The sequence below is a fragment of the Ostrinia nubilalis genome, chromosome 16 (assembly GCF_963855985.1).
Source record: "Ostrinia nubilalis chromosome 16, ilOstNubi1.1, whole genome shotgun sequence".
NCBI classification, from domain to species: domain Eukaryota; kingdom Metazoa; phylum Arthropoda; class Insecta; order Lepidoptera; family Crambidae; genus Ostrinia; species Ostrinia nubilalis.
This window is the reverse complement of record NC_087103.1, coordinates 12,457,958-12,529,103: the sequence shown is the minus strand read 5'-3', so window position 1 is coordinate 12,529,103 and position 71,146 is coordinate 12,457,958. Positions and strand designations below refer to the sequence as shown.

Genomic DNA, 71,146 nt, shown 5'->3' with positions numbered 1-71,146 from the left:
TCCTTATTTATGCGTGGCGGAGTCGGTGGTATCAAAGACAGCCGTCCCTCACAATAGCCGACCGCACTAGTGTTGTAAGAACCTCGAGTCTTTAAAGTCTTTATTTTGAGACTTGAGTTTATTTTTAAGACTAGGACTCGTTAGTCACATGAATAAGGGAATAATTGAGTCTTCCGAGTCCTTTCGAGTATTTTAAGTTCTTTGAGCTAGACTGAATCATGACATGAACTTGAGTTGGTGTATACTAATAGGCAATAATGAGTGATTTCATATCATCATCCGTATGTTATATCCTAATTGAAAATAGAATAAATCGCACAATACAAATGTAATATCAATAAAATTGCATTAAACGCAAATAATCGAATCAGAAGTATCCATCTAAAGACTGACGATTTTCGTAATCAAAAAGTTAAAACGGCCCAATAAAATAATAAACACACAGTCTTAATTCATAGCTATTTTATTTTCTTCAAACTTTTAATAAGTAAGATTCCAAGACTCGAGTGTCGTATCGTACAACACTAGCCGGCGCGCAGCAAACGAACTTTTAGACACGTGCCGCCGCCTTTAGACAAGTGCCGCCGGCCGCCGGCTAGCGCAATGTACACTCACCAAAATAAAATTAAGAAATGCAACAAACTTTTTTTTACTATTCAAATTAACCCTTTCACGCATATGGGACACATTTGTCCCCGCATAGTTTTTACGATTTACAGTAATACTAGTTAAGTTAAACCCTTTGTAACTTAATATTCTTAAATTTTATTATTATCTTTTATGTTTATGCGCTATAAATAATAAAAAACGCGATTCCTTGTGTAAAAAAATACTGGCACAATATGTGAAAAAAAAATTCGTTACACATCAAAATTAAAAAGTATTTTAATATTACTTAACAGCTTTTTGGCCATTATTTTTCTTCCAATTTACATTCACTAATAATTATAATTATCGTTTTATTACATATTTTCGATTTTCTTCGTATGCATAATGAATATTATGTAAAAATCTGTATTGGGACACGGGTGTCCCTATGTGCGTCAAAGGCAACTTGGTTCTTACTAAGGATATTGTTTGCCTCATTATAATTTGTATGTTTATATTGATGTTTTATTTATAATTCATACATTTTTTTGTAAATCATTTGTCTTCAAATCGACTTGAAGAAATTTCGCTCAGGAAAAACGAAATTTAGAAGTCATGATGACTGACAATAGTTGCAACGAGGATAGTTTCCTCCTTGATGAAAGGGTGTCTACTGCTGGACAGAGGCTTCCCTGAGGATTTCCACAACAATCGTTCCTGTGCTGCTCGTATACATGAATGTATATGAGCAGCACAGGAACATGAGGCCTGCCACACCTTCCTATTCGTGGGCGCTACTCGAGAAATTTTCTGCCCAAACGGCCATCACTTCTGCGAGCTATATGCCCTGCCCATTGCCGCGAAAGTTTAGTAATTATTATGAGGTTATGTATGTCTGTTACTTTGAGTCACCTGCGGACTTCCTCATCACCCTTTGGGTGCCTTTGAGCCTTCTCATAAGGCCCATAGTGAAGGAACACGTCTACGTTCCGTGCGTCATCGCCGCCAAGCCAACACACATTGGTCAAAGACTTTCAGTCAAAGGTCTTGAGACACTGCGGTATTTTGGATAAGAAGATGTCGCGAAGCCTCTCGGATGCTGTCCCCCCAAGTAAGATTCAACGATTGTAGTCACGGCACGGCTGAGACCTTGGAAGACCTAGAATCAATGCTCTATGGCCTCAGTACAGGCTCTCAATAAATGGGATTCCAAATAAACATGGACAAGACGAAAAAAATATGTCAAATATCCGTGTTACACGCACTCCTCTGAACGCTGGAGACTCTACCCTCAAAGTTGTTCTTGAATCAAACAGTCTAGTTAGGTAGGTGTAACTTCAAGAAAGAGGTCTATGATGAGATGAGGATCAAATATAAAAATACGTATGATATGATGCTATCTATTTTAAATTTCTTATTATAAATATTAAAAATAAGCTTATTGATTAAATTTGAGGTGTATTTTTAGTGTGATTTGTATTTATTTTGCAATAAAAGCGTCTAAGTATTTTATTTTCAATATATGAGGCAATGTATACCTTAACGCATATAGGGACATATGTGTCCCCGACTGAAAAACACTGAAATACATAGCACTTATATTTTCTGTACTACTTTTATGTTAAATTAGACTAAAATAAATAGATGTAACTAAAGAAAAAATAATTTTATGCATTGGAATAGTTATAAGCGTGTAAGGGTTAAAATTGTGTTTATTGTTAAATCACAGGTACATAAGATAGGTCATAAATAAATACCAAGTTGGAACGGAAATGATTCGGAAATTTTATTTAACTAATTAGGTACCTACCTACCTCATCTACTTTTCTATTGTAATAGAAATGATGACATTAACGATTAATTTAAGAATGGACTTTGATTTAGGATAAATGGAATATCAATACAAACAAATTGAAGAGTTTTATTTGCTTCAATAGTCTAATTTAATGTTTCTAAATAATTGACTAGGCCATTGAATTACCTTCACAAAACAATAAGTTCGATTAATTTTTAATTATTATCTGTTATAGGATATTTTACCATGAAATACTCAACACCACAATTTAGATTCGAATCAATTGAAATCGAAAGCAAGCAGATAAAATAATAAACAAATAAGTTTCTTTTTTGTCGTCGACTGTACGCTTATGCCAACTTTTCGGCTCTTGCTTTGGCGGCGTCGGCGTCTTTGTGTCAACAAAAGGCGTGCGGCTTGTCGGCATTTGTCGGCGCGTGCGCTTTGATTTAATTCAGTTTTTGATTAGCTTTCTTGTGTGAAGGTGCGTTTTGTAGTGCTCGTGAAGTGAACTATGACGCACAGATGCACAAATGCAAATAAATTTACTAAGACGCGCCTTAAAAATCATGGCCTTTGCTGATTGATTTTTCGATGGTATCGTGAGTCCGTTTTACTGTGATTAACATAAGATAATAAGGATAGACAACGATATGAGAGTAGGCCTGCAACATTAAAGTGATAGCTCGCCCAATCAGTCGATCAGCTAATCGGCTATCAGCTGTGACGACTGCTGTGAGTTGTTATGACGTGAGTGTAAACAACAAAAAAGTGTGCAGTGGTAGTGAGCGTTGTGTGTGTTGTGTCTCGTGTTCCTGTGCAGAATGAATACACTACAGCTTTGTTGTGTGAGTAAAAAATACAGCATGTTCCATTATGTAAGACGAAATGAATTTTTATTTTTGTTAGAAAATGTAACTTTGTAAAATCATTATAAAACACATACTCAAATTTGGTGAACTTGTTCAGTGTACCGTATAGATGCCCCCATTAAAAGGAATGTAGCTAGTTTAGAAGGACCCTGTATTATGTCTAGAATAGACCGTGGATGTCATTTTTGCATAGGAAATATAAAACGCATTGTGGTTTCTCGTGTAAAATCAATGGATAATGTTATAAAACAGGAGGGCCTTGAAAAAAACCTAATAAGATAAATAAAATATTACGAAATTTTATTGTATAAAGAAAACTTTGAGGTTATAAAATAAGATTTTATTTTATGCAAACGTTCCTAGACATTTATGCAACTAGAAAAAGTGTAACAAAGACGTACTTCAATTTAAATGTCCTCTTGTTATGATATTATTGGTTAATTTCTGATTTATTTTTTGTTACACATAGCTCATAATGGCGGTAATTCTAATTTGTCTCAATGTAGCAAGAGTATAGAAGATTTTGAATTTGTAAGTTTAGTGAAGAAAGAGTTGAGTCAAGTTATACTTTACATAGTATTAGTTTAGAAACATTAGATTTAACTTACACTTAAAATTCACTTGATGAAGTATTACTTAAGTGCATATGGTATCAAGTAGATCTTTAGTTTTATTTAGTTAAAACTATATAGTTTTCATTCTGTCTCAGTCTTGCTAAATTATTGGTCCTGCTAAACATTAAAGAACAATTCATTTACTAACTAATTTATTAATTACATGATTTCTTCCTCGGATTGTCCGTGTGGAAGTCGAAAATGGTTCTAATAGGATTTTAATTGGTTTTTACGTTTTTAGTTTTGTTATAACATATAGGGCGGGTAAATTGCACCACCCGCATATTTCGTAAAGTATTCTTTGAACTTTGTAATTGCGACACTCAGAGATAAGCAATTAAATTTATTGAATATCGGCATATGATTTTATGGAATTTTAACAATTTGTGATTTTGATAAATTTAATCACACAGTGTTTCTAATTTATTAAATGAGAAGATTGAGAAGCGTAAATAAGTGTGGATTACAATTAATAGAAATATTTTTCGGTAGTTATTATGTTAAGATTTTTTTAAAGGTAGGCCTACTGTCACCTAGTTAGTTAAATTGTATAATATCATGTTGTACCCAACTTTACCATACAATTTTGAAAATATTTTAGACAATATTTTCGTTCGTTCGTTCGTTTCAGCCAAATGACGTCCACTGCTGGACAAAGGCCTCCCCCAAGGTTTTCCACAATGAACGGTCCTGCGCTGCCCGCATCCAGGCTCTTCCCGCGACCCTTACCAGATCGTCGGTCCACCTAGTAGGAGGCCTGCCCACGCTACGTTTTCCAGCCCGTGGTCGCCACTCGAGAACTTTCCTGCCCCAACGGCCATCGTCTCTACGAGCTATGTGCCCCGCCCACTGCCACTTGATTTTAGCAATTCTGCGAGCTATGTCGGTTACTTTGGTTCTCCTACGGATCTCCTCATTTCTGATTCGATCACGCAGGGAAACTCCGAGCATAGCCCGCTCCATCGCCCTTTGGGTGACCTTGAGCCTTCTTATGAGGCCCATAGTAAGCGACCACGTTTCGGATCCATATGTCAACACTGGCAACACACACTGCTCGAAGACTTTCGTCTTGAGACACTGCGGTATTTCGGACATGAGTATATGGCGAAGCTTCCCGAACGCTGCCCATCCGAGTTGGATTCGACGATTGACCTCTTTCTCGAAGTTGGACCTACCTAACTGGACTGTTTGTCCCAGGTATACATATTTGTCGACAACTTCGAGTGTAGAGTCTCCAACCTTCAGAGGAGTGGGTGCAACACGGACATTAGACATGATTTTTGTCTTGTCCATGTTCATTCTGAGGCCCACTTGTTGAGAGGCTCTACTGAGGCCATCGAGCATTGTGCCTAGATCCTCCAAGGTCTCAGCCATGACTACGATATCGTCCGCGAATCGAAGGTGGGTGATGTACTCGCCGTTGATATTTATGCCAAATCCGTTCCAGTCCAGAAGCTTGAAGACATCTTCCAGGGCGGTGGTAAACAGTTTTGGAGATATGACGTCTCCCTGTCTTACCCCTCGCTGCAACTGGATAGGTTTCGAATCCCGATCCTGAAGGCGGACCGACATTGTGGCGTTTTTGTACAAACCCCTCAACACTTCGATATATCGATAGTCAATTTGGCACCTTTGGAGAGACTGTAGCACTGCCCAGGTCTCGACCGAATCGAAGGCTTTCTCATAATCCACAAACGCCAGGCAAAGTGGTTGATTATACTCCTCGGTCTTCTGTATAATCTGCCTTAGCGTATGTATGTGGTCTATGGTACTAAAGCCTTTTCGGAAACCGGCTTGTTCGGGAGGCTGGAAGTCGTCGAGCCTGCGAGCGAGACGATTCGTAATGACTTTTGAAAACAGCTTGTAGACATGGCTCAGAAGTGAGATGGGTCTATAATTCTTCAATAAGGTTTTGTCACCTTTTTTGAAGAAGAGTACCACCACACTTCTGTGCCATGTCGTAGGCGTTTTTCCTTCGAGGGTGACGGAATTGAACAGCTTCTGAAGAGCCCTTAGTACCGGCGTTCCGCCTGCCTTCAAAAGCTCAGCCGTGATTCCATCATCACCCGGTGCCTTGTTGTTCTTCAGCTGTTTGAGAGCCATTCTAATCTCGTACAGACTGACGTCCGGGATATCTTCGGTATAGTGTCGGGTCAGTCTAGCTCTTGGGTCTTCGGCTAGATTTGTGACAGGTGCACGTACACTCGTGTATAATTGTCCGTAGAACTTCTCGACCTCTTCCAATATCTCCGGCCCCGACGAAATGGCTCTGCCATCCTCTGTCTTCAGCTTGGTCAGTTGACTTTGGCCAACAGACAGATCTCTTGCGAACACTTTAGAGCCCTTGTTTCGCTCAATCGCCTCTTTAATACGGTCTGTATTAAATTGGCGTAGGTCGCGAGTCAAAGACTTGGAGATCTGTCTGTTAAGGCGCCGATACTGAGCAGCATCTTCAGAGGACTGCAGAACCAAGTTCCGTCTCTCTTCCATGAGTTGATTGGTGAGGTCAGAGATCTTTTTGGTTCCTTTTGAACGACGGGTTTTAAAGAACTTAGACCCAGTCGTTTGGACAATTTCCACGAACCTGTCATTGTATTTGTCCACATTTTCGCAGTCTCCTAGGCATTCGAAACGATTTTGCAACTCGAGCTGAAAGCTTTCGGGGTTTTGGAGTTGGATGGGCGCTGGGCGGAGCGTAGACTTCATCAGTCGACATCTCTCGAGCTTGGGTCTGATATTCAATGTGCCTCTTACCATTCGGTGATCGCTTCCTGTTTTGACCGAATTGATCACAGAGACATCATTGAATATATGCTTCTTCGTCGACAAGATGAAGTCTATCTCATTTTTTGTAGCGCCATTGGGATGCAGCCATGTCCACTTTCGCTGTTTTGGCTTTCTGAAGAAGGAGTTCATCATAAAGAGGCCCTCCCTCTCCATAAAGCCAGCCAGCAGTTGGCCACGTGCGTTCCTCTCTCCGTACCCAAATTGCCCCACTTTCGGCTCATTATCGCTTCGTTTACCTAGCTTCGCGTTGAAGTCCCCCATCACAACGGTAAAATGGGACCGGGAGCCATGTATAGCTCTGGAAATATCCTCATACATGGTCTCCACTTCGTCGTCGGGGTGTTCCGTGGTCGGTGCGTATACCTGTATGACCTTCAGCGAATACCGTTTGGTGATTCTGAGTATCAGGTACACTACCCTCGCCGAAACACTCTCGATCTGGACCACGTTGTTGACAAGGGACTTGTGGACGATAAACCCGACACCACCCTGGGACTGCTGGTCGCCCTCCCGGAAATAGAGCAGGTTTCCGGATTTAAGAATTATGGTGTCTTCCCCCTCTCTTCGGACTTCACATAATCCTACGATATCCCACCGTAACCTGCTCAACTCTTCCTCGAGTTCCATTAGCTTCACGTCTGTACGCAGTGTGCGAGCGTTATAGGTTGCCAGGGCCAGAGGTCGTCGGTGTTGGTAGCCTGGCATCCCCCGGGGATTCTTCGCACCCCTTGCCCCACCGTTACCGTGACCGCTACCGTGGTCCGGGATAGTGGGGCCGCCGGGGACTAGGGGCCGTTTTTTTGTTTTTACCACCATTTGGAGGGTTTTGCCCTAATCGCCACGCTTGGCAGGCGGGTTGGCGATCGCAGTTTTTTTGCTTGGTTTCGCACGCAGACGCTGCTGCCCGTCCGGTGCTACAGGAGTTTGTCGCCTCTTACGACACGCCTCCTGTTGGCGGTGGGGAAAAGTATTCTTTTACGGCCGTCCCCACACAGCACGCAGACAATATTTTAGTAAATCATATTTTGAGTTTACTTATCTATACTTATAATAAATCTGTAGAGAGGTGAATTCTGTACATGGAATATATTTTCAAAATAACTATTAGTGATCGATACTGATGCCAAAAATGCAATCAGTAAAATTTTTGTCTGTCTGTCTGTCTGTCCATCTGTATGTTCCTTATAGAAACAAAAACTACTAGACGGATTTTAACGAAACTTGGTACAATTATTCCTCGTACTCCTGGGCAGGTTATAGTACACTTAGGAATTCCCACGGGAACGGGAATTAGCGGGAAAATCCTTTTGTACAAAAAATCTAAACCGCTTAAGTTAGACGCTTGAAATTTGGCATGCAGGTATCTTAGTAAATTTAAAGCTTAGTTACAACAGGATATTGCAAAATTCTCACGGTAACGGGAGTCAGCGGGAAAAAACATTTGTATGAAAAAATCTAAACCGCGTAAGATAGATGAAGGGGGTAAAACGGGATCCACGCGTACGAAGTCGCGGGCGGCCGCTAGTAATAGCATAATTTAGTTTGCGGGCGACCGCACGCTTTTTGTATCAAAAATTAATACAATAATTGTGCATTGCCTTGAATTAATAGGCGTGCGTGATCCTGTTTTATCGAAATCGTCCCGTTAAGAGTATTTTTTCTCAAAATGTACTAATTCTAGTCAAAAAGTAACTAACTTAATCTTCAGAAAACTATTTCTAAGACAATGGTCTTTAAAACGTCCTAAGTAAATCTACGAATACTTTATTTACTTTGCAACACTTAAATAATACTTTATCTATACTATTTAGTATTAAGTGAGCATACAAAAAATCTTAATTTAGTAAAATAAGTTTTTTTTTTAACTTAAGCTAAGAATAACTTAAGACCAAATTATCTAAAGAATACTTAACTTGGTTTTGGGTATTCTTAATTTGCTTAAGTAGCGCTCGATGAAGAATATAAAGTCTTAAAGAAAAAAATCTCTATTCTAAGTTAATTTGGTTTTAGCTTAAGTGTAAATTTAGATAGGGTTAAGACAAGTAAGATTTTGCCATTAATACCAATTGCTACTTGGGCCAGAAGAAAATTCACTTTTGAAAATTCAAGGAAACGAAAACTGTACATTTTTGTAGAACTTAAGCTATTGCAATTTAAAGGAAATTTAGTGCAATTTATTATAAAATTTACTATCTTTTATAAATTTTATCGTACATGTGATTCCCTTGACGTTTACAACATTCGATCAACATACATCAACTTTTTGGAAAACTTTCGTAAGCGCTCCTGCACACGATGCCGCTACTGCGCCGCCGCCGCGCCGTCGCCGCGCCTTTGTACTGTTTATACGCGCCGCGTGAACACCGCTGCCGCGCAGCCGCCGCGCCGCCGCCGCGCCGCCGCCGCGCCGCGCAGGAGCAGGAGCCCTTAGGCCTCAGCCTCGAATTTAGCGGGCAGCGGCGCGGGAGCGGGGCGGGCAACACAGACCCGTTCTCCAAACAAGCGGGCAGCTCGCGCGGCACTTTAGCGGCGAAGTGTTGGTGTTGTGTTCGGGGTTGTGTAGTCGAGATATTTGTTTTTATTCGCGAACGAAATTTCTGAACAACGGCGACAATTTTTTTTCGATTAAAATTTATTCCTAACGCTCGATTTATTGTGGGCAAAAGAAGACGCCGCGCCGCCGCCGCTCCCGCGCCGCTGCCCGCTAAATTCGAGGCTGAGGCCTTAGAGTTACCTCAAAATGGATTCAGGATGGATGAATGCTGCAGTTTTTGGATTATTAGAGAGTATACTCTGCTCATAAGGTAACCCCACAAAAAGAAGTCTGCTGGAATGAGATTAGCGCTTCTTAGAGGCAGTGAGATTTCACCACTGCTTAATTGGTTTGTTGCATTGAAAAGATGATTAATTTTTGAGAGCGCTATACATACTGTAGGCTGAAAAGCTTTTTGATTTCAAAGCTGCAAGATTCGCAAGGTTATGACCGGAGCACTTGGTTTCATCAAGATTGGGCTACGTGTCACACTTCAACTGAGAGCATTTAGATGGTAAGAGACATGTTCCCACAAAAAAATAATTTCAGGCAGGGGTGACATCTCCTGGTCACCAGGAAGCCCTGATCTTTTGTGGTGTTACAATAATACAAAATATACTTTATAGATTATAGAGAATACTTTTATAATCCAACAATCATGCAGCAACTGAAGCTGAGCATTCGGCAAAAAATTTAAAAGAGGTTTCGAGGTAATTCTGACGAACGCATTCCAAGATTTTGTGTATGTTGATCGAATGTTGTAAGCGTCAAGGAAATCTCCTGGGCGATGTAATTTAATAAATGTAAATTTAAAAATAAATTGCATTAAATTTTCTTTAAATTGCAATAGTTAAAGTTCTATAAAAATGTAGGTACAGTTTTCGTTTCCTTGAATTTAAAAAGTTAATTTTCTTCTGGGCCACCCTGTATTACCAAGCCTTGGTCTTTCTGTTTACCTTTAAGTAGTTCTTAGCTAATTATACTGGATATAACACTTCGAATGGCTCTGTGCACACCGGTGACAAATTGTTCAGGTGAGAAGCTTTTCTTGCTTATAACGGGTTAAAAACTATCTACGATCTACTTTAAGTCAAGAAAAGCTTAATGCTTTATCTCTTTTGTGCATAGAGTCAGAACTTATGAAAAAGATTTCATACGTCGATATAATTAATGATTTTGCAAATTTAAAATCTCGCAAGAAAATAATGTAGAACTTATTTGATCTCATTGTCTGTCCCCATTAACTGGATTGTTAACATGTTATATTTTAATAGAAATTGTTTGTATTGTTTTTAAACTGTTAAGTCCAATAAAAAATATTTACCAAAAACAATGTTTACTGACCACACATTATTTTGTCTGTGTTCATATAGTGTAGGTATTTTTAAGTCATGCCTTTGCCCACCTTAGGATTAGTATTTAGTACATACTGCAGTTTTTAGGTCAACATTAAACTCTTCAGTACATAGCGGGTTGCAATAATAATCTAGTAACTGACAGAAATATCATTAAGTTCACAATCATACTAATAACGGGATTAAACTAACGTATTGAATTTCAAAAGTCAGTAGGTAGGGGCGGCAAAAATTGAATGGCCTACCTACTAGCGGCAAATTTGTAAATCCGCCACTGTTAAAGGTTAGCTACTAGTGCCTAACAATTAACCAGTTAGCTAAATAATATAACTGCTTTGGGAGTGCATTCAGCATAAATACTTAGGCTGAGTTGCACCACCTAACTTTGACTGTAACTTTGACGATAACCGGTGTTTTTTGTATAGAGATTGACAGTTTTTTGACGTTTGTTGAAGTTAAAGTAAGATGGTGCAACCTAGCCTTAGTTCATCAAACTAACGGTTAGTTAAGTAGGTATAGCTTAGAAATCAAAATCAATAATATTTTATTCAATTTTGACCACTGATGATGGCACTTATGAACGTCAAATACAGTAAAAAAAGGTAGCCCCTAAGGGGCACTTTACATGTCTCTTTTGGGCCCTACCAGTTAAGTTAGGTAATCGTTTGTTTTATATTTTACTTTAATTATAACAAACGTCAAAAATCTGTCAAACTTCGTACAAAAAACGCTGGTTATCGTTATAGTTACTGTTGGGAACCGATTGGTGGACCAACCTCTTTTTTATATTGTCTATGTTTTTTATACTTTTTTATTACTTTTGATACCTTTTGTTTAGTTTGAAGTTTGTGTTTTTGATAGCCGTTGTGGGCATTTATTGCTGGAATACATCTTCATTTTAAACCGAAGGATTTTCTTATTTCCGCACGCCCGAGCGGCTGTCCTTCACAGTTACGTTAAAGTTAGATGGTGCAACTCAGCCTTACTCTCAAACTCTACAATGGGTGCAAACCTGTTATTATAAATTGCAATATTTATTATTCAATCATAAGCCATTCCATTCCCATAGTACAAGCTTCGCTTAGTTTGGGACTAGAAGCGCAGTGTGATATGTCTAAGGATATTTATTCCATTAACTACTAAAACGAACTACCAACTAATTGAAAAACAAATCACCACAACACCTATTTAATTTACTACCCTACTAAAACAACGGAAGCAGCGATACAGATAATCTAATTTGAAAATAGTTTCCGGTTCCATGTTCTATTATCATAGACAATTAAAGCTTACAGCCTATACAGCCTCGTAAATTTAACGACTATCCGATCATCCAATAGATAGTGGCGTGCCGGATAATTTTATTGTTAATTTGTTATTCGCTGTGTAATCGTTAAATTAGTTTTGTCTAAATAATTATACGCCTATCTATTTGAGCAAATAAGTCACTGACCTGTATTACACACTGGAATGGCTACTGTCATAATATTTTTGTGCCTATTTGAGTTTCGCCATTTTGGCGCTGTAGGTCATATTGTAGGCAGATACCATTGTCCATGGAACTAAAATTGGTGATGTTCTTACTCGCCTGCTATGCTTACTCCTTGCAATATACGTCAAAATTAGTTCTCGGGACAATCGTAGTGGCGCTTCAAATTGCTACACAAAATTAGCTGTCATTTATATGGAGACAGCCTATCCAGTGTGTAATGATACTGCCCCCCTAGACAAAACGCACTTTTTGATCGAATCGAAAATCGAATCCGTCAAAACTCCATACAAAAAAGGGGCTTTTCAACCACTTTTCGACTGGTTTGCGATTATAATTTGCACTTTGTCTAGACCCACAGGTCAGTGAAATATGTTTGTATACATTTATGCCAACTAATAAATGTAAAAATAGGGCAAAAATTGGCGTAATTTTAGTAGTGTCAAGTGGACCTGAAATATTGAAATTAAATTAATTTCGTTAAATTATGGCATACAAATTATTATAATGTAATTGTAACACAACTTTGTGATTAAAGGTGAGTATAGATGAGAGCATTTCTATGTAATGTAACGTTCTCACGGATGCAATGGTACAAATCCGGTAAAATGAACGACGTTTGGTTCGTGAAAATATGATACCTAGAACAAATCATAGAGCAACGGATTGTTCTGTTACAAGTACTTATGCTCTACTAGTCTATACTCACTCACCTTAATGGGCGAGAGTCATAGACATTTATTTTTTCAATTAAAAGTTTTGTAAGACGTAAAAGGCCGGTAAAGTTGTCTCAGTAATTGTAAATACCTACTCATTCTTAAATTCAATTCGGTATTGTTATGAATAATATCAATATTATATTCGTTCGTTTCAGCCACATGACGTCCTGCTGGAGAAAGGCCTCCCAAAGGTTATCTTTAACGACCGGTCCTGTGTTGCCCGCATCTAGGTTCTTCCCGCGACCTTCACCAGATCGTCGGTCCACCTAGTAGGAGGCCTGCTCATGCTACGTCTTCCGGCTTCAATCAATATATTATGTACATTGAAATAGATGTATTATTTGTACAAATTAAAATTATGAATGCTACGTAAAACTATCCGTTCCTAAAACTAATCGTATCAAAACTTTTAAGCGTCCAAACTAACTTTGATTCCGATTTCAAATATAATTTATTTGAAGCCAAAGGGTTGTTTGCTGGACTCAATAAACTAAGGTTAATTGACACTTGCTTACATGTATTTAGTTTGTGGCCGAGTCAAGGGATCAAAAACATGGATCCTCTGGGTATTTCGTTTCGAAAATACAGTCTACATTAGAGTATACACATTTCTCTTGCAAAATAACACCTATCACAACTAGATAGATGTCATAGTGTTTAGTTTGTTGTGCTGTCTGTACATTGATTGATTTACTGAACAGTTAATGACATTAAAATCGAGTAGTGGAATTATTGACCGTTCCCATTAGTGTATCTGTTTATGTGTTATCGAAAATAAAATACAAAATGTTGAATAAGGGTCGCAAATAAGGTCGAAAATATTAGCAGCAGAAAGCCTAAAAATTATAACGGAATGATAATTGTAATTTTTATTTGAAGTTAAGAAGGGTTTGAAAACTTGACTTCTTAATGAAATACCTACTCCACATGGAATGTGAATTAATAAAAATATGGTGATGGAATGGAGGTTAGCCAGAAAATGTCATATTGAAACACCGTCGTTTTCGCTCTGTTTTGCAAGTTTCATACAAAACAATAAGTAGGTATAGAAAATAATTAGGCTTTACTAGAATCAGTGATGGCCTAAAAAAGTTTATTCAGTTTGGTCACATACCTATAATATATAAAACTGAATGTAATTACCATTATATTTCAGTCTTGATAAAGCTCAATCAGCTCAAACTTCACTAATCAATAATGTACCCTATAAACCCATCAATTAAGTAACTAATCCCATAAAGACACAAAAAACTAAAACAGTAAAAGCAAGTGAAAGTGCCAACGATGCATCAGCCAGACACCGAACCCCCTGCGGCGCGGTAGATTTATTGCTACGAACCAGTTCCTAATGCTAAAGTTATGGCACCCCTGGTTGCTTCTTTGGGACAGAAACAGCTGTATTTGCTTGGCAGATTTTATTGATTTTCTATAGTTTGTATAGATGCTTTTAGTGCGTAAATTAACTAGCGGCCGCCCGCGACCTCGTACGCGTGAACCTCGTTTAATTACTAATGATGTTATTGAATAATATTTACGAACGTCAAAATTTTTTGGCTGTAGATTTTATCCAATAACGATAGATGGCGCTTTTTACCCACGTCTTATTTATTTATTGAAATTTAGTTTGTCACATATCGTCATAAATTATAGCCTATGTGTTAATCTGGGTTATAAACAATACTACTGTAAAGTTTCAACAAAATCCGTTCAGTAGTTTTTGTGTGAAAGAGTAACAAACATCCAGACATCCACACAAACTTTCGCATTTATAATATTAAGTAGTAAGATAAATTCATCAAAACATAATTATTATTAACATAACTATTAAATGATCGCAACCAGCGCTACATAATCTGTCAATACTGATGTCTGTATTTACCAACCGCCCGCCCAAGCATAAAATTAAATATTTTGAGGGGACCACTGCCCTGAATGAACCAAAAGTTTTTGTTATCAATGAGATTTTTGTTAATAATAATTGGTTAAACCATTGTGGTTAATTGTAACAGTTAAATTCGTTTCTGAGTGAGTGTCCATTGCAAGAAACAGAATTAATATGTATAAGTGAATAAAAATCTATATTTTTCTATATACACAAATATAGTTACAGGGTTCGTAGTTTTTCCTGTAGAAATTTTGCTTACGTTTCCTTTTAATCAAACCCCATTTGCTATATTACAAAGTTCCTCATCAGATATTTCCTTAAATTACCCATATCTCACATTATCACCGCCCTTTATATCCCAGCAATATGTAACCCATCCGAGCCCTGAAAAAGCAATGATTAATAAGCTTCCCACCTTCCCACCTTCCCCCTTTAATAACCACGGTGCAAATGTGCCCATCGATCAAATTTAAGACAAACAAGGTACTCACGCGAATACGGCTCTTAATATGTCATGGACCAGTGATTTCCCTGGAGGCGCTAGGTAGACCTTGGCTTCACATATGCTTTTAAGCACACACGCACGCCCGTCTAGATTGTGACTGAAAATAACGGATAACATGAGCTGGGGATATTATTTTATCGTGTATAGGGTGCACAGTGGAGGGGTTTGAAATGCTTTTGGAATCTATGATTTGAAGAAAGATGAATTATTGAGATGTGTGGGTTGAAAATTTAAGTCACAACTTGGTGTCAGACTTCTTGATAAAGCATACTCGTACATAACTTAATAGAGCCTCAGATAATACTCGTAGAATTAAACTTTAATCGTAAATTAATGATTATCGAATCAAGTCAGTTCTTGTGTTGGTTGATAATAAAAAAAAATGTTTTTCAAATCTTAGAAAAAAATTACTGCCTCATGTGAGATTTGAACTCGTAGCCTTTTCCTGGTGACTACTTTGACCACTGTGATACGGAGACAATGTTAAACCTTTGATGCAAAGTGTTCGTTAGATATCCCTGTTTACTGAACTTTTAAGAATTACACTGGCATTGGTTCGAATGTAATATTTGTGAGCTTTTCTCGCCTGAAACAGGTTTTAATATAGTCCAGACTAAGCAAGAGTTTTATTTATGTACATAATCGTAAGGCATAAATCGTTCACAACTGCAACGCTCTTATTTTAATTATAACTATTATTTTCTCGAAATATTCTACTTACAAAGACAACGCGTCTTCAAACCGCGTCCACAGCTCCTTCTTCTGCCGGTGGTGGAGTTTCTTCTTGTGCGCGTGCGCCACCGTAAAGTTCAGGTCTGGTAGCGGAAAGAGCACGTCAATCTCTAAAGCCAGGTTCCAGCCAGCTGGTATGTGAGTCAGGAAGGCTGTCAGTAAGGATGCTGTCAACTGTCAAAAGAATTAGAAATTAGTGCTACTCGTATTATAAAATTACACTACTACGTAATATGAAAAATAAATAAAGTAATGTGCGTGTCACCGAAATGGTATGCAGTCTACAGGGATGATAAATCATCTGTTTATATAACACTAGCTTTCCGCCCACGTGAAATTTTTAGGTTTTTTATATAACCTATGACACTCAGCAATAATGTGGCTTTATATTGGTGAAACAATTTTTAAAATCGATTCAGTAGATCCTGAGATTACCCCTTACAATTTAACAAATATACAAACACACAAAGTTTACCTCTTTATAATAATAATATAGAAAAGAAAGATTTAAAATTAGTGATAATAATATAGTGGTTTCTTAAGCCTGACTCTATGGTCAAACAAAGAAGGTAACATAATTTCCAGAAGGTCAACAAGACGAAAAAGAATACAACGAAGAAATCTAACTTTAAACTTTCAAATTTTGATTTGAAATCTCACTGTAATCACACTGTCTAGTTCTAACCGACTTCATAATTACCTATTCATACTTACGTATGCATAAAAATCTTTAGAATATAAAAAGTAGACTAGTTTACTTATCCTGTCTTATCATAATCACATCAAAACACTCACCACAACATCGCTGTTGTCAGGAAACGCCAGATACCTCTTCCTCCTCATCAAATTCAACGGTGTCCTCAAATTAGGACAATCGTTAACCAGTTCGCACACATCAATCGTCACCAGCACTAAAAACAGAACTAGAATCACCTGATGCATGTCTTGAAATGGACAGTGAGCATATGGACAAAGGCATGTTTAATTTAGATATGGATTCCAAAAGAAAATCCATTGACGCTTTTACAAGCGCAGTCACACTCGGATTAGTGTGGACATGATCATTCCGTCACTAAACAGATTAAATAGCAATGATGCTGAGACATTATGAGCCTTGTTGACATTCGTTTAGAATTTAAAATGTATTGCCAATTGATTTGATGAAGTAATGGAGTTAGTGTGAGTAGAGTTAAAAGCATGGCTTTTCACGCTGCGAACCATAATTATGATCTTATCTTGGCAACATTTTACATGAAAATGTTAGTAGGATACTAATATTTTACAACCCATTCGACCAATTAACCCTTCGAGTGACTCGCCTTCAAAAGATGGGCTCTACAAGAACATTTTAGGACCCATTTTAAATTGCTATAAATCTCTGAATGCACATAAATGTTCTAAAGTGTCGACGGGTTAATTTCAAGCAACAATAAGCCTAGGCGCAGACCACCGATTTTTAGTTGGCCGATAGTTGTGTCGGGCTATTGATCGGTGTGGAGATGTATGAAAGTGCGCACATTACACCGATTTGGTGCCTGCCGATTCTTCATACAAATTAGAATCAGTCAACTAAAAGTCAGTAGTCCGCGCCTAGGCTAAAAAATATTCAAAACAACGAAACGACGACTTATCCTTTTAGTCCTATTGGGTATGTCCACGTTAGTACACCCCGGCACAGCACTCGTCACGGAGCGCTTGCGCTGTTCACTGACCCAGGATGTTTACACGAGAAATTAGACTGCCTGCGCCGCCTCCACTCATTAGCTCAGTCACGACGATTCGTAGCTCGATGTAACTTGTACACATCCCTCAATTTTCAACCTTTAGAACACCCATTAAGGTTGAAATTCCATTGGAGTGGGAAGCAAAACATGCCACGCGATATTCAACTTTATTGGACTTAGTTACGGTCTAATTTGAAATTGTGTGCATACGTGATTCGGTATGCTCTGATTTGTAAATAAAATATTTCAAATGTCTTTTCAGTTTTTGTAACAATGTCGTTACGAAATAAAATATTACATTTGTACGAATCTTCAGACGGGATTTTGGTTCATTTCTTGAGAAAACAAGAACGGTATTTGTCATATTCATGAATGATTTAACTGAGCGCGAAGCAATATCCAATCAACGCCATCTGTTGTTAGCATTTGGTACTTTCTTTAGACAAAACTAGGGCAGTATTAAAATGTGTAAGGCAAGAAGTAAAGTATGTTCGAAAATCCTTTATTCAAATAACAGAAATATTACAATTCGGATACTTCTGGGTACAGTCGCCGCCGGTCCCATGGGCTACATCGTACTGCTTATGCGGCTCGGAATCAAACCCGCGACCTCGGGGCAATCTGAAATAAGTTATGAGACTGAATTCGCTGAGAAAAATTTATAGTACACAAGCGTCCACTTTTAGAGATAGATTTACTCGTTTCTACTTTTTAGTTTGTAAAAATTGTGCACGAACTTTCGTGATCCACCTTTTTAAACTCAAATATTTATTTTTTCGCTTAATTTCTCATGACGATAGCGATTGTGATTTCGATGGAATTGGCCTTAAGACAGACAGTACGAAATAAAATAAATGATAAAATATAATGTTTGGACACTTGACATAGCGCCACCTAGTCTCAAACCAAGGCAAAACTTACAGATAAAATTATCATAAATATTGATCTGTGTTGAATGAAAACCACAACTTTTGGCATAAACTAGGCGACTAACGCCCGTTTTCACAAACGATGCATACATAAGTGAAGCAGTAAATCGAACGCACAGCGTTGCATAGAGCTCTGTCACTGGTTCGTGTGTCACCCTGTGCGTCCACGCGCACTGTGAGTCATCATATATTAATATAATTTGGCATAATGAGTTTGGAATGTTTCTTGCACTTTTCCATGATGCCTATAACATAATGTATTGATTTAAAGTGAAAAATAGGTTAAGGTGCGGCGGGTGTGGCCCTTGCGCCACCCCTAAGCCGCCTATTTAGTTTTACACACACATAAATGACCTCATATTAATCACATTTACCAAATCATGCGGTAATTATTCATAATAACCGGCGATTATTCATAATTTTCACAATTTTATCACTTTAACACTTAACATGAATACGGGCGTTACTTCCTGAACGACACTAAACTAGGCGGCTGAAATTTCTATTTTATTCTTGGATTCTTTTGACAAGGGTTGCTACAGCTTATTGATACGTACGTAAACGTCGCCTTTACAATTTCTTCCAAGAAAGATCCCTGGACGTTGCTTGACTGAGCTGTCTGACATAGCATCCGAAGAACGCAGTCTTTACCATGCATGCCAAGCCTGTAATAACAATTAGTAAAACATTTTATTTTATAATGAATAAAGCTCACTTACTTGATGTAACGAATTAAAACTTTCGCCATTTGGTAAGGAATTTCAGATTTGTTAGTGGGAGTTATATGCCCGTTTTCAATCAAACCCGAATTTTTAAATGACCCCTTTGAAAACAAAATTCCTGTTAAGTGTTACCATAGGAGTCACTTAAAAATTAGGGATTGATGGTCGAACGCACAGCGCTGAATAGAGCTCTGTGATTGGTTCGTGTCACACGAATCGTGTGTCACCCCTGTGCGTCCACGCGCACTGTGAGACCTCATAGTAATAATTGTGAATACAGGCGATGGAGCTCTATACAACGCTGTGCGTTCGATTTGCTGCTTCACATTAAGAAAGCATCGTTTGTGAATACGGGTGATAGATATGACACTCAGATAATGCACTCACCCTTCAAAAACAATTTCCATCTTCTCATAGAAGTTCTTCTTTGACTGCCTATGAAACTCGATTCTGTCCTTCTCTAACTCTTGGAAAATATCTCTCCTTTTCTCTCTTTCGTGCATATCCTTGATACATGGTGCAGTCGAGTTGTTGTCACTTGGAGTTACCCCTTCGATGCTCCGTTTAGCAAACGCTGGATTCACAATAGGCCTCCTAAAATAGAAAGAAAGAAAGAAACATTTATTACAATTGACATCACAAAAGACAAAAGAGGTAAATAAAAAAATAAAAAGCAAACAAGGCAGAGGTAACACATAAAACATACAATGGAAGAGAATGTAAACTGAGCAGTGCCACCCTGTCGAACAGCGATGCCCATCGCAATGGGACCCCACTCAGCACATGCCGTGGCCCCCTGTGAGGAAGGCCACGATGCTGGTTTTCAGTGTGCCCTATGCCGAGTGGGAGTCACGGACACTAACCTATACTGCATAAAAAATAATGGTGTAAGTTTTAATTAATCAGTTGTATATTAGCTCCACAGTAATTAGTTACTGTAATTAGATTCACGTGTAATTTCATTAGACAAAGGGTGTTGTATTTGCCTGAACTTAATAATATTGAATGAGATACGCATGTAGATACATAATGAAACATAATACAGTTGGTAAGTATCTACTCTATCCATGATGATTGTGTGATGTTATAAACCAAGGTGCTTACCTATACCTATTATTATTTTTATATTTGTATAACCTTATGATATCCCAATACTAAAGCCTGGTCCGTGAGCACGTAGAATCCCGTCCAATGACCCCAAGCTGCCCATCCTTGTCGCTCCCACGTAATTATGTTGCTGTCGCGACTGTGCGACGCGCGCCCGCAGTGAGTGTGCGAGCGACACGATTTAAATAAAAAAAAACTCGTAGGTTTACAAGCCTTGAGCGTGGCATTAAAAATGATCTCTTCTACAGGGCGGATTTTTGTAATGCCACTTGAAAGGAAAGTCCTCTACTGTAAATAGAAAATTTTACTCAAAGACAATATTGCTTTATTTTTTTAAAGAAAGAGATTCAAACAGTTCCGAAAATTTCCAAAAATTAATTCATCAAGGTAACATTTTCAACAAGACCTACATTCAGTTGCGTATGTTGTGTATTATCCCAAAATGGTTTTCTATAACTGTAAAATACAGTGGTGGTACCACCGTTGCCATTTTAAGTATTTTAATTAGCTTACCTTCTATACGGCACCTTACTCAGGACCTTGCCAGCTTCATCCAAGTAATAAATATGTTTCGTATCCTCTCTCCTAGTACTGTATATCTTGCTTTGTTCTTTCAGCATATAAAAGAGTTGCGGGTCTGAGGGCAGCTCCCAAGCCAAAGCGGCGGTGTTCCCGAACCAGACGATGTCACCTATTTGTAAGTACCCCTGGTTTTGGGCACAGAATACTGGAAGGAAGTATTTCACAGGGTTTAATTAAAAAGTAAACTAGTTTCGAATGTCTATGATGATGTGAAAAATGGCAATCTGTGATAGTTAAAGTCATAGTTTGGATTCTGAAACTTCAGACCTGAAAGGAAATATTTTGATGATTGAAAATTTCAAAATAAGTAAGAAAACAATGATATGTTTTATCAAATTTGAATTTAACTCAAGTAAAAGACATTTTTTTACCTTCATACATTCAGGAGTTTATCATCAAAAAGCTTTTATAATGGATGCGATGGATGTAAATTTATATCATTGCGGGATTCGAACTCGCACCTGACTATCTAATAATGTAACTGATCACCCGACCACAAGGACCATCCAATGTAACGATTTATAAAGTCTAATTACATTAAAATAATTACCCAATTGAAATGAACTGCCATCGGGGAATATTAAAAACCTCTTCCTCCTGGACAGTATTTTGCTATGGTTTTCGATGGAGTCTTCCTTTACTTCATAACTAGTGTCATTAACATCAGTCCCATAAACTACACCGATCAACACAAAAGTGCAAAGCACAAGTATATTTTTCATAGCGGATGAATCTGTAATAAAAAACAAATAATTTACAATTTATTAACCGTAACCGAAACTTTCGCGTATCCGAAATAAAAAAATATCCGAAACTGTAACCCATTCAAAAGTTTCGGATAGTTTCGGATGTAGGCAGTTTAAAAAGGCATAACAGTATCTAAAATTTTTTTTTTTTTTTATTACTTTTTATACGATGTAAAGTGCGGCCATTAATGAACCGTGTTAAACAACTATTGAAAATTGCATTCTAAAGCACAGATATCCGTAACCGTAACCGAAACTTTCGGATATCCGAAATAAAAAAATATCGGTAACCGTAACCGAAACCGGTAGGTAATATTATTCCTATATCCGTAACCGTATCCATAACCGAAACTACATATCCATAACATCCCTAGACCGAGGTGAGTTGTAACAGAGAAGAGTTGTGACATTGTAAATTTTTTGAAACCTATTAATTTATCAGCGAGTTCGCACTGCGCGCATTTGGTAGCGCGAGACTTGAACTAAAAGCGCTCTATACTACAACCCACCTCTGTCTCCCCTACATTGTAATCATATGAATATGAATACTTAATGATAAATAAAGATCAGTTATAAAATAAACAAAAAACCTTGTCCAAAATATGCGAATTCAAACTTTAATCCCTCACAATAATCATGTAGTTAACTAGTTATTTGTAACAGTTAAATACGATCACGTCAATAGTTTTAATCCCTTGTTTGTTATTTACACGGTGAACCGATGAGCTATATAAAATGCCTATTGTATTCAATATTAACACAATTATTTGTTTTACTTTTAACAACGTTGGACGCCAACATACGTGTTGATACTGAACAATAAAATTGTTTAACAGCGATTTTCTGACTAATTTCGTTGGAATTAAAGCTTTAAAGCTTTTATGAAATAATAATCAGCTTACATAACTTTAAATAATATTGGAAAGTTTAATAATTATGATAAGATTAATGTAAAGTAATAGTTTTTTGTTGGCATTACTGATATTTGGTTTCAAAGCTTTGACGATTTTAATAAACACTAGCTTTTGCCCGCGGCTTCACCCGCGTGAAATTTAGTTTGTCACAGATCGTCATAAATTATACATTACACTTGCAATGATGTAACTAGCACCTTATTCACTAGTAAATAAGTCTTTTAATAAATTAACTTTCATGTAACAACTAGTAATTGATTTTCATGAAATTATTTCAACAGCTGCAACTCACCTGGTCTTTACAATCAAATACAGCGAACTTCTTTGGAGACCCGCACTGAACTGGACCATATTGCTTACAAGAAACACAGTGATACTAATTGTTAACTGTTTCGTTTGAAACAGTGAAATCGTGCTAAATGAGGATACGACGATAGAAGTCCGTTCCAAATTGTTTGTGAAGATAAACAACAGAAAAAATGTGACAACTAACAAGTTTATAATTCGGTTCTAGATGAATTTGTCTTCGTCTACGAGAATGTTGATTTTGAATATTCAGTTTGTATCAAGAAATATGCATCGATTTTAAAAGTAAATAAATTATGAATAAATAAACACTAGTTAAATTATAGAATTTCTGAAAAATTAGTATAGAAACAAAAAGTTACCAGTGTTTAATTTTTGTATAGAAATAGCTAAGCGTGACGTCAAATGTCACCCGCCCATGGTAACTTGTATGGGACTCAGCGTGTCGTTCTAACATAACCAATGACGTCATGAGAGCTCTAACGTCTATATCTTAGGTATCTTTTGAAATTTATTTGATTGATTTTATTGATTTGATAATGCCTTAGCATTATACTGAAATGTGAGAAATAAAAAATAATTGTATGCTTGGTTCAAAGAATTTCGAAAGCTTGTATCGCGCATGGAATTTATTCCTCTTTTTTTCTGTTTGCACTACAAGCTTTCGAAATTCTTTGAACCAAGCATACAATTATTTTTTTCGTTTTAGTACAACTGCATTGCAGGATAAAGCTTGTTTTTAAAAAAGTTTTTTTTTATTATAATTTTATTTTACACTTTTTAGTTGTATATCAATCTCTGGGTCATTATTTAGCACCAAAGTGCTCGAGAAGTCGAATCCAACGAACCCAAACTCGATAAGATTCCGCCGTTTCTTTTAGGAGTTCCTTTGGCCTACTCCTGACTCCATCATCGGGACCCTGGACATCATCTAGCACCCATTCTTTTTTCATTGTACATCAATGACATCACCAAATATCCGAATACGGATTTAGCCCTCTTTGCGGACGACACTGCACTCTACAAGTCCCAACGTAATCGGAATTTCCTCATCTTGGCGCTCCAACGCGCAGTCACACAATTAGGCAAATGGTTCAGGAAATGGCGTATCGAGGTAAATCCCGGAAAAAGTGCAGCAGTGTACTTTTCTAGGGCTTTGTCTGCGAAACGTCCTCCAATTCGCACTCGTCCTAATGCCCCCACCCATCTCACCTTATTTGACCAAACTATTCCTTGGAAGAGTGAGGCCAAGTACTTAGGTGTCACCCTCGACCAGAGATTATCGTTCGCTCCGCACCTCAGACGCGTCTTGAGCCGTGCGAACCACTACACCCACCGACTCTACCACCTAGTTGGAAGGAAAAGTAAATTGTCACTTAGAAATAAGTTGACAATTTACAAAACCTGCATCCGTCCAGTGTTGACTTACGCCAGTCCGGTGTTTGGTCACACTTCTTGCACAGTCCTTAAGAAATTCCAGACCCTCCAAAACAAATTCTTACGCCGAGCCGCGAATGCCCCGTGGTTCGTGCGTAACACGAATCTCCATAGAGATTTCGAGATCCCATCCATTGATCACTACAACCCAAACGAACCCAAACTCGATGAGTTTCTGCCTTTTCGTTTAGGATTTCCTATGGCCACCTCCCAAATCCATCATCAGGACCCTGGACATCATCTAGCACTAAACTGCTCGATAAGACAAATCCAACAAACCCTAACTCGATGAGTTTCTGCCGTTCCGTTTAGGAGTTCCTATGGCCACCTCCCTAATCCATCATAAGGACCCTGGAGATCATCTAGCACTAAACTGCTCGAAAAGACAAATCCAACGAACCCAAACTCGATGCGATTCCGCCGTTTCGTTTAGGAGTTCCTATGGCCACCTCCTGACTCCATCATCAGGACCCTGGACATCATCTAGTACTAAACTGCTCGAAAAGACAAATCCAATGAACCCAAACTCGATGAGTTTCTGCCGTTTCGTTTAGGAGTTCCTATGGCCACCTCCCTAATCCATCATAAGGACCCTGGACATCATCTAGCACTAAACTGCTCGAAAACACAAATCCAACGAACCCAAACTCGATGCGATTCCGCCGTTTCGTTTAGGAGTTCCTATGGCCACCTCCTGACTCCATCATCAGGACCCTGGACATCATCTAGCACTAAACTGCTCGAAAAGAAAAATCCAACGAACCCAAACTCGATGAGTTTCTGCCGGTTCGATTAGGAGTTCCTATGGCCACCTCCCTAATCCATCATCAGGGCCCTGGACATCATCTAGCACTAAACTGCTCGAAAAGACAAATCCAACGAACCCAAACTCGATGCGATTCCGCCGTATCGTTTAGGAGTTCCTATGGCCACCTCCTGACTCCATCATCAGACCAGCTCAATGGTACCATAACATTGCATCGTCATCGTACTTACATAAGTATACCAAATTTCAGCTCAATCGGTTGAGGAGAAGTGGTCTTAAATTCAGTTGCAAGATTTGTCCCACACATACTAACAAGTGAAGTCAATATAAAGCTTGTAATAATAAAAAATCTTGCATATTCCCTATTTAGTAGATATTCAGTCAGTTCATGTTGTTGTAATTAAATTATTTCTTATTTATATTTAGACGCAGATAGAATTACTCGTAGTTCAAACTTATTATCGTTACTGCTGAACTGTTATACTGCAAAATATTTTATAATTAATTTAATAATAAAAGTAATAAAGCACTTGAGCACGAAAAAAAATTGCAGGGAAAGAGTTTTTTTTATCTTTATCATTTGAAAACAAACCCTTTTATTTTTTCTATAATCAAGCTAATTAATCGTTATCTACCACTCTAGTTAGAAAAACAAAAGTCTGTCGTTGTAATTTGTTTATTTTCTTGACACTTCCCCTCTCATAATATTTTATAACACTGTTTATTTCTCAATCCCAACTCAATAAACATTATGGCAGAATTTATAAACAAACCCTGAGATGAGTTTTTAATTTCTGTAATAGAGGTATGTGTATTATTATACCTACATTTATTAATGAGCCGATAAAGTAATATGGATATCAAGGCAAGATAAAATTACCGAAATACTGTAAAGTAGGTATAACTGTAAATCAAAAACAAATAAAAGTAGAGTCAACTTAAGTTTAATATACCTACATTTTTTATTTCGAATCAATCGTTTTATTATTCTTTTGATTGAATTCCTATTAACTTACTTTAAGCACTATATCCGATTGAGCTTTGGGGCATTTCACGCGAAGCGGACAGCGAAAATCAAGTCAGGTTTTGGATTTTGTTCATATTTGGATTAAATGTACTGCTATATGACCTGAATGGATGTGCATCATTATAATTTTTTTATGAAGCTTAGTTTATTTTTTATGAGCGTTCAAAAAATTGGTAAAATTTTAGGAACAGATTTTTCTGAAGCTATTGCTGCTATTATTACATCTGATTAAAAACAAACTGACTATTGGACTTTTGAGAATAAATAACTGTGTTTCTTACTATTTACTACAAATTTGAAATGTCTTTTTTGTTCACATAGAAAACCGGAAGTAAAGTTTTAAAATCGAATTTTACAAAACTTCGGTATTTTTAATTTTTTTAATTTTTATTTTAAAACATACCTAGTAGTCTATAAATAACGTGTGTAAAGTTGTAGAATGAAGTCTGTATTGGTTTTTGATTTAGACGCAGTACAGTGCGAGCGCGCCGCAATGAGCGTCATACTGGCTATCGACATTTGGCTACTGTATAAAAATTATTTGTTCGAAAACAACTGAAACGTTAATATTGTTGCATGCATACTCTTAAACAATTATAATTTTGACTCGGCGAACTTCGTACCGTCTAACAGACAATGATTGTTGGCATTGAGATGGTATTACGTCGCAGACCACCCACAACTTATTGGATAATACTATTAAAACATTACCCTTCTTTTTGGGTAGTCGGGATATGTTAGTCCGGGGTGCCAGTTAACTTCATGCCAAATTTAATTAAAATCTGTTCAGCCGTTCTTTGTTTTATACATAAAACAAAGTCGTGTTAGTTACACGTTTATAAGTCAAGAACGGTTCGGCAGATTTTGATGAAATTTGATATGGAGGTAGCGAGCCAACTACCTAAAAAAGAAGAATTATGTTTTTAATGTATTATTCAATAAGATGTGATGTGGGTAGTCCGCGACGTAATACGCACCATCTCAATGCCAACAATCATTGTCTGTTAGACGGTACGAAGTTCGCCGAGTCAAAATTATAATTGTTTAAGAGTATGCATGCAACAATATTAACGTTTCAGTTGTTTTCGAACAAATAATTTTTATACAGTAGCCAAATGTCGATAGCCAGTATGACGCTCATTGCGGCGCGCTCGCACTGTACTGCGTCTAAATCAAAAACCAATACAGACTCCATTCTACAACTTTACACACGTTATTTATAGACTACTAGGTATATTTTAAAATTAAAATAAAAAAAAAAAAAAATACCGAAGTTTTGTAAAATTCGATTTTAAAACTTTACTTCCGGTTTTCTATGTGAACAAAAAAGACATTTCAAATTTGTAGTAAATAGTAAGAAACACAGTTATTTATTCTCAAAAGTCCAATAGTCAGTTTGTTTTTAATCAAATGTAATAATAGCAGTAATAGCTTCAGAAAAATCTGTTCCTAAAATTTTACCAATTTTTTGAACGCTCATAAAAAATAAACTAAGCTTCATAAAAAAATTTAATGATGCACATCCATTCAGGTCATATAGCAGTACATTTAATCCAAATATGAACAAAATCCAAAACCTGACTTGATTTTCGCTGTCCGCTTCGCGTGAAATGCCCCCTTTGTCAGGTGCTTATAGCAGGTTCTGAAGATTGACACTAGAGTAGTGACTTATTCTAACAGAGACACATACATCTTATAAGATGATTATTCTAACAGTCTATCATTTTGCTACCAGCTAGAACTCACAGGAAAAACTATCTAGAACATCGTTTTCAAGATAATGTAATTTTTCGTCTTAGTCGGAAACCCTCTACCAGCTTTGAACGGTTTACGTCTGTCGAAATTCTATCATTCGTTTCAGCTAAATGACGTCCACGGCTGGTCAAAGGCCTCCCCAAGGATTTCCATAACGAACGGTCCTGCGCTGCCCGTATCCAGGCTTTTTCCGCGACCTTCACCAGATCGTCGGTCCACCTAGTGGCGGACCTGCTGAAGTGCTTTAATAGGTTCAAATGATACAAAACACCAGTATAACATTTTTATTTTATTCACGAATCCGTGGGTGGTTGGAAGTTTTCGCATCCAGGGTACTTGATGGCGCAGTCATCAGTCAGCGTATGGGCAGAATCGTATTCCTTGTGATCATCATTGTCGAAGATAGAGCCCTTTGGTAACCTGAAATAGTATACATGTGGTGTTAAAAGGTCTATTGCTTGACTTAGTCAGTACCTGAGGTGTGGGGTCGGCACGGGAGGGGTGACATTGACATGTTATGATGTGACAGAGCCTATACATCTGAAGCATATGACCATGACCAACCATGACCCAAACTGAACTGTCCCACCAAACTCATTGACAGAGGGGCGCCACTATCGTTCAACTATATAGTTTTTAACATGACAAAAATCGGAACCAGCGATTCGGTATTAACGGTGGCGCCCCGCTGTCAATGTCACAGATAAGACAGTTCAGTATTTTGGGTCTATATTTAAAGATCTAAGCGCTAGATCTATAATAATTTAGTTTCATCATCAGGTCATTTAGTCTCCACTGAAGAACCATTAGAGCCTATACTCCCCATCTGGCCAGCTTGGTGGGCACCATTACGGGACTATTCCCACCTCTCGTTCCCACCACTGCAACTCCTGTGTAGGCAGGATCTACAGCTTGACCGCCATAAAAACCCAACCAATGAAGGTCAAGTTTGTCCCGGGGGAAAGTTAAACTGTCATTGGACCCATTAGGGAGCCTACACTACCCACTCTGGCCAACCGGTTGCAGAGTCGCCTTTGACGACATCCAAGGGTAAGGCTAAGTTGCACTACCTTATTTTAACCATAACATTAACGATAACCGGTGCTTTTTGTATGGAGTTTGACAGATTTTTTACGTTTGACAAAGTTAAAGTAAGACGGTGCAACTCGGCCTAAGCGTGGTGATAATTTTGGTTTATTTTAACCGACTTCAACAAAAGGAGGAGGTTGTCAATTCGGTTGTTTCTTATTTTTATAACATGTCCATTACCCAGCATGCATGCATTAGGTCTCTCAGAAAGCCATTATCGCGCATCTTGCCATCAAAACTACGGTCGTGAAATTTAAACTATTCTTATAAACGCTCTTTATGTCCTGCCAAATGCATGAGCATGAAATTTCATACCTAATGAAGTCCCTACACACACTTTAGAGTGTGTTGGGATCTGTGAAAATCTATACTTATAATAAATCTGTAGAGAGGTCAATTCTGTACATGAAATATATTTTCAAAATAACTATCAGGGGGTGATTAGTGATCGATACTGATACCAAAAATGCAATCAGTAAAATTTTTGTCTGTCTGTCTGTATGTTCCTTATAGAAACAAAAACTACTCGACGTATTTTAACGAAACTTGGTACAATTATTCTTCATACTCCTAGTTAGGTTAAAGTATTCTTAGGAATTCCCACGGGAACAGGAATTAGCGGGAAAATCCTTTTGTATGAAAAATCTAAACCGCTTAAGTTAGACGCTTGAAATTTGGCATGCAGGTACCTTAGTAAACTTAAAGCTTAGTTACAATAGGATATTGCAAAATTCTCACGGGAACGGGAGTTAGCGAGAAAAAACATTTGTTTGAAAAAATCTAAACCGCGTAAGATAGATGAAGGGGGTAAAACGGGATCCACGCGTAGGAAGTCGCGGGCGGCCGCTAGTTTTTGAATAATATTATCTTGTAAGCACTTCTGTCTTTATCAAATTCTCGTTGATATTGACATCTCTCTATTCCAAGCTTACAATATTGTTAAGCTTATAATACCCTTTCAATAACCCATTCTATAAGATTAAGACGGGGGCGTAGTGTGAGTTTACGTCAAACGCATTCAATATCAACTGCGTTAAAAAAATATAAAGACTAGCGGCCGCCCGCGACTTCGTACGTGTGGATCCCGTTTAACCCCCTTAGGGGTGGAGTTTCGTAAAATCCTTTCTTAGCAAATGCCTACGTCATAACATCTACCTGCATGCCAAATTTCAGCCCAATCCATCCAGTGATTTGGGCTGTGCGTTGATAGATCACTATGTCAGTCAGTCAGTGAGTCAGTCAATCAGTCAGTCAGTCACCTTTGAATATATATATTTAAGATTTTAGTTCTTGAAAGTTTCCGCTAGGGGCGCTGTACAATCCGTCATACATTTAATGTCACTTTTTTACGCATTTGATATCGAATGCGTTTGAAGTAAGCTCACACTACGCTCCCAGCTCACAACCCCAAATAACAAGATATTTTCCCAATCACACAACCGAATCCTTATTAATAAGCACCTGAGTAACAAAACGGATTAGCCACATTTCCGAATGTCCGATTTGCCGACGTGCCAGCGACATTCGACGCTAACGTGCCAACCGCCGCAGGGTATTCCTGGTGGAATTTTCCCTGTTCCAAAGCGAGGTCTTGAGATATAAGTTAGTTGGCGACTTGAGCCAATGTAAACGTATTTTCCTGGAATATGACTGTAGTGGTTAGTTTGAAAAATAAAGTGCCCGGGTGTAACTTCGGTGCTGTTCGCTTTTCTCGTTTGCTACTTGCCAAAATGGAAATGGGAAATGAAATAGACTTAGTACATTCATTGTAATTATCAGTAATTTACTGCTTTTAAAACGCCTCATTATTTGAACTTGCGTAATGAAGTTATTGCTACACGAAGCAGAAAGGGAGAGGCACTGTTGAATAAAGTTAGTAATTTTGCTCGAATTAACTAAACCTAGTAGTAAATGATAAATCACACCTCCTATTTACTATCCAAGGACATTCTGAGAGAGTACATAGTTTAGTTATAGGCGTGTTGGGTTTTTACAAGTACATAGTATGACGCCAATCACTGGCTACCTGATATGACTATTAAAGTCGTGGCATCCAGCACATCGAACTATACTATGTTGCGAGATAGTATCTATGATAGTATTTCATGCGATTTTCCGTTAGCCATACTAGTCTTCCTAAAGTTTTTGATGTTTTCGAGTTCAATGACGTGTTCTAAAGATCATCATCAAAGATTTCGTCATGTCGTAAATTGATTCAGATACATTATCTGACGAGTTCTGTGACCATCGCCCAACGTCCAGTCATTTTATAAAAAGTCTGATTCAACATAACAACTATAACACTCACGTAAAGACAGTCCGTAGGAATTCTTGCAAGAATGTGCCTTGCTGTGGGGCGGGGCGCGCCGCCTCGCATAGTTTGTGAAGCACGCACTGCCTCCCGTCTTGTCCCAGTCTGCGAAGATTATAAAATTCAATTTGTATGAAGTCCCCTTTGAAGTCTGTTGTGGAGAGGTTTTGCAAACCTTAGCGGTTCGATTTTAAAGTGAATTTTAAATTGAATTTGGGAGGGTCTTGTGTGATTTGTTACAAAATGGACACACTTGGCTATTTTGACAAAAATACGCACTGACTGTGTTAGAATATTATTAAAATGTTTTAATTTTCCTTTGTTGATACCATGTTATAGGAAAAGGTCTAGACTAGAGCAACATACCAGCACCAAAATGATCATTACTATTGTTAACTGACGTAAGAAACAGAAACTTTTATATAAAGTAACTGTTGTGTATGTCGACTCAAATATATCGGTTATTTTGCACTATTAAAAACCAATGAAAGCAAAGAAAAATTTTTAAAAACAATATTCATTAATTAAGAACTGAAAAACCAAAATTGCATATTGCATTTGTATGACGTAATTAGTTACTTATTGCTATTACAAAATTAGAGAAGAACCTTGCAAACAATGTCAATTGAATCATAACACTATTCTACACAGAATGTTAGAGTTAAAAGCCCGTTTTCACCATCAATCCCTAATTTTTAAGCGACCTCTATAAAAACAAAATTCCTGCTAAGTAGTACCATAGTGATCACTTAAAAAATAGGGATTGATGGTGAAAACGGGCATTTTATTCTCAATTACTATTCTGTTTGCTTTATTGTCAGTAGAGTTTTGTACGTACGCTGTAAATAACCTCTCGATTTTCTCGAAAAGCTCCACTCTACTGCTCCTGTGAAACTCTACTGTGTTAAAGTCCATGTGTTCTTTTTTCAGGTAATCCCTTCTTTTCTGTCTCTCGTGCATTTTCAGGCGCTCTATCCGTGCCTTTAATTTGTCCTTGAAGGTGGAGCCTTCGTCGATGCTTCTTTTGGCGAACGCTGGGTTGATGATTCGGCTCCTGTAATTGAGATATTTACATTTGATGAGATGAAGATTAAAATTATCAGTTTTATTAGGACTAGAGTTGCCAGAAGCTGTGAGAAAATACAAACAACATTTGAGTGCATGGTAATAATTTTAATTGGTATAGCCTGACCAGGAACATAAAAACCCTCGCCATGTTGCGGAAAACTAATGGTACTAATTTCTTTTAATGGCAACAGTAACTAAAAACTTCATTGACATGTCACCTTGCATGTCAGTCTATTGCTGTCAAAGTGTAAACAAACTTTATTTTAAATGTGCGCAATTGATTTTGTGAATTAAATTGCTAAAATCTTTTTATAGTCGTGAAAGAAAAGTGGTTCACAATGTGTTAAAGTATTTGTCGAAGAGAAATACTAAGGGTTCGGACAATATTTTCATTGAATAATGTTTCCGACAAAGGTTGTCAAATTGACTGACATGTTTATCGCATAGTACAGTCCACTATGAAAATTAGCTGTGGTTTGTTTCAACTACCTATTTTTAAAAAAAAATTCAGTTTCTAAGTGTTGAATTTTATGGAATTGGGAAAGAAGTACCGAGTTTGAAGCGTTCATGAGCAAACATTGCAGTTGAATATTCAAGTTCTGAATTTGATTATTGATGAATAATATAATAAATCCTACTAGCTCGATTGATGGTTTCATTTAATTTATTTAAACCAGGTTACCTATATAATAATATTTTTTCGTTAATTTATGAAAATATCAAATTAGCCCGTAATCCTGAATCCTGATACATAAAGTTAGCCTATTAATTTAACACAGGTACGACTGTACTCAGTGTTGCACTATCAAATGCAATTGACGCGCCTCTATGACAGGGTTTTTATGTTCCTGGTCAGGCTATATTATAAGTAATATGTTGTGTTCAAAGTAAAAGTTTTGCTTAATTTGGAACCAGATGGCGCTCTGTAAAATGTCTAAGGCTCAGCCTTAGGCTGAATTGCACTACCGTAACTATAACCGTAACCGGTATTTTTTGTGTGCAGTTTGACATACTTTTGACGTTTGTTATGTAAGAGACAAATAGGGAATAATTTACCAATCCTTCCCCAATGCGACTGGTTTGGAATAAGTAGATATTTTCCTTCTATCTTTGTTGAATTAGAGAGAGTCGTCACCCTGCAGTATAGACTAAATTAGCGATCTAATTTCGATGATGATGACTATAAAGCTCACCTTTTATAAGGCACCTTTGCTATCATTTTCCCATTCTCATCCACATAGTATATGTGGTTCTTGAAGTCTCCTCGTCTCATGGCTTCTTTATCGCCTTTCAGCATGTGGAAGAACTGAGGATCACTTGGCAGGGACCATGCCAAGGCTGCCGTGTTCCCGAATAAGAAGATATCTCCGATGGGAATCACAGCTGATGTTTGGACGCAAAATACTGGAAAATATAACGGATAATAAGTTAATCAGCTGTAGTTGATAAGAGGTTGGTGATCGTCACTTCATATTTTATTATTCACAATGAAATGCTGGTAAGGTAGACCTCTTACTTCTTCTTCTTATCGTGTCGACTACACAGTGTCAGCTCTCTGCTACAAGATTTCTTACTAAATGTCTATCTTACCTACAAAATAACTACAAATAACTCACAAACCACCATCAAAGAAAGGTATTTGGTGTAACCGTGACACAGGTTTAGGCAAGAGGGTAATTTCTAACCTATTTCTACAACTTGCTTTGAACTTAAAGTACTCTTTATTGTACACCAAACAAAACAATCAATACAAAGTTTAATAGTCAGTTATTGTATTTTAGCTAAACATGTATTGTTTTGTGAGCATTGAAGATTATCTTACACTGATTAATACTGCGACGTGTGGGCTCACCACGTGTCACAATTTGAACTAAAACTTTGTTGTGGTGGGATATAAGAGTATATGCTTAGTCTGTGCACCTAAATGCATGGATATTAATAACCTTTCCTCTATTGTTTCAAAATAACCCACAACAATTACAGCAGTCAACAAACACTACAACTTTCGCCACAATTTGAGGGTCAGTTAACTAAATAATAATTTCTTACCCAACTGAAAGTCGAGCTTCGCCTCTGGCATTCCGTAAACTGGGACTAAAATTGCGATTATTCTAAAAGAGGCCTTTGTCTAACGCAGTATCAAAGTGAAATGGAATTATTTACCAACCTAATTGAAGTGAGCTTCCATCTGGAAATATCAAGAACCTTTTTCTTCTCGACAAGACTTTTGAACTGCTTTGGTCCAAACAATCCGATGTGCTATTTCCTTTAGAAATCGTATCGCTTACAAACGTTTGGAGAATTATCGTGACGACCAAAGTAAATCGGTTAATTTTCATTTTATCAACTGTAGACACATTTCACTGATGGTTGAAACTTGTGTGGGAATTCGATTTAGAGTAGAGACCGCACTTATTGGAGGCTGGTTTGAAAATGAAACGTCAATTAACATAGTTCGGTGTCAACAGGTTTACAGCTATTTTCGTGTTTGAAATATTAAATTGTATGCGCTCAGCACTAAAAAGGAAATGAGAGAATTTCGGCGTCACAGACTGGCGCGCCGTATGAGACATGTTAGGTAGTCTGTTGAGCGTGGAAGAAATAAAAGAGGCAGTATTTAAATGCTTTTATTTGACTTAATTCATGAAGAAAATTGTTTAAGTTGCATATTATTTGAACACTTTATTTATTTCAATTATTTGTTGTTTTACATCAAGCACTCAATTTGTTGATTTGGGGTAATATAACATAAAACAATTAACTATTTAGAGGTTTTTAATACATAACATTGGTTGCTTAGAAATAGGATTTAATATTACTTAATTAGTAGACAAAATGTATTACTTATTAATAGACAAAACTTACGATATTATTTTTGAAATTCCAGCAATTAATCTTAATTAATCTTCTTACATATTTTGCTACTCTTAGTTACTATAACAACTGATCATTTAATACCCGTTTTTGTTTTGAATGACTTCACATTCTTAAGTTATACCTATTTACACCCATTAGGTAAAAAATAATGGTAAAAGTTTAATTACTTTTCATTGTGCTACTACGCAGCCTGAAAAAGTTTTAATCCAGTTTCTAATTAGAAAAATAAACTGATTATCTATTATACAACATCATCTTGGTATTTCAATTATGTACAGTTTTCAGCAAACCAAATTGTACAATGTTATGACAAAATCGTATGTATTACATAAGAAGCCATAAGATGTACTATTAAGAAGGTACTACGCTTGAAGCTCAAAAAAACTTACTCAAAATTGTTACATCATAACAATACAAAAGAAAATGGTGTGACTGAGTTTTTTTATGTAGAGACAACTTATTATTATTAATGCAAAATCGCCATTATTATAACTACATAAGAATGCCACAGTGTGTAGGTTGATGTGCCGTTGCCTGTAACTACTGTTTAACAAATAACATTGTGGAAAACCGTTCATTGTGGAAAACCTTGGGGGAGGCCTTTGTCCAGCAGTGGACGTCATTTGGCTGAAAAGAAGAAGAAGAAGAACAAATATTACGAGCTATGCCACACTTAAAAGCTTAGTGATGGAATATTCTCTTCAACAGTTTCCTCGCAGTCAGGATAAACTTCTGCACACGGCTTTGTTTGGCTGAAGGCTTCATCATACTCCTTGTAGTCATCACCAGACGCAGATTTGCTGCTTGGTATTCTGTGGAATATAATTGTAATGGTAAGAAAAATCTAGAAGAGGTTATTGGACAAAACTCCTTCTATTTTGTTCTCATCATTAATTCCTAAGCTGAAAAAGCTTGATACATATAGGTACTTGTGAATGGATATACAACTGGACTGACAGTTTAACTTTCTCCCGGGACTACGGTCTTCACTGGTTTTCTTTCAGCTTTTTAGTTAGCCTAAGATCCTGTTAACACGGTCATTTCTGTGACAGAAACATTGGATAGTCCTTGTTAAGTGACAATATCTGCTTTCAATGTGGAATCGTCTATTTAAAAACAAATAATTAGCTATCTTCTAATTAACCTTTGCGATTGTCAAAATGTGATGGGACCTTTTTGAGTACTGCCTTATAAGAGGTTAAAAAGCTCAAAGTTCATCTTGTACTTCCTCCTATTACCAGAGTACCAAAGAGAGTACATTTGCCGACATTTTTCTGTCAGAGCAAAGAAGTCAAATCATGTTACTGCCTGGCACATCCCGAGGGACTTCTCAAAGCTCGCAACCGATACCCTTTTAGGCTGACGTTTTTAGTTCCAAGCTATTCGGTTCCTTGAGAGTTTTTACATAAATATACAGGCAAGTATATGTGCATTGGATACTCCGCTGCATTCATTATAGTTCCAAAGCTATTTGCTACCTTGAGATGTAAATTGTGACTGCTCAGGCAAATTTTTGCGAACTGTGACTTTTGCACTTGTTGTAACTTTTTTCTAATAAAAAGGGCTCTTTCGATTAAGACGTTTTAATGCGGATGTCAGTCTACCGTTTACAGGACCGTAAATTGTAATAATAATATTACTATCCATTGTGCGGTCTTGCAAACATTAACTGATGATTAGAGTAAAAGGGGCAAATAACTTCTGGATCATTACAAGACAAAGGCTACCTCGAACTATCACTTGTGTAACGATAGGAATACAGAAGAAATCAACCTCCTCATCCCAAATTTGACGGAGAAACAGAACGGGTATAAAAAGTTCACACTTTGTGCGGCTTTTTCCTGTGCAATATTTTTTGACAAATACTTACGTTAACGGAAGCCGGAAGACGTAGCGTGGGAAGACCTCCCACTAGGTGGACCGACGATCTGGTGAAGGTCGCGGAAGGTGCCTGGATGCGAGCGGCGCAGGACCTTGTGGAAATCCTTGGGGGAGGCCTTTGTCCAGCTGTGGACGTCTTTCGGCTGAAACGTGAACGAGAGAACGAGAACTCACGTGAACACTGCTCTCATAATCTCTTGTAAGAACTCTCCTTGCGGATGGTGCTGTGCTTGTCCTACCAAGCATATGGTCCTCAGCAGACACTCCTTGCCGTTTGCGCCAAGACTGAATGGAAAATAAACGTTGTAGTTTAATAACAATTTACAAATTAACTATCTTAGGTTATAAATACATTATAGATTTGTTACTTAACTAATTTGTACTAAAAAGTGCTTAAAGCAACATTACTACTTAGTTTTAAAACAAAACAGTTTTTGCGACCTCAGTAATTTCATAGATCACAGAAATAAAAACTGAAGCATGAGACTTTAGCCATCATAAAAATCATTTTGCTTTTTAAGTTAATTAAAAAATAAGCCAGGCAGTGCGCCTTAATAAAATCTTATCGAGCATTTTAGATGACAAATGTATGGACTTATCGCGTAAAATCGATAAAATGCCTCGATAAAAGTTAATCATGGCGCGAATCCCAGCTCTACTGCAGCAGAGTAAAGAACTATTCTATCTTCTACCTTTAAATTGCAACTTACAAACAAAAGACAAACAATAAATTGAAGCAACAAGTCCCTGTTAAGGTGGCGACACACCATGAATCAGTCGCTAAGGATTAACAATCCATTTAGTACCAATTTAAAAACTAATCTTCTCGCTTGGAACAGCAAAGCTAAAGCGTAAAGAAAGACATTAAGATTTTGTTAGTTTAAAATTCGATTAAAGGTTTAGATTTGTAACTTTATAAGTGTTCAGTTACATTACATTCCAGTTTATTGGTATTCGTCTAAAAACTGAAAAACTGAAATCGATTCCAATTCGGACTAAAAGTAAACACTTTTCATAGTTGGCTTCAGTTTGAGTTAAACCTAACTTTTTAAATCGAAATCACATTTTTAGGCTGAGTTGCACCACCAATTTGAATAAACTTACCGTTAAAGTTAGGATAGGTCATCGTTAGATAACCAGTGTTTTTTGTATGGAGTTTGACAGATTTTTGACGTTTGATAAAGTTAAGGTAAGATGGTGCAACCCAGCCTTAGTGTTGTGGCGTGCTTGTTCTTTTACTAAATATTTAAGGCATAGCTTACTTTGAAAATTAGGTTATTAATTTCAATAAGAAGTTCACATGGTCACTTTTGTATAGGTTTAGTAACAGCACATCAGACTATACCTACATTTTTGTTGCAAAATCGCTCTAATTACAACTACATAAGATACATTGTTTACATTGATGTGCTGTAGTATTGTGAATTGTGATACGTACCCTCTGAGAGCCGCCTCAATTTTCTGATAAAGAGTCCCACGGTTACTTCTGTGAAATTCGACGTTACCGGCCTCCATGCATTCGCTTTTCAAAAACTGCCGTTTGTTTTTCGAAGCGTGCATCTGCTTCCTGTCTATTTTGAATTTCTCTCGCGTTCCTTTTTTGAATTGGGGCGATGGAAGCACGCCGTCAACGCTCCGCTTTGCGAACGCTGGATTTACGATAAACTTTCTGCAAGTTTGTAAACAGCCAGTGTTAATGTTGATGCAATGAGGTTCGATAACTCGATTTCGTGGATTTTTATTTTTTATGCTTTAACTGGCTGGTTTATTATCGAAAATGAAGTTTGTAATGAGAAAATTTTTGTTTCTTCTTTTTAGGTGTTTTATTTTTTGTTTCTCTGAGAATGCATGCCAGCTATTAACTCATTTGTAGAAAAAAGAAATGTTAACCCTCAACCAGTCAACGGTACTATAGTTACATTATTTTGAACTTTATTTTCTTATTGAGGTCAAAAAATAATTGACATTTTTAAGTTTCTCATCTTCTAAAGAGAAAAATAAAAATAAAGAATAGAGTTTCATATAACAACTTTTAATAAATTATAATTTATTTATTCATACCTTTGATAAGGCCTCTTATAAATGACTTTTCCATCCTCATCAGTATAGTATATGGCCTTGCTGTCAGCTCTTCTATGTAATGGGTCTGCCTTATGGTTGAAGGGAGAATACGGGTCTTGGGGCAACTCGTAGGCCAAAGCAGCGGTGTAGCCCCATAACACGATGTCCCCTTGTGGCGATATGTTGGGGAAAGTGTTGCAGAATACTGAAAAAATATTGTTTAGCTAAAGCTGATTTTACAATCGCCTGTTAACTGTGGTGTGAAAAACAAGTATGAATTTTTGATAAAAACATAATTTAAATATTTTTTATTATGTTAATTAAGCAGTTGACTTTGTTTTCATGGAATGAATGCAAAGGCAATGACAGAGGTCAAACTGATATTTTCTGGTAGAGTCTATAGGGCGACATTATTACTTCTAATGAGAAAATAATTCAATAATTTATCGAATGCTCTGTATTCTTTTCTTTTATTTTTTTTTATCATCATCATCGTCATCATCTCTAAAAGAACCACTTAGATACAGCATAAGGGGTTGAAAAAACCCAAACCATCCGAAAACAAACAAAAATGTGACCAACGCATGAAGTTTCATTAGCACTATTATGATCTATGTATAAGAAATGGATCGATATTGTAACGTCAATGCATCAAACGTCATGGCAACTGTAGAAACAAATACAGTAGGGTCACACTTACAATTCACTTGAACATACAACAGTCATACATTTGACTCTACATTTTGGTAGCAAGATTGCTCTTACACTACTGTTAGGCCCAGAACACACGGTGAAACGTATTGCAACGAAACTGCAACTTCTAGTTACTTTTGAGTTCCATCTAAGTTTCTGCCATAGATTCCGTTGAGAGACCACACATGACGCGACCAGTTTGAAACCAGTTTCGTTGCAGTTGCGTTTCACCGTGTGTTCTGGGCCTTACTATTGCATAAGACACCAAAATGTTTAGCTTGACACTCCTCAGATAAGGTCATGTAGGTCACTTAATTCACTTATCACTGATTTCCTCATCATTCATCAGTCTCCACAGCAGGAAGACTACTCTCTAACTTACTAGGGGCGATTGCGAAATATTATTTACTCTTTAGTCTTTTTAAGTTGTCAAGGCACTAAAATATCAAAAACGTTTTTTTTATCCACAACGAGGAAACTCTTGGCCTGTATCTCACCTGATGGTAAGTGATTATCAGGCAGAAGGTGGAAGCGATCTTCACCCGGAATCCTCAACCACGGAGGAACTGGCTATCTTACCTCTAACTGCCGGAACACAAAAATGCTGTTAACATTGTTGTTATGGCGACAGACTTAGGTAAGATGGTGGTAGCTAGCCAGGCGGACTTAGAACAAGCCCTACCACCAACCAAACCGAACAGAAAATTCTGCCCCCACTGGGCATCGAACCCGGAACATCTGCGTCTGAAGCAGGTGGTCTTACCACTAGACCACAGAGGCGGTTAAAACTGCCAAGTTACTAATAGTTTTTACAATATTTATCACCTCTCATCTCCATCGCTACAACTCTTGTGTAGCCAAGATCTACAGGATTATGTATTTTTTTTATTGACTTGCAAAGGAAAGGAGTGGTACCCATACTCTATCCACTTGCATTATGTCTCACATGCTCTCCCAAACACTTCAATATTATTCACACTTCCATAAATCGTCGATTACCGTATTGTTTCATCACGAACCTCTTTTGTCTTTTACTCACCGTTTGTTTTAATAAACACAGGGTGTTCCGGGATGTTTCCACTGATATTAAATTAATTGATGTAAAATGAAGAGGTTTGTTATTGAATAATCACAATTTTAAGCTTCCAAAGTGAAAAACTATTATAAGAAAAAAATATAGCTTTAAGGTGAAAAACTATTATAAGAAAAAAAAAATTACCGACTGGATAAAAGAACGATAAATTGAGCTTAATTTAAGTCTAGCAGTAAATTCGTTTGCTAAAATGAATCCATATTGGTGACAAAAACGTTCCTGTCTAAAAGCTGCATAGCAGTAATTTGTGAAGTAAATGATTAACAATAACTTACCCAACTGAACAGAACTTCCCTCAGGGAACACTAAAAACCTTTTCCTCCGAGACAAAACTACACTTTTCTTATCAACATTACTGGTCGCGTTCAATTCACTTTCAACTTGAACCAGCGCGATTGCAATCAAGGCCAATTTAACTAGAATTTCCATTTCGGGAGTCTATTCCAAGCATTTCAGTTCAATTTATGAGAATAGATACATTTCCTAGCAAGAATTTTGGGGAATGACCACAGATTATCTTGGAGAATCAGAAGCACCGTTAATCACGATCTACAAACATAGTTAAAACCGTTAAGTATAGTGTACAGGATGGATGTTAGCTTAACAATTTTCTAACGAGCGAAGTAACTGTTTGTTAGAATATTTTGCGCTCCAACTTTTCCAGACTGTATTATTTTTTGCTTCAAATTTCAAAGCTTTATGGGTCGTATTACAAAAAAATAGACTGGTAAAATATGCATTTTTAAATTCTTGTAGATTATGAAAATCGCCTCTCTTAATAAACATCGCACCAAGTTCAAAGCAGTTTTGTAGAGCTAGCAGCAGCAGGAACTGTCCAGCGTTTAAGTACGCACAGCACAAGGCACACATTGATAGCAAAGAGAGACTTTTTAAGACTTAAATAAAAAATATTTATAATTCATATTTCGATGGCTCCTACGTATACTGGCGTAAGTGAAAAAAGTAAATTTTACAGGAGAGCCATTTTAGTGGCCAGAACCATATTTTTGGGTCATATCTTCTGACCTACTAAAACGAATTTAATGAAATTTCACATTTAGCCTTAACATGTAATGCTTTTGCTACTGCTGTTATCAATTTTTATATTTTTCTTATATATTTTGAGATATTACGGATTGCCCTTTTACGTCGGCATATTTCTATAATTTCATGTATATTGTTCAACGTAAAGAGACTTAAATGACAACGTAAATATAATATTTTAAGCGATTACTCTCTTTATTTATGCATATAATTATTTTAATTGTTATCATGTGCTATATCAATAATAAATCAGTTAGAAAAAGTCGTTTAATGTACCGTTTTACGTTTTAACGCAAATACGCCCATGTACTGTGCTCGAGATTTAGTTAGGTCTTTTAACATAATGTGTCATATTTAAAAAAAATATAAATAACTTTAAAAAATCGAATTGCCTAAGGCAGGAATTGAACCCACGATGCCTTAGGCAGTTCGATTTTTTCAAGTTATTTATAATTTTCAAATTAGTTTGAGATGCGACTCTTAACGCTAAAAATTAAATAACTATATAATGTGTCATAATTTATAAATAAAACAATTTGCTAAATATTTTCATGGCTTTATTTAAGATTTGGATTATAAAAAATATATGTTTATGTGAGCAACTACTCGTATAGATTGACGAATCGTATGATTGGGCTTTATACGTGGCGTAGTTTTGCACATACGCCTATTTGCCTAAAATTTTATTTTGTATCTAATGGAAAAAAATTTTTTTTTCTTACTGATGTTATAGATTAGAGCAAAGTGAAATCATTGCTTAAATAATTGGAAAAAGGCGTAAGCGGCAGTTTCGCCCTTATACGTAGGAGCCATCGATTTTGCACTAAAAACACTTTTTTGAAGCATTACTCAATATTGGTATAAAGACTCTTTATTCTCATAAAAACGCACTTACCTGACAATTATTGTTGGGTTTACACGTAAGGTCTTCAGAACACCCTGTATAAAATCTGCCACACATACCTAAAGAGTTCAAAAATTTTAACTGGATCAGGTCATCGTGGTTGGCATACAAATTGCAAATCCAAACAGGGCCTACATTTTCTGAAATATCAGTTTTGGTTCATATCGTTTTCTGACCAGTATCCGAAATTCATTACGGTCGGAAACGTGTCAGGTATTTGTAAAATTAGTGCCGTTTTTTGGATTTAAGAGACTTAACTGTGAACTGATATTTAGGTTTTTACTCTATTCATCCATATTTTGTTGACACAGAAATTTTTCGCCGAAATTACATTACTCCTGGTACGTACCTATTGTTTCTTCCGTGAATCTTTGGCTGAGTCGAATCACCTAACTTTGACCGTAACTAGGTACAACAATAACCAGTGTTTTTGTATGGAGTTTGACAGATTTTTGACGTTTGTCAAAATTAAAGTAAGATAGTGCAACCCAGCCTTAGTGATTTTGCCAATTTTGTTGTCTTATTGGATTGTCCTAAAGCTGTGGCATCAAGTGTTATCTACTAGCTTTTATCCGCGGCTTCACCCGCGTGAAATTTGTCATAAATTATAGCCTATATGTTATTCTGGATTATAAACAATAATACTGTATAGTTTCATCAAAATCCGTTTATAAGTTTTTGCGTGAAAGAGTAACAAACATGTTAACATCCAGATATCCATTATAATATTAGTAAGATTTAGTTATCAACATAGCTATTAGGTATCTTAATTCATCTAGCAAGAGAATCCATCAGACATTTTAGATTGATTTGGTTACTGTGCAGTTTTTATATTAAAATGGTAGTTCTATTAGAATGTTTAGGATACTAGCCTATTTTAACGAGGTATTTAATTATTTCAGATCTATTGCCATGGGAAAAAAATCAGATCACAACAACAACCAACGCACTTGATGTAGATATGAACAAAATATTCCAATTAGTGTTGCTGTGCTACATTAGTTTGATTGTTTTCATTTTAATTGAATCGGGGGATGCCAACGAAGAGAAAACGAATAACCATGTTAGACAGAGGAGATACTTGAGCTTCAAGAATAAAACGAAGTTTTTTGTAAGTAGATCTTTAATTTGGTATTATTGATGTTATAGTTAGTATAGTCAGATGAATGCGTCGTGATAGAAAGATGAAAAAGAGTATAAGAAACTCTTACTAAGAAGTACTTTCTTGTCTGGATCGGAGTCTTTCTAATGAGATGAAAATTTTAGGTAACACATAACAGGAATTTCGTTTTCATATGGGTCACTTAAAAATTAGGGATTGATGGTGAAAACGGGCATAAGACTTTTTGTCGGCTCTACTTATGATATAAGGTACAAGCTTATGTAGAGACAAAAAGGCTTATATTTAAAACTTTCATTTCATTACAATGGTTGTTAGCAACACTGTCTTATAAAAAGCTGATTTAAAAAAGGTAGACATTTTCAAATATTATCTTCTTTTTTCTTGGAAATTGATTAAAAGTTTTTAAGAATTTGACACCTTTATCCGCAGCTCCGTCTCAACTTCAAAGCTAACATGGTGCCATGGACCCAGATATTCGCCCAAGCACTAGGGTTCCGTATGAACTGGGACGCGCCTCCTGATACCTTTCATCCTTACAAACACTTCTCTAGGCGAAGCGTTTATAACCACTTGGAGCACTTACTTGACAGGTATTTATTTATTTAATTTGACAATTTATCAATATTTGTTGCCACGAGTTTCTTTGTCTCATAATATTCCTCATAGAGGCACTGCCTCGTACCTAAACAAAGAGCCTGTCGCAGTAATCGTTTAATTTTTAACTTGTAAAGAACCACAGTGATGTTGCCATAAATATTAAACAGGTCATAAGTATCAAGAGAAAATAAATATTTTATCTAAGTTATGTTTATTTACACGAATTCTTTTGCTGATTAATACTTACTTGGTGTCTTCAGCTACTTCTGCATACCAATATGATAGTTCGACGACGGAATGGTAGAACATGCTCTATTTGAATCGAGTATTTTGGGCACAAGTCCAAAACCTCTCGCTCAATCTGTAGCCAATCATAAACTTTTAAAGCCTTAAAAACAATCCCTTATCCCAGCTACTATTCCACTACATCAATACATTAACAAAACTAGAAAAGTCACGCAAAAATGCAGGCAGGGGTTGAATGGACGCCAATGCGTGCGGCGGGCCATTTGCGAGATGGAAAATTAAAAAAATAGCTCTATCGAGTATTATTAGTCCAGTAATCTGTTTCTAGAGCGACACCTCTCAAATCCTTCACTCGATTTACAGGCATAAGTGTCTAAAGCATACACCCACGTTTTAGTCCATCAATACATTACCAAAACTAGAAAACTGACGCAAAAATGCTTGATTGCTTCCAGGCAGGGGTTGAATGGACACCAATGCGTGCGGCGGGCCATTTGCGAGATGGAAGCGCGCGCCCCGCGGGGCATATACCACAAAATTTTAAAAATGGTGTTCAGGTAACTATGTGCGGCTCTGGTTTAGATGTTCTCGTGAAATATTTAAATACGATCGCTTTTTGTTTGCTGGAATGGTGTACACAACTTTTTATGGTAAACTAGTTTTTGCCCGAGATTTATCCGCATGGGTTTTTAGTTTTGTTGCAAATTACTAAATTGGCTAAAGTGTTTAGCTAAAGACATCCTGTCGTCTGTGCAGTATAGCATTCATGTTAAACTGATGTGTTAATAACGATAATACTGTAAAGTTTCATAAAAATCCGTTCAGTAACTTTCGGTGTGAAAGAGTAACAGACATCCCTGCACCCATCATTTTAACCAAGCAGATTCATCTATGATGAAACCAGTTTGCAGAAGATGCCTATTCACTCGTGATTTGATGGATAAATAATTTGAATTGTTGTAATAATTTGAGAATACTTACTAATGAAGGGAAATAATGTACATACGTACTAGTGTTTAAAATTATACTTTATTTTGCAGGAAACAATCGTCGGACACCGATAAGTGGCACAACAACACCACCAAAGAAGACTGCTTAGTAACTTATACCAAATGTCCATTCTCTTTCTTGGACATATCTCAGTACACGGATTTATAGCTTTTAAGTTAAAAAGTTTAAGATTAAATTATTATGATTAAAATAATTTAACGTGTGGCATGTTGCGGAAACCTTGGTCTACTGACACTTACGCCAATATTCACAAACGATGCTTGCTTATAAAGCAGCAAATCGAAAGCACAGCGTTGAATAGAGCTCTCTGATTGGTTCGTGTGCCACCCTGTGCTTCCACGCGCACTGTGAGACCTCATAGTAATGTTTGTGAATACGGGCGTTATTGTAGACTTAATAAGGATCATAGGCATCTCTAGGTCTTAGTGTCTATTTCTGCAAGCAATAGTTTATGTCTTCATATTTCACAACGAAGTTGCATAATTATTAAATTGAACAAGACTGCTAGTGCTTTTGAGAATGTGTTCCTATCAATACAAATTGTGAATATAATAACTATAAGTATTTATGTAAAAAAATAGAGTTAATAATACAAGATTGGTCATGAATTTCTTTTTTATTTTAAACGTTCTATTCACGAGAACTTATTTACCTGATCCAGGCAATGCAAAAACTTTCATTTCAGTAATATTTCTCGCAGTTTATTTACTCACGCTACACCCCAATATCTTATGTCCCAACATATCGGAAACAAAAGCGCCCGTGACTTATATGTGCGGAGTAAATGAGCAAAAATAAATACCGTCCCAAGGACGTTAAGAGGCGAAACTAAAGTGTCCCACAATGGCCGCTGTTTGCTTAGACGGCGGCACGTCGCCGGCAAATTAAGTAAATCTCATATAGGTGCTGGTCACGTGCGGACGATCTTTCCCCCAGTGGCCGTTTACAACGCACGACACGACCTATTGACTGATTAAGTGGCTACGAGCCCGCATTCTGCCAGATCATCAAATGGCAAGCACTGAAAGCCAAGATCTATCTGTATGGCGGGAGACAATTTCCGTTTGTACCACCATCCATTCATGCTGCATTGTCGTAGCTCGACTCCTTCAATGGTCACTAGTAAATTGGAGTGGCAAATGGAATATTTTTAATATTATAAGAGAATGCCACCTGGCATTAAGTCCGCCACTGTACAGTTTTATGTGCAAAAGTATAAATAAATAAAAAATATTTGACCTTTACTCCTCACCCCGGCCAGATAGGTACAGACAGACCTACAGACCTGATGTTTGCTTATTTTTTTCATCCTTAGTCGCCGATACAACTAAGTTTGAAGAAGCAGTCAATGCGGAGTTTTTCGCGTGACACGCTATTTACTTTCCTACATAACTACTACCACCAAGAAAAACTTCTTAATTCTTGAGCCTTACAAGCACACATTCATATAATTAATTCTTAGGTATAGGTGGAGCATGTATACCAATGATTAGCATAATTTCCGTTTACAACACCCGATACGACCACCACTATTAAATGAACATTTTTTCTTTCTTTCACTATTAAGTGGCTTTCAGCTGCTCAGTTTGAACCACCAGCTCGTCGCCAGAAGGTCGCATCTTCTTCTGCAACCAACCCGATCATTCCCATAACGATCTTTTATAACACGCGATATGATGACTCATTATTCGTCACTTATTCTTCCTAGTTGGTACACTCTTGCTAGAGTGGCTATGGTCATCATTAAGAATCACTCATGATTTGTCTTTTATTTCTGAAAAGGGTCATCATTAACATTTCAGCCATAGGACGTCCACTGCTGAACATAGGCCTCCCCCAATGCTTTTCATATTGCTCGGTTGGTAGCGGCGTGCGTCCAGCGTTTACGATGTCGTCGGTCCACCTTGTGGGTGGACGTCCACGCTGCATTTTCCGGTACGCTTACTGTAAGATAATGATGATGATGGGAATTAATGATCAGACCGAAGATGGAAGAGAGCTTCACCCGGAACCCTCAATCACAGAAGAACTAGCTATCTTACCTCCAATTAGGAAAACAATAATGCTGTTAAAATATTATTAGGAAGCTATGGCCCGACTTTTTTATAATAAACGTATCGCAATCGTATCGCACCGTGTAAATCCGCCCGCAAAATATTTACATTGACTTAGAATGCAACCGCTACTGGTTCTCGACGCCGGAGTTATGCTTAGAATGCATATAGGGTAAAGTAGTTAAGTCGTTCATTAAGTTGATCCGACTTTGGGACGCGGGAGAATTTGTAAAGAGGTACCAGTCAGGTGGGGAAATATATTTTTCCTCTACTTTTTCTTTCTTCGAAGGGTATTTAGGCAACTTTATTGGAACGGCTTGTGACCACGGCTGCAGCATAGCAGCCGAAACGGTAGGTAGGTAGTCGGGCAGGCCTCATACTAGGTGGACCGACGATCTGGTAAAGGTCGGAAGAGCCTGAATGCGGGCAGCGCGGGACCGTGCATTGTGGAAAACCTTGGACGAGACCTTTGTCCAGCAGTGGACGTCATTTGGCTGAAACAAACGAACGAACGAAGTAGGTAGAATTTTGCAAGTATGATAGCAAATATCTTTCCCTTTGAAAAATTGTATACCCTATCTAAGACAAGAGTTCTAAGTTCAGATCAGTAATTCTCAACTACAACTCCTGAAGTTTGATTTGATAAAAACAATATAATTTTTGCGTGCAACTGTACTTTAAAATGTAGCCATTCTATCCCCTACTTTAAAATTTAAACTAAGTATATGTATTATGATTAGACATGCTCTTAGCAAGGAACGAAGTGACTTACAAATTTTTTTCTGTGCTATACAGAATGATTTTTAAAATAGTTGCCAAAGTTTATTAGATTCACTCATGATTTGAACAACATTTACTTGGAATTAGATGCCTACAAAAATAACCATTTCATTCAAAAAGTTGCTAAAGATTTAGTTAATCTAATTGTACCTACGGAAAAGCGAACTTTTTCTCGCTTTCACCATGCACCATCGTAAACTTATTTAAATTTTCTAAAACTAGAAGAGTTGAATTACCCCTAACTTGAAATATCACCCCAAGTGCCATTGTCACTCAGTCCTCCAAATAAAAATAGCTAAAAATTCGAAACGCGAATTTCGGACATTGTGTCAAATCGGTCCACTGGTGCGTGATCAAAATATCACCTTTGTGCCCGATCGGGCCATTCATCGGTTTCTATTGCCACCGGGACCAATGTGGGCCCGCGGGCCCGATGGGCAATCAGCACAGATTTGGATTCAGAGCGAATTTATTGAGCAATCATTTCGGTATTTTTATTGTGTTTATGTAACAAACTAATACACTTACTGGTTGTATGTGTGTGTTGGCCTTATTGTGTTCCTTTAACATGGAACATAGCTACCTAGACCTTCCACGTAGTTCTTTCGCATAACTCATAGGTGACTGACTGACTGACATAGTGATCTATCAACGCACAGCTCAAACCACTTGACGGATCGGGCTGAAATTTGGCATGCAGGTAGATGTTATGACGTAGGCATCCGCTAAGAAAGGATTTAACGAAACTCCACCCCTAAGGGGGTAAAACGGGATCCAGGCGTACGAAGTCGCCGGCGGCCGCTAGTTTTGAATAAAATAATAATAATAAAATTGCTAATACATCAATTTCTATTAATAGTTTTTTATATAGTAACTCTTAAGCAGGAACTAACAGTTGTCAATAACACCAAACATTTTCAGCTTAAATAATGGCTTAAAAAAGTCCTTCTGTAACTTCAACCCATTGTGACATCATGACAATTTATTCACGCATCTCTAAGCACAGATATGAGTTCCATCACTCCCTGGCCCTCTGGACATCCCTCGTAGATGGAGGCACAGTCGAACATCTGCCTCCCAGCAATGGCGGCGTCCTTGTACTCAGATATGGCCTCCTCCCAGTGCGGGTCCACGTCATCGAAGGGCGTATGCCCGTAATCTGGACTGAAACGTGAGAAATGTGGCAAAGGTTATGGAAAATTATTGATATCCGCATTCAGCTTGAACCATAAAAGTCATCTAGTTTTGCAAAAAGGCTTTTAATGAGCGTTTTACGTCACAGTTAAACCCCACTGCTTACTCCTTAAATTACTATAAGGACTATAGCTGTAAGCTTAACTGAGTCAATGCTTCAGGTATGGGAGCGGCCAAGAGGGTGTCTTTAGTCAGAGAGGCTTCAGATTGCTCTGTCACGTCATAATATGTCAAAATCACCCCTCATACTCCAGGCACTGTCTCAGTTAGACGCTAGGTCTATAAGTACCTGATCATTCATTCCAGCAGTAAAAGAGGAGTACGCCTTACAAAATGCCCATTTGACGCGGATTGAGGACTAATCGCCTTAACACACGGTGTTTCATATCATCATCATTAAGTTTACCTTTCATTAACCGACTTCAAAAATAGAGATTATTAGGCATGTTTTTTTTCTATGCATGTTCTTATTTAGTATGTAGCCTGCAATCTGCAATGCAACTTACGTTAAAATGATGTGCAATATCTCCCCCACCAGCCCCTCCTCATCGACCGGATATTGCGCCGCCTCGCATATCGCGCGCAGCACGCAATCGTATCCATTCATGCCTTTGCTGCAAATAAAAATATAGCTTTCAGTTTATTGTGCGGTTTATTCAATCCTGCACTCGTTCAACATGCGTAAAACCTCTTTGTTTGCAAACATAGAGAAGGGTTTCATTCACTTTGCACAGATATTTAGCTTACTCGTGACTTTGGAAGAGATAAGTCTGACTTGCACCACCTTATTTTAACCGTAACAATAACCGGTGCTTTTTGTATGGAGTTTGACAGATTTTTGACGTTTGTCAAAGTTAAAGTAAGATGGTCAACTCAGCCTTAAAAGTAAAGGGTTAAAAGTCTAAAATCACTGCACCCTGGAGTTCCGTTGACTGATTCGCAAGTCACTTAAGATACCTAAATTTTTCTATTACCTATCTAATTTCAAAGCACGTGTAGAACTCATAGTATTAAAATATTTGCCTCGGGAAAAATCAATCGAATTGACTTTGCCAAGTTTAAGCGTCGAGGAAATTAAAGGAAGCACTTAAATATTTGTATATAAGTATACATGCGTTGTGACCTTTTGTTAGTTATCTTGAAGAATATCTTAAGGATTTGCTTTGATCAAACAATGCACTAACTTAACGAATAAACGCATAATTAAAACCAACCTCTAACATGCCAAAGTGAGTCTTATATTATTTGCATAGAGTTCGCAGCATAAGCTCCGCATTCTACAGGTACTTTGGAAGGCTTTCGCAGCAAACTTTGTGCAGCTAGTCAACCAAACAATCGTATCAACAGCTTCGCCCAAAGCTCTCAAAGCTTCGCCTGAAGCGCTATAAAGTGTTACTATTGGAACACGTCTTTGATAGAAATACTTTTTCTATTATTTTCAACGATTGAATTCGTAATCAAAGTAACACTATAGAAGTTGCAATGTCCATTCTTTGACAACAAAGATTCTAGTCGATTTGTCAAATTTTGTTTATGTTATATTCTTGATTGTTTTTTATAGTACAATAACTGTCACTATCACCTGTTTAGCTACACTAACTATAATACTGCTACATAAAAAGACTTTAACCGTTTACGCAGCGTCAGCTCTCAAAAGGAAAAAAAATCACTGATTTGAAACATTCTTCATTGGTGCTCCGCTCCTATTGGTCTTAGCGTGATGATATAATTGGCCTAAAGCCTTCAGGAACTAACGGGCTATCCAAGATAAAAAGATTCTTTCAAATCAGTCCAGTAGTTCCTGAGATTAGCGCGTTCAACCAAACAAACAAACAAACAAACTCTTCAGCTTTATAATATTAGTATAGATATAATATTGTATTATAGACTTTTAGAAGAAAAGTCAAGTGGGTGAAGCCTGGCTATGGGCATATGACTGCAAAAGAACTTGATGACATCTGAAAAATATGGGGTGATCTAGTTTACCTATGAAAAAGCAGCTAAATACATAATAATTTAGATCAAAACTTACGAATTCAGCATCTCAGTCAATGACCTATAGAAGACGATCCGCTCGTCCCTCCTATGCTGCCAATCTGCGTCCCTCTGTTCCCGGGACACCGTCTTGATGGGGTAATACTGGGACAGCTGCGAGATGTTCGTGAAATGTAGGTACTGGTACTGGAAGTTGGCAGCGAAGGCCACTTGGATGTTGTCCCGGTTCGCTATGGGACAGCTGATGCCGATGATGAACTGGAAATATGAACATTGTACATAAATTATAGAGCATTAGGCTAAGAACTCATGGCGCGATTTTCACCCGCACCCGCGGCGGTTGCGGGCCCGCAGCTTCTGTAGAATGCAGATACTTATGTAAAAAACTAATGCACAACTCACGACGCGGTTTTCGCCCGCAGCGGGCGCGGTTGTAATCGGATCCGCTCGACGGTTTTCGCGCGGGCGAATAACCGCGCAAATAACCGCTCCCGTGAGTTTTGAAATAAAACCGCAATTCCACAACCGCCGCGGGCGCGGGTGAAAATCGCGTCGTGTGTTCTTAGCCTTAGTGCTTGTTCACGTAGGTACGCGCGGGCGCGGGTGCGGGTGCGGGCGCGGGAAACGTTGCGAGCTCGTGTTCACATTAACCACCAGGCGTTCGCGCGAGTGTGACGTACTATCGTTTCTAGCGACAAGTTCAAACTGGTTGAACTTACCTGACGTCGCGAGTGAAACGCGCGCGCCGCCGCTAGTTTGACATGAACACACACAAACATCTTCTCGCGTTGAAATTACCGCGAGCGCTCCGCGCGCACCAGTCGCTAGCTTGCCCGCTAGTTAGACCGCACCTGCGTTTCGTACGTGAACACTTGGAATCACTACATATGTTTGATATTTCGTCACCGCGCCCGCCACCGCGCCCGCGAGTCAACGTGAACAAGCACTTAGAGGTCCAAAGTCTGTTGACTTATAGCGATGCTGGCTAAATGGATGAATGAAAACGTAAGCCTGGGTTGCACAATCTTACTTTAACCTTCGGAAGGCAACAGGGGTGACCGGTCACCCCACCAGTTAAGAAAAGTCTACATAATTATGTTTAGTTGCTGATGTTGTGTCTTGACTTATCACCCCTGTTGCTATTTACGTATGTATTATTACGTACGTTTTGCTAAAGTAAATGGTTGGTTTTGAAGTGTTGCCTGCCGAAGGTTATCTTTCACTAGTTCGTTTCAGACAAATAACGTCCACTGGACAAAGGCGTCCCCCAAGGATTTCCACACGACCGGTCCTGCGCCGCCCGCATCCAGGCACCTCCCGCGACCTTCACCAGATCGTCGGTCCTCCTAATGGTTCAATTTAACTTTAACAACGTCAAAAGTCTGTCAAACTCCATACAAAAACACCGGTTACAGTTACGGTTAAAGTTAAGGTGATGCAATCCAGCCATAATCATGGTAGCTATAAAAAGATAGCCCTTATGGGACGGTTACATTACAAAGAAATAAGCATGAATTCAATTAGTTTCCTAAACAACCTAGCTTTTAAATTAAATACCTAAAATTACATGACAGATTATTTACCTTGTATGTAGCTCCATAAGGATAAATTAAGGGTAAAGAGTTTAGTTGCCGTTTCGTTCGGAATTCCTCTTCATTTTTAATCGGAAACGTTTCTAAGTAAACAGGAGTTGCGAAGAGACATAACATCAACACAATTATTACCCTGAAAAGAAAAGGCAAATAAATAAATCTTTGGACAATTTCACACAGCGCCAGTTAGCCTCAAAGTAAGCAACTTAATGCTTGTGTTATGGGTGCTAGCTTAACGGCTATACTAGTTACATACTTTTTTAAATGCATACATACATATTATACATACCCGTCACAGAAATTGAAATCCATCATTTCAATTTCTGCCCGCCCGGGAATCGAACCCGGGACCTCTCGGCATAGTAGTCCGTTCTGAACCACTACACCAAAACGGCTGACAGTAAATAGTATTAGTGATAGTGAAGTTGATAGCATTTTGCATTATCACAACAATGTACATAATATGCAACGGTTAGAATTGATTAACTATCATCTGTGTGATAGTGATTGAGTCAAATTATGTTTTTCATTTGACTGTGTATGCGTCACAAATCCAAAGATCTGGGTCAAAATTCCATACGGAAATCTTTTGTTATACATAATATAGTAAGTATTAAACAATGTTCTAACTACGGATTTGTCATAATATCTGTGTAGATGCATCGTTCAACTAAATATGACTGACAATACGTTTATTAGTGGTAAACGTATTAATCGGAGGCCCTAGCTTCGATTTCAGGAGGGATCATAGGAATTCAGACACTCTTACTTTACAATATAAAGCTCTAGGTCGGGTTGTGGATTTCCCGTCGATCACAAAACCATTTAGATAAGACTACAGCCTGAATAACACATCAAGTATTTTAAACACTGGAAAATATATTGAAAATTAACTTACATGATTCAGCAATAAAAGTGTGTATGTCAGCTTCAGATCCAATAAGCGAATAAAATATTTCGAATAACTCCAAAAAACTGTTTCGACGTCGTATGATTTACATAAGCGTCAGAATTAACGTGATACACGTGTAGCAGGGAATGGATATTATGTGCTAACTTATATCTCATTTCGAATAGTTATCCAACTGACTGATTGCTCCCACATTCTGAGTTATAACTTATCATTTTCTCGTCAGCAATTTTCCAAATATGCTCAGGATTATGGATTCATCACATAATTAATATACGATGATAAAGATCTTTAATTTGATATACTTTTTATGGGATTAATAATTGCTATCTAAGTTGCTCGACTTTAGTCTTTTATTTATAAAATTAACTAAGATAAAAATCATAAAATATTTAATATAGCGTTAGGATATAGTTTTCACTTAGGTTACAATAAGAATAATTGCATAGTTTGATATGAGTCCTTCGTTCCTAATGCCAATTATGATAATTCCATAAAAGTTTTTTTCTTTACATGACCGTCTATGGTTTATTGTTTATTACAGTTTCATTTTTGCATCACAAATCACATCGTTCAATTTTAATTTTTAAATTTTAACCACTCCATCCCCACCACTGTTCGCACAGCCGCTTGTAAACCACAAACTAATTTACGGTAATTCACTATTAAATCAGTGTAACGGCCGAGCCATGGCTGACCATAACGCACGTCACAATGGCTGATCGAAGCTTTGGGGCAGCGCGCGTAAACGCTTACAATAAGGATGTGGTTACATTGGATATGAGAGAGCGAGTTTGTCGTACCACTTTGATACCTTGGCAAGTCAAAAACGTCATGATTAGTTAACAACAGCGCCTAAATAGTGCTTTTATATGAGTCTATCTATCAATTTTATGTGGTGTTACTATTTATCTGTCTCTACAAATGAACTTTTAAAGTGTAATTAGTTACTAATATCTTAAACAGGAAGGTGGTAATAAAATACGAATGGCGTAATTGTAGCACTAGGACGCCTTCAATTTAGAGGCACGAGAAAGCCTTCAAAATCAAAATCAAAAATATTTATTCAGTTTAGACCACAAGTGGCACTTATGAACGTCAAATCCTTGCAATGGCGCCACTGTTGTAGCACTCTTGCCACGACACTAATTGTTTTCATACAAAATTTCTAGAAACGCCTTTCTGCGCCACTACCAAGAAAAGACGTTCGGCTTTTGCGTTTCTAAATAAATCCAAGTAAACTAGTAATGACCGAGTTTGCTTGAAACGGCGCAAAAAAACGCACGGTTTGCCAATGCAAACTCATAGGTTTAATACTGATATCTACTCCCGCGCCCTCTTTTCTAGGTCAACATAGTCGCTCACTAAATCTCCGAACCTAACTGTCACATGACTGGCCGCTCAGTATCTCACTAATTCGTTATACCAACATCCGACGTGTCACGAGACGAAGAGTGCTTGTTACGCCGATACATTACGTGCGCGAGCTGTAATGGATACTGTACTGATGGAGATTAAATGATGACTTTTTTACGTTAAAAAAAATATTAAAATTACTTACATGGAAATTGGCAGACTTGATAAAATACGCGAGGGCTGCGATTCGAATCTCTAAACATTTTCTGCACTGTTTTTGTTTAGGTACTTAAAAGTATAAAAAATACATTCTGTGAAAAATTATAGCGTACCTTTTTTCATTTCTGCAACATAATAATAAACTGAAAATACCAGCAAATTATTTTTAACATTTAACATTTATTTATTTGTTATTTAGATTATGTTATTGCCAATTGTGCATCAAATTCAAATTCACAAAGGCCCTTTTCAGGACCCTTCTACATGTCCCAAATATGTATAGTTAGCTTACCCTTCCATCATCTAGGATTCACCTAGAATCCATATAATTTCAAGTACCTATATTAATCAGTAAGATAGAGTATTTCAAATCCACCGTTAAATCCAATGAAAATGAAAACCAACTTTCAAAAAGAATATATCCATCATCAATGTTTGCGAACACACCACCAAGTCTATGCATATTCGCCTTTATTTTTTGAACTTGTAAACTAACAGTAATGTATACAATACATTAGCCAATGGCTATCTCCATTGCAACACGGAATACAAACATCTTAGCCATTCACAATCTCACTCGTGGTTTAGTCGCTCGTACACCACCATGAAGAATAACCTCTTAATTCTTTCAAATATCTTATTTTTCGTCAGCTATGTGAGTGGGACGACAATAGACGATCCAATACATAGGAGCAAGAGGCAACTACTATTTCCAAATTCTACGTTGCTACAGGTAAATAAAGTTTAATAAAGCTAACGGATTTTTCATGAACCGTTAAGTCTGCATCCTTCCAAACATCCGGTTTGATGTAGGTACTGAATTAAAAATTCATTTATATCACGATCTCTTTGTTAGAGCTTGATTTGGAAATGTATGTTAATCATTGTTTTGACGGTACTTTTACTCACTGAATTTCACCTATTGTTCTGTCTTTAATCTTGATTATGAATCAGCACACACTGCTGTAATCTTACCAATAGCTGTCTCTACTGTTGCTAAAATCAGTATAAAACAAAATACATGATTGTGTAGTTTGTCCCCTTTTTGCTAAAAATCAATTTCAAATTAAATCACACAATGCATAAAATCAAAACCTTTGATATCGTCCTGTTGCCATATAGCCACAATACCAACTAATGATACCCGCGGGACTGTTAAAATGTGATGTCCATTGATCGATTGTTCCCCCAACATTAGCATTTGACCAAACATTTGCTCATTCCAATTGGCTCCAACATTGGCTGTTATTTTTCAGTTCAATATGGGTATTGGAACGCCGTCTCCTGCTGCGCTTATAAACGTCAACTGGGCATTCCAGGCCAACTTCCAACTGCCTTGGAATAGATCTCAGATACCTTTTGACATTTTGGTCGCAAATAATGGAATAACAACATCGTCTAGGAAGAAGAGAGAGGATGAGATAGGCGATTATGAAAATGATTCCAGATTGTACCATTTCTACAAGTATGTGGAAGGGGCTTTGGATGGGTATGTGAAAAAATTACGTCTTTTTCTTTGCAAGTCAATCATCATCATCATTTCAGCCACAGGACGTCCACTGCTGAACATAGGCCTCCCCCAATGACTTCCACATCGCACGGTTGGTAGCGGCCTGCATCCAGCACCTTCCTGCTACCTTTATCAGGTCGTCGGTCCACCTTGTGGGACGACGTGGACTTGTAAGTCAATAAATATTGACAATTTATTATGGACAGAAAGTTAAAATATGAATTCGCATCTGCATGAGCATAGACAGTGATGGATTATTATTTATCAGTACACCTGTTTTAACTCTTAACAAAAATGATACACAGAAAGACCACTCGAATAAGTTCAAAATCCATTGAACTGATTTTATAATGTGAAAGAGTTTTTAAGTGAAGGCTTGCGCTCATTTCTTTTTAATACATTTTCATACCAAAATGTCACTAAGTCTTTGATAAAATTGCAATGACTCGCCTAAACATAGTAAACTCATAGTTTACTTAAAAAGTTATTTCTTTATAAATCAAAACAAAATGGAGCTTGCTGCTCTTGCCTGCATTGTGGTTTAAATCAACAGAAAGATACTGTCGATTTATATATCCAGCAATTATACGTCGGGAAGCAATTTTCACATAAATTTATTTAGTCGATTCCCATTTTCCGAATGTCATACTGTAATTTATTGCTATTTACTCAACGGAATAATAATAACGTTTGTTTAACTCAGCGTTGGACTTTGTTCATTAACATAAATTGGTATTTAAATTGCGAATGGAAGAATAACATTTTTATTGTTAGAGTAAATAAAGCCCGGCTTCCACCAAGGTGCTGTGGAGACGAGAGGATATGTGCGGTGAAGCTAGCAGGCTATTTCCATCAAAGCGTAGCGGAGAAGAGCGGATCGGTGCGGAGATGAGAGGAGATGTGTGAGCTGTGCGTAGCTGTCAACTGTCAGTCTATTGCTATCTATCGCTTGAAGCCACGTATGCCACGATAGCCGAACGGTGAAGGGATCGGACTGGCCGACTCGTGATCCGGGGAACGCGGATACAGTTTCCGCCGCTCGACTATTATGGTGAGCCCACTCGTGATACAAGCATATTTAGTTTAGCACGAGGGGCTTACGAGACTATTAGTAATTTGTGTAATAAGAAATTACTAATTAATCTTTACATAAAAATAAAAAATCTATGAAACACAGCACCGCTCCGCACACCTACGCACCACTACGTTCTTCTCCGCTTTTCTCTGCACCATCGTTCTGTAGAAAAACAAGTGAGTCCGACACTTCTCCGCTCTTCTCCGCCTATACATTTCCACCATATCAGAGCGGAGTGGAGATGTGCAAATAATGGAATCCGATTGGTTATTCAAAAAACTTCTCTGCTCCGCTCCGCACTGCTCCGCCTTGGTGGAAGTCAGGCATAACTTACGGACAGGCCACGGCTTACAACTTGAGAGTTTGTTGTTTATCGCGATTTCGTTAAGTAAGCTCAATAATTTTGTTTTTGGGTTTATTTATAGTATGTGAAGTACCTAAGTTTTGTTTTGCACGCTGGCAACTTATAATCAAGTCAAAAATACGATGAATATATCAAAAACATTTGATTTTATTAACGGTTATATTACTCGTAGTTAAAAAACTACAAACTATCTGTGCACTTGTCCATAAGAGATATTTTACTTCATTTAGGCATAAACTACAGTTTTAACATAAAGATCGCCTACAAGGTTTTCCACATCAACCGTCCTGCGCTCCCTGCCTGGATGCGTCCAGGTGATTCTAGCGACCTTCACGAGATCTTCAGTTTACTTACACAAGATCTTGTAATCTGTAGTGGCTACTCGAGAACTCTTTGACCGCTAAGACCTCAGTTTCTACGAGGAATAAATGTTTATTTATAGTAATAATCTTGTCTCTCATAAAGGTAGCAGGAAGGCGCTGGATGCAGGCCGCTACCAACCGGCCATGGAAATCATTGGGGGAGGCCTATGTTCAGTAGTGGACGTCCTATGGCTGAAAAGATGATGATGATGATGGATAATCTTGTAAGATATTTGGTAGGGTAAGCTCGTTAGACGTACTTTTTTAATATTCCTCACCAATGATTGTAAATGTTTATTTCATTCCAGTTTCGGTCACAACGGTACCGCCTGCGTGTTGCGGACGCTGTGTCAACTTGGAGCGGAACCACTACACTCTACAGACGATGATCTGCTGCATGAGATAGCTGCTTACGTTCTGAAGTAAGATATTACCTACAACTAACTATATAATCTATATTTATAAAAGCAAAAGGTCACTGACTGATTGACCCACTCACTCATCACGAAATCTCAGAAACTACATGTGCCTTTTAGAACGTATGTGCTCACTAAGACGGGATTTTGCAAAATTCAACCCCTAAGGGGGTAAAATGGGATCCAGGCGTACGAAGTCGCAGGCGACCCCTAGTTATTCATAAAGGAAGCAGGAAGGCGCTGGAAGCAGGCCGCTACCAACCGGTCAATGAAAATCATTGGGGGAAATGTTCACATTGGGGTCCTATGGCTGAAATGATGATGATGATATTTATAAGAAGCTTAGGACACCACTGTAAAATAGATTGTCTAAAGACATACCCAATTCAAAAGATGAACCTGAATTCTTGGTGTGATTCAGATTGAATACAAGTATTATGGTACATCCAGCAGGGAGCTTAATTCCCGGACAAATTCGATGTTCCCAAATTCTTTGACTTTGTACGTTTCTGGGCAAGTTTGTTTCAATAAAAATCGCATCTGCACTCTACCAGAGGGGTTTTGATCGATCTAACCCATTGAATATAGTTAAAAATCAGTCAGCCAGATAAAGCAAGCGGTAATGAGCAGCTAAGATGTAAAGGCGCGCGCGCATGGGTGACTTATGACACTGTGACAGTATCTCTCCATAGATAAGAATAAGTGCTCCTGCACACGACGCCGCCGCCGCGCCGCCACCGCGCCGCCCCCGCGCCTTTGCACTGTTTATACGCGCCGCGTGAAGCCCGCTGCCGCGCCGCCCGCCGCGCTGCCAGCGAAATTATGCATTAATGGCGCGGTGGCGGCGCGGTGGCGGCGTCGTGTGCAGGAGCGCTAAGTAGACTACGTTGTCTCTCTTTTTCTCTTTATAAGGTGTATAAGACAAAGATAATATGTACTGTAAATTAATGACGGAATAACAATTAATTATTAATTTCATCATTTTCTCAACTAAGGTGTACATGCTTGTTACCTGCTAGTGAATTGATTGGCCACATCATAATGCGTGTTGATGGGCTGGTAACCGGCTCGTTTGCCCCGTTGATTAAGCCACAATGGCTATACATTACTGATTGCCCCCGCTCTGTCGTCGAGGTCAATTTGAAATGATCATTTGGATGACTTAAGTTAGGAACATGGAATAGGAATTATCAAATTCGATTACACTTTCTTGAAATGTATTTGACTTTGATTTATAATACAAACAACTATCTAGATCAAGCGCATAATACCAAGCGCTTGGTTTCTGTTAAAAGTCGCACTTCTGGCTGATCTAGTTTGCGCTTAGCACTAATACTATAGGTGTGTAAATAAAACCACCGTAGTACTTGGGCTATTGAACTATATTGATCTATAGAGTGATCTACATACATAATACACGGGTTAGACCTTATAGGAACAGTAAAATACTTTAATACCGCGTTCTAAAGTACTACAACGCCATCTATTGAGAATCTTAATAACTACATTACAAACGTATGCGTCCTTGTAGACTCAGAAAAATACTTCATCATCGCGATGTAAAGTAGTACAGCGCCATCTAGTGACGTTGTTTTGAACTTAATATTATAAATGTATCATAATAAAGTATAAACGTTAACATTTCCGCCCACCAAGGACATTTAGTGAGAAATGTACTTCAACAAACAAATAAAATTTAGGAAATCCGCCCACCGTGACCTACAGTTTGGTTCACGGTGACAAAACTTAACAATAAAATATTAACAAACTAAACTTAACAATGAACTTAACATTAATCACCATCAGTGGGTAATACACACAACTTAGATGTGGGTCTTTTAATTGTAGAAGACTTAACTTTAATAGTGACTACACGGGTTACATTATCACTACCCTTGTGCTTTTCCACTATTCTGCCCATTAACCAACGACTCGGTGGCAAATCATCCTCCTTGATAAGGACAACATCTCCTATATTAGGCTCCGGAATCATGTTGTTCCATCTATATCTATTTATCAAGTTTGATAAATACTCCTTTGACCAACGACTCCAAAAACATTGTAGCATTCTTTGAACAACTTGCCAACGGGTTAGTGAATTAACATTTGACTCTACAAAGTTGCTTGCATCGGGTACCGCTAGCAGTGGTCCCCCAACCAGAAAATGACCCGGGGTCAAAGGTCTTGGATCATTTGGATCTGAACTATCTACAGTAAGTGGTCGCGAGTTCAGGCAAGCTTCCACTTGTGTTAAGAAGGTACACATTTCCTCAAATGTGAGGGTTGTGTCCCCCACTACGCGTCTCAAATGGTATTTAGTGGATTTAACACCACTCTCCCATAACCCACCGAAGTTAGGTGCGTGGGGCGGTATAAATTTCCACTCTGTCCCATGGCCTTCTAAGTATTCCACAATTTCCCCTTGAATACTATTCAATTCCGCTAACTCTTTAGAAGCCCCAACAAATGTAGTGCCATTATCGCTCCATAATTGAGCACAGTGTCCACGCCGAGACACAAACCGTCTAAACGCGGCTATAAAGGCTTGCGTACTCATGTCACTCACGACTTCTAAATGTATGGCTCGAGTGGCCATACAAATAAATAAACATATATAGCCTTTATAGGAGCGATTGCCCCGTCCCTTGGTTGTTCTAACCTTTATAGGGCCAGCATAATCCACTCCGCTATGTAGGAATGCTCTGGCTGGTGTACATCGCACTGTTGGGAGAGACCCCATGAATTGGGTTTGAACTCTAGCATTCTGTCGAACACATGTAACACACTTACGGATGTGTTGTTTAACGAGGCTTTTAACACCTATTATCCAATATGCCTCCCTTAAGTAGCTTATCATCAACTGGACTCCTCCATGCAGGGTATTTTTATGTGCATCAGCTATTAGGAGTTTTGTGAAATGTGAAGTGTGCGGTAATATAATAGGGTGTTTGGTGTTTTCTGGTAACTGCGACTTCTGCAGTCTACCGCTCACTCTCATTATTCCGTTTTCATCGAGATATGGACATAAAGATTTGAGTTTTGAACTTTTTGATTGTAAACATCCTTTGGTCTGCAAATGTAAATACTCTTCATTAAATTCTTCCTTTTGCACTTTTTTGATACAGCAAGCTAATGCATTTTCGATTTCCTTTTTAGACAAGTAATTGTTACGTGTCTCTCCGCGGTTATAAAACCGTCTACAATAAGCGATTACTCTAAGTAATCTGTTTAAAGTAGAGAAGCGTTGCAGTAATGTATCTTCAGTCATCGTGTTCAAATGAACTTTCACAGCTTCTTCCAGAGTTGGTTTCAAATTCTTTGGTCTATTATATGGTATGTTGCGTTCATGAAGAAACTTTGGACCGGAAAACCATAGTTCATTACTAGACAGGGTGTCGGGCGAAACACCTCTAGAGGCGCAATCGGCTGGGTTTTCCTTTGTCGGCACGTGATGCCATTGCGATGAATCCAAAGTCGTCAAAATTTCAGACACTCTATTCGCTACAAAAGTCTTCCATTTACTTGGGTGGCTATTTAGCCATGCCAATACCACTGTTGAATCCGTCCAGGCCTTAATGTTGCTCTTAGGAATGTTGATAACCTCACTGATTTCAGACAAAAGTCGTGCTAAAAGAGTAGAACCACACAACTCTAATCGCGGGATGCTTACTTGCTTTATGGGAGAGACTCTAGTCTTAGCTGCCAACAAAGAAACGTGTACATTTCCTTTGGCGTCTACAACCCGCAAGTAAACAACTGCTGCGTAAGCTAACTTGGATGCGTCAGAAAATCCGTGCAGCTCAAGCATGTCTTCTCTACCGGAAGTGCCCAGCCACCGAGGAACTCGAACAGATGTGAGTTTAATCAACAAATCCCGGTATGTATACCATTCACGTTTCATATCATCGCTGATTGGTTCGTCCCAAGTTATGCCAGCTAGCCATAATTTTTGGATGAACATCTTTGCTATAATTATGCTAGGGGCTAACCAACCCAGCGGGTCATATAATCGTGCTATTTCTGATAATATTGATCTTTTTGTTTCAGGTCCAGGCGACGCCGTAGGGAGACTCACCGAGTACCGGAAATGATCTTCGCTTCTATCCCAGGTAATACCCAGAATCTTAGTTATATTATCAGCTTTCATATCAATCTCTTTGTTCTTTTCATTTTTTGTATTATCTTGTTCTAACTTTGTTTTTGTGTCCTGTTGTGCTGTTTTATTTGTACTTTGATTTTCAATTTTAAATATTTCTGAAAGTAGTTGTTTATTGTTGCTATTCCATTTTTGTAATTGAAAACCACCTCGTAACAATAGCTCTCTCATCTCTTTGTACAATGCTACTCCTTCCGTAACATCACTGCATCCTGTCATCAAATCATCCATATAAAATGATTTAACTACCCTTGGTGATGCCAGCGGGAAATTTTTGGCCTCATCAAAACTGACTTGATGTAATGCTCGTACTGCCAAATATGGAGCAGAAGCAGTTCCAAAAGTAACAGTCATTAACTCGAAATCTTGTATTTCAGATTCAGAGTCGTCACGCCATACAATACGCTGAAAAATAGCGTCTTCTTCTGCTATCCTGACCTGCCGATACATCTTAACGACATCAGCCACGAGTACTATAGGGTGCTCTCTCCAGCGCAACACCAAATGACGTAGATCTGCCTGAAGCTTGGGTCCCACCATCAATGTGTCGTTTAGCGATATTCCGAAACTGTTTTTACTAGACGCATTAAAAACTACTCTCACTTTTGTTGTAGTTTTATCATTTCTAACTACAGCGTGGTGCGGTAAGTAGACAGCTTCCTCCTTTTCTGAGTCATTCTTTTTTACAGGTCTCATGTGTCCTAGCTGCAAGTACTCATTTATCACTTCGATATAACTCTTTTTCAGATCTGAATCTTTCGATAGCCTCTTCTCTAGTGATTTGAACTTTCTTACAGCGATGTCGCGTGAATTACCACCCTTACAGCCAGGTTGAGTCTCACGAAAAGGTAACTTCACGATATAGCGTCCTTCCGGTGTTCTACTTGTTGTACTGGCGAAAATTTCTTCGCATTTTTGCTCTTCCTCTGTCCACATATTCTTAGTAGAATGTGATTGCTCTTCTATTTCCCAGAATCGTTTCAATGCATCGTCTTCATTAATTTGCGCATGCATTACTGATATTTTGGGATTTTCATGACCTATTCTTGATGATTTCCTATACTCTTTAACTATCCCCGACACGATCCATCCCAATGACGTATTTTGCGCGATAAGCAAACCATCTGGACTTTTTTGCACTCCCTCTTTTAGTATTTGACTAAAAGCATTAGCCCCTAACAATAAATCTATTTTATTGGGCATATTGAACTGTGGGTCTGCTAGTTGTAAATTGCCTAAACCCACCCAACTTAGTGACTCTATTTGTTGCTCTGGTAAATGTGAGATTATGAGATTTTTCATGACATAAGCTCTAATTTTGACCTGGAACTGTTTATCAATCCTAGACCGGAGAGTTATTGTGACTACATGTTTGAATGTCGTCGATCCTTTGTCTCCTAATCCAGTCACTGTTCCCCTTATTGACTCCTTTTTGAGTTTAAGTAATTGAACTGCAGCTTCGGTAATGAAACAAGCTTGAGAGCCTTGATCTATTAAAGCTCTTACTGCTTGCTGTCCACAAACTTCAGACTCTATGTTGACTAAAGCAGTGGCCAGCAAAACTTGCTCGTATTTAGGTGCCTTATGAGTTGACGTACACGAAACTATTGGGGAAGGGCCAGCCTCAGAGTTGTTACTCTCTGATACGTCCCTCACCACAGCTCTGGCGGCTTCTGGATGTAGCAGTGAATGGTGACGCTTTTTACAAAGTCTACAAGTCGTCATTTTCTTGCATTCATAGCTACAGTGGTTGCTACCTAAACAATTGAAGCAGATCTTGTTTTTCAATACAAAATTACGTCTCTGATCAGTATCTAGCTTTGCAAATTGTTTGCAAAAACACAATTTATGCCCTTCAGAACAAAATTCGCATCTCATACAATTAGTGTTTGTAGATAATAAGACCTTTGGTTTGGCATGAGGACCACTGCTATGGTGCTGCATAGGTCTTTTTTGATCTACAAATTCCAAAGCTCGGAAACGATTTTCCATGAAAGTTTTAAATTGATCTAACGTTGGCAATTCATTCGAACTTGTTTCAGAATTATGCAACTCCCAATGCTTACGTGTTTCAGGATCTAATTTAAACGCGACGATATGGATAATGATAACGTCCCATGTACTCACATCGATATCAATATTTTTTAACGCATTCATACAATCCATGGTGGTGTCTAATAGCTCTTTTAAACCTGAAGCTGACTCGTTTTGTACTCTTTTTTGTGCGAAAAAACGCTTTAAAATAGAATTAGCTAAAAACTTTTTATTGTTGTAACGTTTTTCAAGAAGAGACCAACATTGACTGTAATTTGCGTCTGATATAGGCGTATACCTAATCAGTTGTTCTGCTTCACCAGACAAATGTGTTTTCAAATAATGTAACTTTTGAACATTATCTAAAGATTCATTTTTATGCACTAGAGATATAAACAAATCACGGAAAGTGGTCCATTCTGAGTAAGCACCCGAAAATGTGGGAATGGTAATTTTTGGCAGCCTTAAAATTTGATTTGACGCGTCACCACAACCTTTATTTTGTACTTGTGGTTCGCGCATTGCTAATTTATTGAGAACTGATTTCATTAAAGATTTGTAAATAAAATATTCTTCTTCTGTGTTTTCATAACAATTATTTGACACATAAATTGATTTAGCTAATCGGTCTGGTTCTGATATCTCACATAATTTACTATTATTGGACCTAAATGATGACCAATCCTTTTCTAAATTTTCAAGTCTGGCCTCCACATACTCTTTAGATATCCTATCTTTAGGACTTTTCTTAAAATTAGACAGACCCTTTTGGATTGAACTTTGTAAATCAGCTTGAACTTTAAGTAATTGTTCCATAGTAAAATCTTTCAACTAAAAGTAACTTAGAAAATTTGTAACTTCAAACTACTGCTAATAAATTTTGTGCAAATTATTCTAAGTGTTTGACACTTCTATACAAAATTGGGCATAGGTTCCCCGTTCCCCCGTTTTTTGAGTTCTTATTCTAAGTCCTTAACTAACATGCAAATTATTCTAAGTCAATGTCCAAATCACGAAAATATTACAAGTCCAAATTATTTCTTCCAAACTATCTTGACTGTCTTCGTAATCACTAAGTTTTTAAACGCGATGAAATAGAGTTCAAAATCTCTTGGCAAAGTTTTAATAAAAGTTTACTCACTTGAACACTTCACTGAACTGAACCTGATTTCCTGGTGTGACGTATTGTCCTTTCCGGCTTGAGTGCGCACACGTCACTCACTGCGCCGGCTGCTACTCCGCCTCCAAGATGGCCGCAAGTCCGCCTCCCAGGTTGCCGCAATTCCGCCTGGCTCCACCCAGCGCCTCCTCCAACTTCAGCAGCTTCAGCCAGCGCTTTACCGCAAAAACGCTTTCCGCTTGCCGCTTGTGGCTGGGACCGCACCTTATCCGCAGTAATCCACTGCGAGCGCGGGGTTGTGGTCTCAATGACCACTGCTCAAAAATGACCTCTATGCAATCCGGCTCGAAGGAACTTGTTCAAAGTCGCACTTCTGGCTGATCTAGTTTGCGCTTAGCACTAATACTATAGGTGTGTAAATAAAACCACCGTAGTACTTGGGCTATTGAACTATATTGATCTATAGAGTGATCTACATACATAATACACGGGTTAGACCTTATAGGAACAGTAAAATACTTTAATACCGCGTTCTAAAGTACTACAACGCCATCTATTGAGAATCTTAATAACTACATTACAAACGTATGCGTCCTTGTAGACTCAGAAAAATACTTCATCATCGCGATGTAAAGTAGTACAGCGCCATCTAGTGACGTTGTTTTGAACTTAATATTATAAATGTATCATAATAAAGTATAAACGTTAACAGTTTCTTTAGACAAGACGCAATTTTAAAGAGAGGCAATGATTTTTATCCAGTAGCATCTTAAAACTAATCCAGTAGTCTAGTACGAAGTGCCTCACTTTTCTTGCACAATATCCATCTACATTAAGAAACAATGTGCATAAAGTAGTATCTAAAATCTTTACCAAATAATGTACCCAAGTGAGTAGGGCGTGGCTGTACATGATCTGTTAATCATCGCTTAAAACTATGTCACACTATTTTAACGGTGAGTTCACTGTTCATTAGTCAGAGTTTTTATTTGATACAGCTTTTCGGCCTCTACTCTGCCCGCGTGAATTTCGGTTTGTCACAGAAATACTTTATCACACGGATCTCTGTTTAAAATACCGGGATAAAAACTGTCCCATGTCTTTCAATGCATCCCAAACTATCTCTATTCCAAATTTCATCTAAACCGGTTCAGTGATATCGAGTATAGTTATCGAATTTGTTTTTCTTATTTTTCTTATCACCGGCAAAATCATTTCGAAGTAGTGGCAAGTTAATCTTATAAATAAATGTTACATCAGACGAAAATAGCTCTACAAAAAGCTTTTTAAAACCAACTTACGGATAATCAATTTATGATTAAAATGATTATTCACTCTGCAAGTGCATTAATTGATTCACCACATCATAACGCGTGTTGATAACCTTGCAACCACCTCGTTTACACAATTGATTAAGCCAGTGGCTTTGGCCACTAATTGCATCTCTCAAGTACCTATGTCACTGAATTGATCATTTTGATAAGCATTCTAGACTCTATTGTGAAATGACGATCACAATTCGATTAGAACTTGATCATTGATTGCGATTTCGAGCGAGATTAGTCGGTAATAAACTGTTCATCATCATCATCATTTCAGCCACAGGACGTCCACTGCCGAACATAGGCCTCCTCCAATGACTTCCACATCACACGGTTGATAGCGCCCTGCATCCAGCGCTTCCATCTCTTCATATCCAACGTCTTTCTTTCTTTTCTTTTAGATACCACTTTATGCTACTGTTATTAAGCATATTTTATCATCAAGTCATCTCCAGCGCAGTCTCCAGTGCACAAAGATGACCTGTCTATTTACTTGAAGCTTTTTGGCCGAGTTTTTTTAAATAACTCATTAAAAACTCATTAAAAAACTCATTAAAACTCATTTATTTCTGTAAATAGGCTTAAAAAAAGCACTTTTACACGTCCCAGTATTAACCCTACCACTGCTTCAGGACAATAAATGGGCCAGTGCTGAGAAGAAGCAGCGCAAGAAACTCAGTCACTATTGTCAGCCTCTTTTTCAAAGGTTTACATGCTTTAAAATGTACAAAGTTATAAATATTTCTGCGAGCTAGGCAGTAACGTATCCCAAACATTTTTATCTTTTAAATAATCATCGACTTTATAGTAGCCCTTTTTCATTAAGGTACTTTTAATATGTGCTTTGAATTTATGAATGGGTAGTTCTACAACAGTTTGTGGTAATTTATTAAAGAATTTAATACATTTTCCCATAAATGAATTACCAATCTTATGCAATCTGAAATTTGGAACGGCAAGTTTATTTTTGTTTCTTGTATTAAAGTTATGCAAATCGCTCTTTTTCGTGAATTGCTCTATATTTTTGCGGACATATAAAAGGTTTTCATAAATGAACTGTGAAGCTACTGTCAGTATGTTTATTTCCTTAAAAAAATCTTTCAAGGAAAATCGGGGTCCAAGGTTATAAATGGCCCGCACTGCTCTCTTCTGCAGAACAAACACAGTTTCAATGTCCGCGGCTGAGCCCCACAACAATATGCCGTATGACATTATACTATGAAAATAGCTAAAATATACTAGCCTTGCCGTTTCAATGTCAGTTAATTGCCTTATCTTTCTCACTGCAAAAGCAGCCGAACTGAGAACAAACTGCATAAGCAATATTTTCATCATCGGCGTCATGATCTTTTAGTTGCCACTGCAGGCGGACGACCTATTACTAACGCTACTGCTTTGGCTTACACTCCCGACGCTGGGACGGATTGGGAACATCTTATGGTCACATGTTCCTCCCCTTTAGTTGCCTCCATGACAGTCACGGAATGAGTGGGTAGTCCCATTCTACTCTATCTGAACTACAAGCATATTCAACCTTACTAATGTTTATTTTCTTTTTCAGTCCCAAAAACGACATAGAGCACACGCTCTATTTAGAAGAGATCCATCCGTACGTGACTGCCTACACGCGAGGAGAAAACCAAGAAGATTGCACTAGTCTTTATAGTCCGTGTACAATATCACTATTAGATCTTTTCACAAAAGCACATACTGTTTCATAGTAGCAATAGATATTACATAATCCCACCATTAGTGACAAGACAGCTTTAGTTTGAGTTAATTTTACCATTTTGTAGAATGTTTTATATTAAGCTAGCTAGCCAACCAATTAAAATTTTAAAAGAATATGCTATTTTATTTATTATCTTACCTATTTACCTATTAACTGTTTTTACTGAACAATGTAAAGAAATCTTTAGTACAGTTTTATATTGTAGTGAAAAGTTAGGTTTTTTCATCATCGCATAATCATAAGATTCATTTATGAGTATGCGCGAGCGTCTCTATATTCGGAAGCCTACAATAGGTAGGTTGGAAAAAATAAGGAGCATTGTAATAGAAGTCATAATCCGTTTATTTCAAAGATCAAAGTCCAAATCTATGCAGGGTGTCCTCTCCAATCTCGGTGAAGGTGTCCAGGATGGAGCTCTCGCACTCCGGGAAGAGCGCCTCGCAGCCGGCGCCCGCGCTTCTGCCGAGGCGCTCCGCCGCGTGGTACTCGACGTCCGTGTGGTGGGACAGCTCGTCTTTTGTCTTTTACATGTGCTTGTGTGTAAGTAATTCCAAATTCAAATGCTTCAAAGATGCGATCGATTGTCGGTTGTCTCTTATCAAAAGAGTCGGTGTCGTGAGATAGATCGTCTTTTGTTTCACAATTAGGTACGCAAATTGTATCAAAATTCGTAAAGGGTTGGAGTATTCGAAATGTGAATGCTTCAAAAATAAGTCCGATAGTCTTTTGTCAAAACAAATGCATGGGATCTAGGAGCTTTGGCGCAGACTACGAGTATACGGACATCTATGACATAGGGCGTGTTATGAAGCTGTGACAGGTGCTATGCACAGATGTAAAGTCTAGGAGATGATGCCTTAAAAATTTGTAATAGCAAAAAGAAAGGCTGAAGAAAATCCGTTTATTTCAAAGCCCAAAGTCAATCAAAGTCCGAATCGATGCAGCGTGTCCTCTCCGATTTCGGTGAAGGTGTCCAGGATGGAGCTCTCGCACTCCGGGAAGAGCGCCTCGCAGCCGTTACTCGTACTCGTTAAGATGCGTCCACAGGCTTGACATCCTGCTCGCTCT

At 37.9% G+C, this 71,146-nt stretch overlaps 7 protein-coding genes across 9 annotated transcripts in view; 2 read left to right on the top strand and 5 right to left on the bottom strand.

Moving 5' to 3' along the window:
- The window catches only part of LOC135079173 (uncharacterized), an 18,781-nt gene extending 1,863 nt beyond the window's left edge, over positions 1-16,918 (bottom strand). Inside the window, exons 1-3 of the mRNA XM_063973761.1 lie at positions 16,670-16,918; positions 15,864-16,048; positions 15,129-15,239 (exon numbers count right to left, since the gene is read on the bottom strand). Of these exons, the coding sequence (XP_063829831.1) occupies positions 15,129-15,239; positions 15,864-16,048; positions 16,670-16,816 (443 nt within the window). The 5' untranslated portion in view covers positions 16,817-16,918. The remainder of the gene's footprint in view (positions 1-15,128; positions 15,240-15,863; positions 16,049-16,669) is intronic.
- A 1,161-nt stretch (positions 16,919-18,079) lies between these two features.
- LOC135079172 (uncharacterized) lies at positions 18,080-22,928 on the bottom strand. Its single transcript, XM_063973760.1, has 6 exons — positions 22,891-22,928; positions 21,489-21,671; positions 20,870-21,083; positions 19,637-19,843; positions 19,085-19,192; positions 18,080-18,219 (listed from the first exon to the last, which is right to left on the bottom strand). The coding sequence occupies exons 2-6, from the start codon at positions 21,658-21,660 to the stop codon at positions 18,105-18,107; spliced, it is 816 nt and encodes a 271-aa protein (XP_063829830.1). The 5' UTR covers positions 21,661-21,671; positions 22,891-22,928; the 3' UTR covers positions 18,080-18,104.
- A 5,241-nt stretch (positions 22,929-28,169) lies between these two features.
- LOC135079170 (uncharacterized) lies at positions 28,170-34,825 on the bottom strand. Of its 3 annotated transcripts, none has more exons than XM_063973757.1 (5): positions 34,525-34,825; positions 33,551-33,761; positions 32,128-32,343; positions 31,287-31,394; positions 28,170-28,309 (listed from the first exon to the last, which is right to left on the bottom strand). In XM_063973757.1, exons 1-5 carry the CDS (start codon positions 34,694-34,696, stop codon positions 28,183-28,185), a joined length of 834 nt encoding a protein of 277 aa, XP_063829827.1. In that variant the 5' UTR covers positions 34,697-34,825; the 3' UTR covers positions 28,170-28,182. The 3 variants fall into 3 exon arrangements, with proteins under 3 accessions (XP_063829827.1, XP_063829829.1, XP_063829828.1); XM_063973759.1 differs by lacking the exon at positions 34,525-34,825 and adding an exon at positions 34,407-34,494; XM_063973758.1 differs by lacking the exon at positions 31,287-31,394.
- A 1,072-nt stretch (positions 34,826-35,897) lies between these two features.
- LOC135079169 (uncharacterized) lies at positions 35,898-41,447 on the bottom strand. The gene is made up of 5 exons (XM_063973756.1): positions 41,238-41,447; positions 39,177-39,381; positions 38,554-38,784; positions 37,290-37,400; positions 35,898-36,046 (listed from the first exon to the last, which is right to left on the bottom strand). The coding sequence occupies exons 1-5, from the start codon at positions 41,389-41,391 to the stop codon at positions 35,908-35,910; spliced, it is 840 nt and encodes a 279-aa protein (XP_063829826.1). The 5' UTR covers positions 41,392-41,447; the 3' UTR covers positions 35,898-35,907.
- Positions 41,448-43,098: 1,651 nt separating this feature from the next.
- LOC135079168 (uncharacterized) lies at positions 43,099-46,430 on the top strand. The gene is made up of 5 exons (XM_063973755.1): positions 43,099-43,251; positions 43,813-44,021; positions 44,463-44,623; positions 45,332-45,433; positions 45,917-46,430. The coding sequence occupies exons 2-5, from the start codon at positions 43,872-43,874 to the stop codon at positions 46,032-46,034; spliced, it is 531 nt and encodes a 176-aa protein (XP_063829825.1). The 5' UTR covers positions 43,099-43,251; positions 43,813-43,871; the 3' UTR covers positions 46,035-46,430.
- A 3,138-nt stretch (positions 46,431-49,568) lies between these two features.
- LOC135079167 (uncharacterized) lies at positions 49,569-54,750 on the bottom strand. The gene is made up of 5 exons (XM_063973754.1): positions 54,401-54,750; positions 53,494-53,635; positions 51,948-52,168; positions 50,422-50,529; positions 49,569-49,885 (listed from the first exon to the last, which is right to left on the bottom strand). Coding segments are annotated over exons 1-5 (651 nt in total). The 5' UTR covers positions 54,403-54,750; the 3' UTR covers positions 49,569-49,707.
- A 1,799-nt stretch (positions 54,751-56,549) lies between these two features.
- Positions 56,550-70,139, top strand: LOC135079166 (uncharacterized). The gene is made up of 4 exons (XM_063973753.1): positions 56,550-56,720; positions 57,244-57,476; positions 59,607-59,720; positions 69,908-70,139. Exons 1-4 carry the CDS (start codon positions 56,592-56,594, stop codon positions 70,065-70,067), a joined length of 636 nt encoding a protein of 211 aa, XP_063829823.1. The 5' UTR covers positions 56,550-56,591; the 3' UTR covers positions 70,068-70,139.
- The last annotated feature ends 1,007 nt before the right edge of the window (positions 70,140-71,146 follow it).

Excerpts from the sequence above, each read along its gene's own strand:
- LOC135079169 (XM_063973756.1), bottom strand. The coding sequence starts at position 41,391 with ATGGAAATTCTAGTTAAATTGGCCTTGATTGCAATCGCGCTGGTTCAA. Across the intron at positions 39,382-41,237 it reads GGGAAGTTCTGTTCAGTTGG|TATTCTGCAACACTTTCCCC; the intron begins GTAAGTTATTGT and ends ATATTTTTTCAG. Across the intron at positions 38,785-39,176 it reads TATAAGAGGCCTTATCAAAG|AAAGTTTATCGTAAATCCAG; the intron begins GTATGAATAAAT and ends ACAAACTTGCAG.
- LOC135079167 (XM_063973754.1), bottom strand. Across the intron at positions 52,169-53,493 it reads CTTATGGAGCTACATACAAG|TTCATCATCGGCATCAGCTG; the intron begins GTAAATAATCTG and ends TCATATTTCCAG. Across the intron at positions 50,530-51,947 it reads TTGACTGAGATGCTGAATTC|CAAAGGCATGAATGGATACG; the intron begins GTAAGTTTTGAT and ends TTTTATTTGCAG.
- LOC135079166 (XM_063973753.1), top strand. The coding sequence starts at position 56,592 with ATGAAGAATAACCTCTTAATTCTTTCAAATATCTTATTTTTCGTCAGC. Across the intron at positions 56,721-57,243 it reads CAAATTCTACGTTGCTACAG|TTCAATATGGGTATTGGAAC; the intron begins GTAAATAAAGTT and ends GTTATTTTTCAG. Across the intron at positions 57,477-59,606 it reads GTGGAAGGGGCTTTGGATGG|TTTCGGTCACAACGGTACCG; the intron begins GTATGTGAAAAA and ends ATTTCATTCCAG.
- LOC135079168 (XM_063973755.1), top strand. The coding sequence starts at position 43,872 with ATGAACAAAATATTCCAATTAGTGTTGCTGTGCTACATTAGTTTGATT. Across the intron at positions 44,624-45,331 it reads TTGGAGCACTTACTTGACAG|GCAGGGGTTGAATGGACACC; the intron begins GTATTTATTTAT and ends GATTGCTTCCAG. Across the intron at positions 45,434-45,916 it reads ATTTTAAAAATGGTGTTCAG|GAAACAATCGTCGGACACCG; the intron begins GTAACTATGTGC and ends TTTATTTTGCAG.
- LOC135079172 (XM_063973760.1), bottom strand. The coding sequence starts at position 21,660 with ATGAAAAATATACTTGTGCTTTGCACTTTTGTGTTGATCGGTGTAGTT. Across the intron at positions 21,084-21,488 it reads TGGCAGTTCATTTCAATTGG|TATTCTGTGCCCAAAACCAG; the intron begins GTAATTATTTTA and ends ACTTCCTTCCAG. Across the intron at positions 18,220-19,084 it reads ATTGTAAAGGCGACGTTTAC|ATTGCCCCGAGGTCGCGGGT; the intron begins GTACGTATCAAT and ends AACTTATTTCAG.
- LOC135079170 (XM_063973757.1), bottom strand. The coding sequence starts at position 34,696 with ATGAAAATTAACCGATTTACTTTGGTCGTCACGATAATTCTCCAAACG. Across the intron at positions 32,344-33,550 it reads GCAAAGGTGCCTTATAAAAG|GAGCCGAATCATCAACCCAG; the intron begins GTGAGCTTTATA and ends TCTCAATTACAG. Across the intron at positions 31,395-32,127 it reads ATCGAGAGGTTATTTACAGC|ACTGGGACAAGACGGGAGGC; the intron begins GTACGTACAAAA and ends TAATCTTCGCAG.